A 58224-nucleotide genomic window follows, 5' to 3' on the forward strand; every position below is an offset into this window, starting at 1 on the left:
AAGAATAAGCAAAATAGAGAAGAAAAAGATGACAATCTCTTTATTCATACATTTCTCATATATATGTAATACAAGATTACGATGCCTCTATTTATAGGCTACCAATTGTAAATGAAAAGCCATTACAATAATAAATATGAAAATGAATTCTAAATAGTAGTGGATATAAATTCCAATGGTAGTGGGGTAGTGGGGATTAATATTGGGAGTTACAAATGAATGGACCATTCACTATATTCGTAACACACCCCCTTGGATGTCCATTACATAAGAATATGCCTCATTAAAACCTTACTAGGAAAAACCCTATGGGATAAAAACTTAGTGAAGGAAAAATAGTACATTATTCTTTTAATGCGTATTAACTCCCCCTCATGACAAGATTTTTAAGTCGGCGAACTCCAATATTATGAACTAGTTTTTCGAATATTGTAGTAGGGAGCGCCTTAGTGAATAAATCTGCTAGATTTTCACTTGAACGGATTTGCTGAACATTAATAGTATTTTCCTTTTGGAGATCATGTGTGAAAAAGAATTTTGGTGAAATATGTTTTGTTCTATCTCCTTTAATGTATCATTCTTTTAATTGAGCAATACATGCAGTATTATCTTCATATATGATCATCGGGATCATTTTTCCAAAAGACAAGCCACATGTTTGATGAATGTGCTGAATCACAGATCTTAACCAAACACATTCTCGGCTTGCTTCATGTATTGCTAAAATTTCTGCATGATTAGAAGATGTAGCTGTTATAGTTTGTTTCACAGATCGCCATGATATAGCTGTTCCACCACATGTAAATAAATAGCCCGTTTGAGATCGGCCATTATGAGGATCAGACAAATATCCAGCATCCGCATAACCAATTAAATCTGATTTAGATACATTTGAAAAGAACAAACCCATATCCATTGTACCTCGGAGGTAGCGAAGTATATGTTTAATTTCATTCCAATGTCTTCGCGTAGGAGAAGAACTATATCTTGCTAATAAATTTACAGCAAATGATATATCTGGTCTTGTATGCCCAGCAAGATACATAAGTGCTCCTATTGCACTTAGATATGGTACTTCGGGACCAAGTAGCTCTTCTTCATTTTCTCGAGATCTAAAAGGATCTTTATTCACATCTAATGATCTTAAAACCATTGGAGTGCTTAACGGATGTGATTTATCCATATAAAACCTTTTTAGCACTCTTTCAACATAAGTTTGTTGATGCACAAAAATACCATTTTTTAAATGTTCAATTTGCAATCCAAGACAAAATTTTGTCTTTCCAAGATCTTTCATTTCAAATTTTTCCTTTAAACAATTTACTGCTTTTTGAAGCTCTTCAGGAGTTCCAATGATATTTAGATCATCAACATAAACTGCAATTATAACAAACTCATTTCCAGTTCTTTTCATGAAAATACTTGGACAAATTGTATCATTTTTATATCCATGTTTCAATAAATATTCACTGAGACGGTTATACCACATGCGTCCAAATTGCTTTAATCCATATAAAGATTTATTCAATTTAATTGAATAATGTTCTCGAGAAACCAAATTACATGCTTCAGGCATCTTAAATCCTTCAGGGATTTTCATATATATATCATTATCAAGTGAGCCATATAAATAGGCTGTAACAACATCCATTAGGCACAAATCGAGCCCTTCATGTACTGCCAGACTAATTAAGTACCGAAAAGTTGTTACATCTACCACAGGTGAGTATGTTTGTTCATAATCAATCCCAGGTCTTTGCGAAAATCCTTGGGCTACAAGTCGAGCTTTATATCTCACAATTTCACCTTTCTCATTTCGCTTTCGCGTAAATACCCATTTGTATCCTACTGGCTTTACGCCTTCGGGTATTGGGACTACAGGCCCAAAAACTTTTCGTTTTTCAAGGGAGTTTAATTCTGTCTCAATTGCGCATTTTCATTTTGGCCAATCATTTCTTTGTCGACATTAATTAATAGATTTTGGTTCATGATCCTCATTATTCATTACATCTAGCGCTACATTATATGCAAAAATATCATTAATATCAACTTTATCTCGGTTCCATCTTATTCCGTTCATGATATAGTTTATCGAGATCTCTTCATTTTCACTAATTTTAGATTCTTGAGTTTCTGCTGGAACTCCAATATTAGTTATAATTTGATTTTCTTTTGGAATTTTTTCTATCATATCCTCGACTTGGCCATTTTCATTTTTTGCTCCTTTTCTTTTTCGAGGATTTTTATCTTTGGAACCGATTGGTCTTCCACGCTTCATGCGTGTCATATTCTCATTAGTTTGTCCAACAGGGACATCAACTTTTATTGGAGCATTAGCAGCTGGTACATGTGATTTGGTCACTTTCTTTGAATCTGTAAATGCGTCTGGCAATTGGTTAGCTAATCTTTGCAAATGAATTATCTTTTGAACATTTAGTTCACATTCTTTAGTACGAGGATCAAAATGTGATAATGATAATTCATTCCAACTAATGTCTTTTCTCAGCTGATTATTTTCTCCCCCTAATGTTGGAAATTTTGTTTCATCAAAATGACAATCGGCGAATCTAGCCGTGAATAAATCTCCTGTCATTGGTTCCAAATACTTTATTATAGATGGAGATTCAAATCCAACATAGATTCCCAACCTCCTTTGAGGTCCCATTTTAGTGCGTTGTGGTGAAGCAATTGGAACATATACCGCACATCAAAAAATTCTTAAATGAGAAATATTAGGTATGTGACCAAAAACTAATTGTAAAGGGGAAGTTTTATTATAGCTAGTTGGCCTGATGCGAATTAGTGCTGCTGCATGCAAAATGGCATGTCCCCAACAAGATATTGGAAGTTTAGATTTCATAAGTAGTGATCTTGCAATTAATTTTAATCTCTTTATGAATGACTCTGCAAGTCCATTTTGTGTATGAACATGAGCTACATGATGTTCAACATCAATTCCAATAGACATACAATAATCGTTGAATGTCTGAGAAGTAAATTCACCAGCATTATCTAAACGTATTTTCTTAATTGGATAATCAGGAAAATGTGCTCTTAATCGGATTAATTGAGCAAGTAATCTCGCAAACGCCAGGTTGCGAGTTGATAATAAACTTACATGTGACCATCTTGTTGATGCATCAATTAAAACCAAAAAATATCTAAATGGTCCACATGATGGGTGTATTGGTCCACAAATATCACCCTGTATACGTTCTAGAAATGTAAGAGATTCATTTTGTATTTTCGCTGGTGATGGTCGAATAATCAACTTTTATTGAGAACACGCAGCACATGACAATTCATTAGATTGAAGAATCTTCTGGTTCTTTAATGAATGTCCACATTAATTCTCTATTATTTTTCGCATCATTATTGATCCGGGATGGCCCAACCAGTCATGCCAAACTATAAATGTATTATTATTTGTAAACTTTTTGTTTACAATAACATGTGCTTCAATTGCACTAATATATGTGTAGTACAAGCCGGAGGAAAACATAGGCAATTTTTCCAATATGCATTTTTTATCTGATATTATGCTAGTAATATAAAGATATTCAATATTTTCTTCATTGGTTGTCTCAATATGATACCCATTTCGGCGGATATCCTTAAAACTTAACAAATTCCTTTGAGACTTAGAAGAATATAATGCATCATCAATATAAATTTGTGTTCCTCCATGTAACAAAAAGGTTGCTCTTCTGGAGCTTTCAATCAATTTTGTACTACCGGCAATAGTGCCAACATTGGCTTCTTGCATTACTAAATAAGAGAAATATTTTTTTATCTTTGAGGATGGTATGAGTTGTTGCGCTGTCGGCGAGACATATATCTTCATTATTGATATCATTGTTGACAAAAAATATATTCATTCTTCAACGAAAAAAAATAAAAAAAAATAAATAAATAACTTTTCAACAATAAAAATAATATCATTAAACTTGTATTGTCCTTAAAGAAATGCAATAAATATCACATCAACAATAATAAAGATTAAAAAAAATTACTTCTAAATTTTTTTTTTTTTTTTAGTGATGTCTGATATATGTCAACTATATTTTGCATACGACAGGTACATCGGCGTACGACAGGTACGTGATTAATGAGCTTTACCACCATAATAATATCATGAATTCTCTTGTTCGCTATGCTGTCATTTTTCTCATTTTTTTCATTATTTTTTTCACTTCTAGTGGTAATTCTTTTTGTTCATTTATTTTTCCACTTCTAGTGGAATGATATGTCTTTTTCTTTATTACCACGTTCATATCTAATAGTTTGTTCATCATATTATTTTTCACTTCTAGTGGAATTATTATTTTGTCCAACCATAAGAAGACAAAAAATATACTCAAAACATTTTTAGAAATCTTCTTCAGGAAGATTAAATTATTAAAAAAAAATATGAACATCACATTAATTTTTGCACATTATTTAAATTTTCTTCATTATCTTTCCACTTCGGGTGGAAATATGTGTTTTTGTAATAATCACCATGATAATAAACTCATTCTTGTCCACATCCACGTCCACAATTTTATTTTCAAATTTATTATTATATATTGCTACATTTACTTCAGGAAATGGGGCATAACCAATTGAATTGTTTTGTCCAACAACTCGTTATAATCTCTTCAACCATAAAGAGATAATAAATCAACTTAGAATATCTTTTAACTTCTTCAAGAAGATTAAATTATTGAAAAAAAAATATGAACATCATGTTAAATTTGCGCATCATATAATTTTTCTTTATATCTTTTTCAGGAAGATCTTCTTAATATCTTTTGAAATCTTCTTCAAGAAGATTCAATTATTGAAGCAAAATATATATATATGAACACTATACAATATTTGCACATCATATAAATCTTTTTCAAGAAGATTTTTCTTTTAAATCTTCTTCGGGAAGATTAAATTAAAAAATGCACTTCATGTAAAATTCTATGAATCATACTAAACATCTCAAAATAAATATAAATAAATTGATAACTTATTTCATTTAGCAATTACTAGGAAGTATTATTTATATAAATGAAATTGAAATAAAAGATATTAAAATTACCTCAAATCTTCAACTAGTAGAGCTCTCGTGCTGATAACGTGTTATAAAATAAAAATGAACAAGCATAAAGAAGAATAAACAAAATAGAGAAGAAAAAGATGACAATCTCTTTATTCATACATTTCTCATATATATGTAATACAAGATTACAATGCCTCTATTTATAGGCTACCAAATGTAAATGAAAAGTCATTACAATAATAAATATGAAAATGAATTCTAAATAGTAGTGGGATATAAATTTCAATGATAGTGGGGTAGTGAGAATTAATATTAGGAGTTACAAATGAATGGACCATCCACTGTATTCATAACAATAAATTATATGTTTTGTCGTTATAAGCGAAAGAGGGAAGGAAGAAGGGGATGGTACTGACTGGTTGACCAGAGCAACAGGGTTTCATTACTCCTAACAGTGGGGCTCACTCTGTCAGAGAAAGGACACAGGAAGAAAAGGAAGGAATTAAGAAGGGACGATGCATCATGCAGGGTGTCTCTGACGAATGGGACCCGAACTGGGTAAAGATTTTAACAAAGCCGTTTTGGCTTCATACAATGCACTAACCATAGTTATAATGTATTTGAGAGGACGAAGCTGAGCTTCTTTCTTATTTTAATTAGATTTTAATTTATTTTCGCATTAAATAACAGCTATAAAAAGAGAGAATTGCATTTGAGATTTTCAAGCTTTGATTAATGAACTTAACCAATTTCTTCTCATTCTCTCTCTTCCCCTCTTCCTCTTTTCTTCCTCCTTGTCTCTGTTCTTTAAAAAAAATTCATAAAATCACTACAATATTCCCAAAATTAAATTGATAAGTTCTTTGATTTTCAACTATATAATGTATATTTATGAATAACTGGGTTGGTTCTTGGTTACTAAGATTGCTTAATTTAATTGAATAACAAGAAGACAAAAAAAACCACAGTAAAAATAAAGCAACAATAAGAACAGAGATGAATTCAAATTAAAACTCTCAATAAAATTTAATTCTCAAATCACAAAAGGGAAAAAAATAAATAAATAAGAAATCTAATTGAAGGGGGCCGTTCCTTACATGTACTCGCATTACTTTTAGAAGCAAAAAAAATCTATTATTTTACTATATTTTGCTAAACAAATTTCTATCATAAATAAACCTCACATTTATCAAAACAAGGAATTCTTGAATAAAGAGATGAGCTTAGGAAAGAGAAGTAAGAAAAAGGCAATAACAGATCCAAATAGCATCTTTACCGCAAATTGCGTGGCATCCGTATCACTCTCATCGGTATAATTATCATTATTCCTACTACGTGCAACTGCAGAGGCAGTAGGAAGCGCTTCTATGACTAGGTTGGCAAGGTCAGAGATGAAAGAACTGGTACAGTTTAGAGCTGGTACGCGCCCCCAGTTCTCAATACCAGATTCAAGTGCTAACTCTTTGTACTCCATGTCGATCTCTTCTAGGGTTTCTATGTGCTCACTTACAAAACTGCGGTTATTTATGAAGATTGATGTCAATCACAAACAATTTTTTGTACAGCATGCTAGAGTGAGGCCATGATAGCATAGCATAGATTGATCTGTACTATGGAACGGTATTTTCGTTTTTAAAGTCTAATAGTCAACCCGAACCATTCAAGTAGATTTTCATACTTGTATACTAAATTTTTCATTTTTTTTAGAATTTTTTACTATTTGTTTAGATAGGTAGAAAAATCACTACTTTTGAATGGTCTAGAATATTTAGATCAAGTGATTTTCTATCTATCTAAACAAATAGTAAAAAAAAAAAATCTAAAAATGTAATATTTGATCTACAAGTATATTTTGATATAAAGATCATATTGAACGGTTCAGATCAATTGTTTGAACTTCGAAAATGAAGATATTGATTCATAGTACGGAACAATATGCACTATGCATAGTACCATAGCCTCACTCCAGCCCGCTAAGAAGGTATCAATTACAAATATAATTTTCCAAAAGGCACCATTGTGAAAAAATATAAAAAGAAAAAGAAAAATCAAGATATAACAAATTAGGACCTTATGGGAACAGCAAGGAGGCTTTTTACGCCATTTTGACCTAGCTCAACTATTTTTTCATCAGTGTAAGGCTTCAGCCATTGAACTGGGCCCACTCGACTCTGCCAGTTTATACAGTTATAAACAGTGAAAAAATAGCACAAGTATACACAATAAATTCCAAAAATGTCATATCACCAATTGAAAATAAATAAATTTACTTGACTACGGTACTATGAACATGATCTCCATATGAAAATGTACGTGAACGCCAAATTTTATATTTTTTAGATATGTAGAAAATCACTATTTCCGTATGATCCAGAATTTTTAGATCAAGTAACATTCTACCTATCTAAAAAAAAAATTCCAAAAAAAAATGTAAATTTGGTATCCAAGTACATTTTCATATGGAGATCATACTGAGTGTTTCGGATCAACGGTATGGACTTTGAAAATGAGATATGGATTCATAGTATGGACCGATATGCGCTATGCATAGTACCAAAGACTCACTCAAATGACAACATACACCAATAACAATTCTGAACTCGAGACTAGAGAAAAACATAATATAGAAATAGAATTATCAATTCTGAACTCAAGATTATAGTGTTGATCAAGCCTCAATTCAGCAATTTCAAGAAAAGCCTCACACTTGCCCCTCTGGATTAATTTGCATCTTTTACCGTCATTTTGCACAAATTACCCTTGATTACAACTTCACCTACTTTACCCTAATTAATTTGACCAGGAATTTGAAAGTTAAATAACCATCACAAGTTAAAAAAATGTCAAAATTCACCTGGTAGGCTAGGACATGGCTATTTTTAACCCCTCTTGATTTCAGTTCACACATAATAAGAGAGATACAGTCTTCCATTTGATCTTTGTATGGATCTCCCGCCTCCTCCACATAGCTTATTGGTACACCATGTGCACTGAAGAATATCATAACCTAAAGTTCCAAGGGTAAAAGAGTAAAATAGCTAAGAAAAAGAAGTGGATCCATTGAAATTTTAAGCCAACTACATTTCAGTACAACACCAAAGATTAAATATCAGTAATTTTGATTATGGATATTGAAGTAATAGATTGCACAATATCAAAATCCTTGACTTCTTGGATCTTAATTGCAGAAAGAGGATAAATCAAGGCTAAATTAGAGATTAATTGGTAAATTGAGCAATCTAGGTAGAGTTAGGCTATGGTAAATTTTTTCGTTTTCCATATGAAAATGTACTTCCAAACTAAATTTTACTATTTTTCTAGATAGGTAAAAATCACTGCTTTTGAATGGTCTAGAATCTTTAGATCAGTTCTACCTATCTAGAAAAATAGTTAAAAAAAAAATTGTAAGAATGTAAAATTTGATCTACAAGTACATTATCATATGGAGATCATGTTTGACGGTTCAAATCGATTGTTTGGACTTTGAAAATGGAGATATTGATCCATAGTACGGACCAATATATGCTATGCATAGTACCATACCCTCACTCAAATTAAATTTAAATTAGAAATTTATGATGGCATGCAAGTTGAGCTAAAAAAAACTGTTCACAGCACACTGCTGAGCAATTAGGTTAAACTGATGCATAACAATTTAGCAAATCAGAGAGCCTAATTAACCATCTGGAAATGAACTAATACCTGATCATACCAATTTCCAAATTGACTTGGAGTAAAGAGAATAATTAAGAATTAATTACCTCATCAGAATTTGAAAAGCTCAGTAACTCCTTTTGAATAAGGTCGGCCATAGATTTGATATAACCATCTCGCTGATACCATGATTCAATAATAGAAATCGGCAACCCTTCAAAATATCCATCTTCCCTGTAAAAATAATAATAATTCAATTCCATGAAGAATCTGACCATTTTTACTTTTGCTAAATTCTCTGGAGATATATAATAAGTGAATATTTGTATGTGTGCCCTTCATATTTGCTCAAACTATATATATGGAGATTTGGAGGGAGATGTCAAAGACCATATTTTTACAAATATTAATTAATTAATGCAATAACTTATGAGAAAAATTAAGAGAAAGTACCTGAAAATGTTATTGAGAACACTAATGCTTGACCCGCTTGTGGAAATGGAGAATTGGGGATAAAGTGGGAGTACAACAAGCTTTGAAATATGATCCTTTTTAATCTGCCACCAAATTAGAAATATGTTATCATCTCGTCTATAAGTGCAACTAAATAAATAAATAAACAACTCAAAAAGAAGAAGAAAAAAAAAAATTCCCCATCTTTTAGCACAATAATATTATAATTAATAGAAGAAATAAAGAAAAATTAGTTTGTGAAACCTGATTAATCGCTTCCTCAGTGAAGGGATGCCAATATCGCATTCCAACATATATCTTTGCATGCAATTTCTTCTCTTCAAGTGCTTCCTTCAGAGCCTCAGCCTGAAAACATTTATGATTTAATTTACAATTATATATATAAACTTCACCAAGTAGTTTGAGAAAAAGGAAGGATCACACTAGATAATATTATTAGTAGAATATGAACCCTTTTATAATGTACATTAAGTAAACATTATTAGTAGGGGATAATTACGTGAAATAAAATTAAATGTACCTGTTCATTTGTGATTCTGAGCAAGGGGGACCCACCACCAATAGAAGCATAAGCTTCTTTACTCTTTGGAGCTCTTAGTAAAGATATCAACTGTGCCAATGGTTTCTGAAGAAATTTGAATAATCTCGGTAGCCTTATGATATCCTGTACATATAAATTTAATGAACAAAACTAAGGGCCATCCATATAATTCGCCTAAACAAGTAACTAATATTGTATTACTAATCTATGGATTACATATATCAACATCTAGGTGCTCACAATTTAGAAATTTAGAAATTTACCTAATTCAAAACTTATGCACTAAATACAAGAAATGAGAAGAAAAATCAACATACCGGATCAGCAAATAGGTTGTACAAAAAAGGTTGAACATCATTTAGGGTTTCGGGTCCACCGAGATTCAACAATAAAACCCCAATTCTTTCTTGTTTGGTAATCGAATGTACTTCATCAGGGTCGAATTTGTCAATTACACATGTGTCAGCGGATGAAAGAGCACTTGTAGCAATATCATGCTTCCTTTGTGGTCGATAAATCAAATTTTGAGGGGCAGACAAGTCATTTTGGTGCAAAACCAATTTGGATGAGCTGTCTTTCACAGGGAAGGCAAAAGTCTTTGTTCTATGGGTTGGACTGAAAAATGAAAAATAAACAAAAGAGTGGATAAAAATTGATAGGGGAAATTTCATGTATACCCCTGAAAAGCGTCGAAATTGCTTATTCCCCCCTCTAAAATTCGAAATATCATATTTACCCTTCTAAATTTCAAAAACTCACAAATTTACCCAATTTATTGACTTTTTCTATTAAAATTCGTTTTAAATTAAAAAAGTACCCACTTTACCCTTTATTAAAAAATAAAAATATGTATTCAATATAAGAAAAATGTTCATTTGTGATTGATAAATCAAATTTTGAGGGGCAGACAAGTCTTTGGTGCAAACCCAGTTTGGATGAACTGTCAAAAGTCTTTTTCTATGGCTTGGACTGAAAAATAAAAAATAAACAAAAGAGTGAATAAAAATTGATAGGGGGATTTTCACGTATACTCCTCAAAAACCTCAAAATTACGTATTCCCCCCTCTAAAATTCAAATTATCATATTCACCTTCTAAATTCTAAAACTCAAAAATTTAACCAATTTATTGACTTTTCTATTAAACTCATTTAAAATTTATGAAGTACCCATATTACACTTTATTAAAAAATAAATATATGTATTCCTTATAAGAAAAATGTTCCTTTATGGTCGATAAATCAAATTTTGAGGGGCAGATAAGTCATTTTGGTGCAAAACCAATTTCACAGGGAAGGCAAAAGTGTTTATTCTATGGCTTGGACTGAAAAATACCAAAAATTAAACAAAAAAGAGAAAAAAATTGATATTAAGCAGATCAGAAGTTATCTATAATCAAAATTGAAGCACAACAAACTTACATTTTTGTAATTTTATGGCCTTGGTACAAGTTAGTCACTTTATTAGAGAAAACCTTAGTTTGCATAGACTCCATGGAATCAATCAAAACCTACAAATGAGAGCTCATATATTACACTAGATTTCGCACAAATAAGCTATTATTTACAAAATGCAACCTCAGGCGAATCAATTCTCACCAAACTTCACCGGTTTTTGTGAGATTTGTCAACGCGATTCGCGCTCCTCTTCCGATCGCTGGAGAGACCTCAGACTCGAATTCCTTTCTTGTTTGAGCGGAGAAGAAATCGTTCTGATCAGACTCTCTGATTATTCCGATTTGATTTCATTTACGTTTCTCTTCTCTCTTCTTTGTTTCCTTTTTTTAGCTTTGAACAGTCAATGGAAGCCCATTCTTTGTAGTACCTCAAATTTTGAGTATAGATATGGCCGGAGATGGAAAGCAAGTTCCTTCAATATTTCGTGGGGATTATGATCGGACGGTCCATATATAATATAAATATTTCGTTACCTCAGAGATATATTACTTTTATTCAGAGAGAGAAAAAGTGGGTAAAGATTTTAACAGCGTAGTTTCTGCTTCATGCAACACACAAATCGTATGTAACGTTATATTGATTCTATAGTCTGTGCGCTGCTTGAAGTGTACACTACGCTGTTAAAATCTTTACCCGAAAAAGAGTGTGTTTGGAATGATGATATCATTTTGTCAATGGACATGTTTCATTGTTTTTAATGTGAACCATTATATTCGAGTACGGGTGTTAACACAACACGTTGTATAACTTGTCACCACAACATTTATAATTTAAAAAATATTAAGTTGTCTCTGATGACTTCCACGTTCATTGACAAAAGAAACTTTCTATTAAATTTGACCGCATGATAAGCAGTGGGTAAATGGAGAGTTTCATGTATATGTCCTTCAAAATTTTGAAATTGCATATATTTTCTTAAATTTAAATAATATATTTCTCTTTCTATAATTTATAATAACACTCAATAACTTCCACGTTCATTGACAATGTTTTTTCGAACTTTTTTTTGCTTCCACTAAAAAAAACAAACAAACAGTGTTTTCGAAAAAATTCTAATTTTTACTAGGGACGCAATTATTAGTTGGGATGTGTCCCTGATAACCTTTAACCAGTGTTGTAAATGTATGCAGTTGTCGGACGGACAAGGTATCTCCAAACGATTAATCGGGAATAATTGGTCATAGTCGGAAATAATCGACCGATTAGTTAGAAAAATTAATGATGATTTGATCACCGCCAACGACTAATTGACCGATTAATCGACCTAAACAGACGTTTTTTACAACACTACCTTTAACTGGTATCGTGCCAGTGCATTGCAACAGCAACATATTATAAGATTGAATAAAATATGAAAAGACTTCTTCGTTTAACATTCACATTAATAAAAATAAAATATTTAAATGAAAAAAATCCAAATAAAAAAATCCAAATAATAAATAACAATAAAAGAAACAACAACAAATGAGAAAAATGGTTCAAATATAACATGATTTTTTTTTGAAGTATAATTATAATTTAATATCTAATTTTATCTACAAGAAAGACATATCATTAAACGATCTAGATGAGAAATGATATGTAAAGAGACAAAATTGGAAAAGATATAATTATAAAACAGATCAAATATAACATGATTTTTTTTTTTATGTATCATTGCGATTTAATATATAATTTTCTCCACAAGTAAGACATGTCATTAAACGATTTAGAGGAGAAATGATATATAAAAAAATAAAATTAGAAAAGATATAATTAAATGATTAAACAAAATTAGAAAAGATGTAATTTCATTTATATTTTCTTTTCTCTTTTTTTTTTCCTTTTTCAGCTTTGATCAGTCAATGGAAGCCCATTCTCTGTAGTACCTGAAATTTTGAGTTTAGATCTGGCCGGAGATGGAAAGCACAGGTCCCTTCAATATTCGTGCGAATTTGTAATCGGATGGTCCAGATCTTATATCATTAAGCACGGGTCCCTTCAATATTCGTACGAATTGTAATCGGACGGTCCAGATCTTATATCATTATTCCGTTACCTTTGGAACTTTGGAATGATGATATCATTTTATCAATGGACATGTTTCATTTATTTAATGTGAACCATTTTATTCGAGTACGGATATTAATATAACACGTTGTATTACTTATCACCACAACATTTATAATTTATAAATATTAAGTTGCCTCTAATGACTTTCACGTTCATTGACAAAAAAAACTTTCTATAAAATTTAACCACATGATAAGCAGTAGGCAGTGATTTTCTTTTTTAAATAGCGTCAAATTTAAATATTTCAACGAAACAAGCACTGAGTGTAAATTGTCTCCACAGGATCGGTGGAGTTACTTTTTGTAAAAACAAAATTCAGTGTGTTTGTTTCGTTGAAATCTTTAAAAATGATTCTATTTTAAAAGATATATACATATGATTCTATTTTGTACCTATCTCCTTTAATTTTTTTGAAATTACATATTGTTTTCTTAAATTTAAATAATATATGAGGAGGGCTCAAATGCTCTAATCATACCCCCAACATTTTTATATTCGATTTCAAAATCTTAATAAAAGATTCAAATCACTCAACATGATATCCACGTTAAAATGTGTTTAGAAATAAAATTTTATATTTTTTTTGAAACTTTTTACTATTTTTAAAGATAGGTACAAAATCACTGATTTTGGATGGTCCACAATCACTTATTTTGTGAAATAATTGATTTTGTACCTATCTTAAAAAATAATAAAAAAGTTTCAAAATATATAAAATTGGATCTCGAAGTACATTTTGACGTGAATATTATGTTGAACGGTTCAAATCTTTTGTTTTAACTTTAAAATCAAAGATAAAGATATTAAAATACGATTAAAGCATAAAGTAACGAAGCATTTGAACCTGCTCATAATATATTTATCTTTTCAAATTTTATAATAACATCTCAATAGCTTCCACGTTCATTAAGTAAATTGGGGAGATAATATCCCAAACTTTTTTTTTGTTAGAAAAGATATAGTTTCATTTATATTTCTCTTTTCTCTTTTTTTTTTCTTTTCCTTTTTCTGCAGTGACAATTCAATTCAAACCAAAAAACGAAAAAAGAGGGGCCACATCTAGGGATGCGGACCCCATTTATGGTCCACATTTAGGGGATGCAGCTAGGGTATTTTTCAAATTTTCAGGATTTCGTGGTTATTTATTTTTATTTTTATTTTATTATTGTATTTTTAAAAATTTCGTCAAGATGAGTGTTGGATGAAATTCAAAGCACATCTTAGGATTCATGTATCAAAACATCATAGTTAGGTTTACATTACAAAACACCATAGTCTCACTCTTTTTATTTTATGACACTATAGGAGTATTATGTGTTTAATATATTTATTTATTTGTTATATTTTTGAATTAAATTATTTAAGCTATCAATTTACTCCATAATTATTTAAGCTATATATCAAACAACAAGTACATACAAATTAAACTGTTAATTAATGCCCCTTAAACAGGATTGAACAGTATGTCGAAGCAACAAAATAGTCAAATTTAATTAATCCAAATTTCTTTGTTTGTACACAGTTTGAAAACCAGAAGATATATAACAACAAACAATGGAAACCAGAGGTAGTAATAGTAGGATTGATTTATTCCCACGACTTTTATCGGAAACAACATTTCGACACCTCATTGACATAAGAAACAATCTCAGAACGAAGGGTATTTATCGTTGAATTAAAAAATTTAATTTTAAGTTGAGGAGAGCTTAACTTTCTTATTGATTTTCTGTTTCAATCATATTCCACATTCTTATCTTTATTTTTTTAAATTCAAATAGTCGATCCAAACTATTCAACTTTATCTCCAAATATGCTTGGAGATCAAATTATATAGTTTTTTTTTAAAATTAATATTATTTTAGATAGGTACAAAATCTTTATTTTTGGATGGTCCAGGATTTTCTGATAAATAGTAATTTTGTAGCTATCTAAAATATAACCAAAAAAAAAAATTGTCTCCAAGCACATATTAATATTGAGATCATGTTAAAAGGTTTAGATCGACTATTTAAACATTAAAAACAGAGATAAAAATGTGAAACATGATTGGAACACAAAATCAACATGGCATTTGAGCCACATCCTCTTTTTGAGTTTGGTTTATTGAGAAATATGAATTAAAGGCACACGGTTGGTCAATTTAGGTGTATGATCTATGGATTTAAATGTCTCTGAATCTAGTTTCAAATGGTTAAAGTTTTTGAATTTACCAATAAACAAATTATAATCTGTATCCCCTCATAATGCAAGAGGTAAATCTGAATTATTGTTTTAACTTGGCACAAATCTCAAAGTAAACTCTCTATAGTTTCAATAAGCAACAAATTAAGTTTGATCCAACTGAGATTAATCTGAGCCGTTCGTTTTTTTCAATTGCACTTCAGATACTTGGCCACCTGAGGGACACGGACTAAAAAAAATTATGTCAATTTTAATGAAGAGTTTTTTCCGATTTTAAATCACAATTAATTTATTAACATTCAATTGATCAGATTTTAAAATCTACCACCCACGTGTATTCAGTTTGCGCATCAAATTTAACTTGTGCGTGCACTAGAGAGGCGCATCAATTTGATGCACATATCAGGGAAGCGAACAATTTGGTGCACATATTAGAGAAGCACATTAATTTAGTGTGCGTGCTGGGGAGACACACCAAATGATACGCCAGTTGAGGGCATAGTGACAAGGTATTCGAATTATACCCGAATTATATCCGTTTAATTCTTTTTTGGGGTGATGCCGAACCGAACACCGAATTATTCGGTTGACCGAACTTTGACCGAATTAAACCCGAATAATTCCCGAATTTTACGAATTATTCACGAATTTTTCCTGAATTTTTCCAAGAACAATTATTTTTTTGGTTTTTTATTTTTTTGCTCCCTTGCAGGACTGAGATTTCTGGTCCGAATAATTCCGAATCATTCCCGAATTATACCCGAATTATACCTGAATCACGAATTTTTTGATCTCGCCGAACCGAACCCGAATAATTCATTTGTCACTATGGTTGAGGGTGCCCACCAGCTTAACAAAAAAGCACGCATTTTTTTTTCAAATAGAAAACTAGACTTGATATGATATGAGTTAATGTCAAAAGATAAGTGCACCAGGAGAGAAAAGGAGATGCATTTTTTAAGTTTATATGCTTTGACTTGCATGCAATTATTTCTCAACCACTAATAAGACTTTCTTTCATGAGCATACGGGTTGGTGCGCACCACATGGTGCTGTGGTGCGTCTCTCCAGTGCGCGTATCAAATTGGTGCGTCTTTTCAGTGCGCGCACCAGTCTAATTTGATGCTCAGACTGGGTTTGTGTGGGTGATAGGTTTTGAAATCTGACTAATTTAGTGTTAATCAATTAATTGTGATTTATTAGAGTGCTAACTAAAAAAAATTAGGTTTTTCTTTTATGTTATACAAATTTCTAGAGCTTTCTTTTGATTGCACAGGTTTACCAATGTTGGGTGAGAAATTGAAATTCTAATTTGCACATGATGAATAATTTAATCATGATTACCTTTTCTATTTGAGAAATTAAAACTAGCTACCTGTTTCACTAAATGAAACAAAAGTCTAAAATAGCATCTAAAACTAAATTATATTACTGACAAACCATCTGAGAATTAAAACCAGCATCATTATCTAGCCTCTAAACTGGGTAATATATATTGTGTACCTGATATAAACAATACTGTGATAATTATGGAACTTCATTCCTTGGTTAGTAACGGATATTATTCCTGGGTTGTAAATCAAGTCCGACAAGAAAATAGTGCAACTGCAACCCCAATATTCTCAAACCAGAAATAAATAAATAAATATAAGACACTGGTGTGTGTGCCCATAAAAGTTCCAAAATATTTTAGAATAGAAATAATAAAATGATATCCTTGATTTTGCATTAGCAAAACGAAAGAGAAATTTCTCGTTGTACACTTCAAACGAGGTCATAAGAACAAAACATTACAATTATGAGTGAAATTCAGGCCACACTGATGTTAAACTAACAAAGCTGACACAGAATCACATCAACATTAATTACTAAAAGACAAAATTATAGAACTCCAGTGGCATCAATACAACACAGTAATTGCCCACTACAGTACTGGTACCAAACCATCACAAACCTGTACTGGTACCAGTAACACCACATCCAAAGTACAAGTTTCCAAAATCCACCTTGGTAGCTAAACTCTGGTACTCAAAATAATCTATTAAAGCCCCCTTTATCCCAAAATTACATCCACACCATCAATAATAGTAGAAAATTGCAAAATACACCCACAACATATTACATATTATAAGACATTAATACAACTGGGTAATATATGAAAGCTCCTCCAAGTTATCATGAACAAGGATATTGTCAAACAATATGAATTTCACCAATGATCTTAACATGGAGAAGCAACTTGTTGATCAGCTGATCAACAAATTCATTATCATTTTTAAATTCTACAATTCTAACGATCTTAAGAAACTCCCGCTGTACAAATGCATCTCCTGGTCCCTCCTGAGTTATCTCCTCTAAAAATTCCGTGTACAATTCCTTCAATAGTAACAAAACAAGTTACATATGTTTCATTGATAATAGATCCTTTGACAAGGCCTTAATTGAGGGGCTAATATGAATAACACCTGGTATTACACAGCCTTGACTATCTTCTTAACTTCCTAATCTAGTCCATTTATAGTATTTTCTATTGAACATAAATGCTCGAAACTTGTCAATTTTTTATTTGACAAAATTTGGAATTTTCTATCATCTCATTAATTGACTTTGTTTTAGTCTGCCTCCCTTAATTGAGGCTTGCAAAAATAAAAATACAAGTAACAGTACCAAAAGAGAGAGAGAGAGAGATTACATCATTATCGTGGTTTTGTAAGGTGACCTCCTGTAGTTTAGGGGATTGATGAATGAAAAATGGTGCAAGATCAAAGATGCACATACCCCCACTCACCTTCAGGCTCTTTAAGTTGCCAAAGACTGGCCAATTAGAAAAATCCTTCATCCGTACCTAGTTTAATCACAAAGTAAAATTAAAACTATGTTCCAGAGAAAAATAAAATTAAAAGGAAAATCACACTGCTATTTAGATATTTTTGTTTCAAATATATTGCAAAGAGAAAGTACCTTTCCAAAGGGGAAATTAAATGAAAGCCATAAGCTTTCGACATTTGAAAGGCTCTGAAAAAGCTTGGGTCCCCAAGTGGCATATTCATCCAGATAATGCAAAAAAGGAAAAATGGTGGCATCAACTAGCAATGGAAGATTTAGCAACAGAATATCCCACGTACCCACATCAATATTCAAATACAGGAGATTAGGTGTGGAAATGGAAATATGAATTCTCACTTCTAAACAACAACCACAAAGAACCAACTTCTTCAAAGTGTTGGAACATATCTCAATGATGTTGAAAACACTCCTTTCTAGCACTAACTCTTCAAGCACAGGACACCCCAACAAAAGCTTCTTCAAAAAGTTTTCGTTCGTTCCAACACGTTTAAGGTGAAGGGTTTTGAGGCAAGGAAGGTTTACTAAGTTAAGTTCTAGATCAACTTTTGTAGAGAACCGCAATTGAAGATGTATTAGTGATGTGCAAGTGAAAATGAGATTAGCGTTTAACTTCAAATTTTTACATGGACCCACACTGACTAAGCACTCTCGAGGGTTCAACTTCATCACATCACCAATACAATCGGCAAAAGCTTGAGTCCAAGGCAAGTAAAAGTTCGAATTAAAAAAAAGTTGAAATTTGTTAACACAAGATGTCTCTCGTTTCTCCAACACACTTCTCAGAAGTAGTTCGAATTTGGTCACAAATTCTACATCCATTTTAACATCAATAACCTCTGACAATCCAAACTCTTCAATGTTAAATTTCAGATCCGGTACAGAAGCCCATGTGTTTCTCCATCTTTTGGACAAGATGCATATCTGCACGGCCTCTTTTGTAGTAAGAAAAGATAGGATATGCGTGCGAACATCATCAGGCAAACTACTGATCTTATCAATGCTATAATTCTCCTCACTACCATGTGCCTTTATATTCATCATCTTTCACCTTCACAAAAGCATTTACTCAAACAACTCCCTGCACAACTCTGTTTTACAATACATAAAACCACAAACTTTAATGAGTGGCACAGAGTTAATCGTTCCTCAAATTGCAAGAATTAAGATGAACATATCTTAATTAAACAAAAAAAACTACATATATCCCAAGTGTAATCACTTCCCAACTTTCTCAGCCACAATCTTAATTACGATTTAAGCAAATATCCCAAATAAGAAAAAAAAAAAAAAAAGAGTATCCATGATATAATTTTGTTATATTAGTTGCTTTCTCTTTTTTCAATTTGTAGCTTTTTTCCTTCTATTAGTTGCTTTTCACACTAACTATACACTAAGCAAATTGACGTTTGCAGCAGCTTTGCAATAAGTTTAATGCCTTGACCAGACTAAGGAAATACCAGTACAAAATTGGTCAGAAATTATCAGACCAAACAAAGGAAATAAATTTAATGCCTTGACACTTTTTAGAGCTGATTTGAAATACAATTTATGGCCAAATATAGGGTTTCAGTCAAAACCCAAAAATATCAAGAGCTATTAACATAACAGTACAACCATTAATCCTCTAAATCAAGACCAAACTTTTTCTAAATTTCTTTCAATTTTGACCACGCCCCAGATCGAAGAGTACCAAGTATGAACCAGTCAAAAAAAAAAGAAAAAAAGAAAAAAAAAGAGGAAAAAAAGGAAAAAAAAAGAGGAAAAATCACCAAGCACGCATTCAAGCTTTAACTCAGCCATTAATGGCTATTTTACCCAAAATCAAACTAAACTTACAAAGTGAAAAAAAAAAAAAATTATACCAGTATCAAGAGAACCGAGCAAAACAGGGTCTTGACTTAGCGTCTCTCCCTCAGCCCTGTCTCTTTCTAAGAGTTTAGGTTTTAGAGTTTACCGAGAGAAGTGAGAGAGTGGGCTAAGACGGAGTGAGAGATGCGACGGATGTCCATTTCCTATGAGGTAACAGAATATTTGGATTTGGGTTTGGACCGTTCAATCAGAATCCGGATCAATTTGGATTGCACAAGATCCCTTCAATATTCGTGCTGAAATAGATCTGACGGTCGAATCTAAGCTCAAAACTTTGAGTTACTTCAGTGATATAATTAGGAGAGAGAGTCTGATTCTCGCATGGACCTAGTCTTTTATGTCCAGAATTACTTTGGGGTCCGTAAAAACAACAAGTCTGAGAGCTTGCTTGTTGGGCCTTAAAAGGCCCATTATTGATTAGTATGATTCTTGTAAAAAATGTGATAACTTGAATTCTTCATCTTTCAGAAAAGATGACAGTCATGACACGGTACAAATAAAAAACGAATCAAAAACTTTCTTTCGTGCCCACTTTAATTAGAAAATGTAACAATAACAAAACAAATACCATTAAACTTCGCAACAAATAACACGGTACAAGCCACTTTTTTTTATTATTTACCATCTTTAGAAATATAAACCAAATGACCCTTGTTTTCGAAAATTTCCATATTTACCTAGTTCGCAGGTTTGCGGAGGTCATTGTTGAATTAAAAATTTAATTTTTAAGTTGACGAGAGCTTAAATTTCTTATTGATTTTCTATTCCAATCATGTCCCGCATTTTTATCTTCATTTTTTTTTTAAATTCAAATGGTCGATCCGAATCACTCAACATTATCTTCATATTAAAATATTCTTGGAGATCAAATTTTATATATATTTTTTTTTAAAAAGTACTATTATTTTAGATAGGTACAAAATCTTTGCTTTTGGATGGTCCAGAATTTACTGATAAATAATAATTTTTTACCTATCTAAAAAATAGAAAAAAAAAATCTAAAAATATAAATTTTTGTCTCCAAGCACATTTTAATATGGAGATCATGTTGAACGGTTCAGATCGACAGTTTAAATATTAAAAACAGAGATAAGAATGTGGAACATGATTGGAGCACAAAACCAACGGGGCATTTGAACCACATCCTCTTTTAAGTTTGGTTAATTTGAGTTCTACCATAAACAGAATTTGAAGCTATTTGAAGAGGGATTTTAAAAAGGCACACTCCTGGTCAATCTAGGTGTATGATCTATGGGATTTCAAATGGTTAAGGTTTCAAGTCGGTAAATCTAAACTATTTTTTTAACTTTGCACAAATTTCAAAGCAAACCCTCTATAGTTTCAATAGGCAACAAATTGAGTTTGATCCGATTAGAATTAATCTGGACCATTTGTTTTTTTAAATTGCACCTCATTCCAATCTAGACCATTTGTTTTTTTAAATTGCACCTCAGGTACCTGACCACTGAGGGACACAGACTAAAAAAATTTATCTATTTGAATGAAGATATTGTTCCCTTAGAAGTAGTCCCCTAACAGTCTCTCCGGCCCAACTTGTCATAACTAACAAAAGTAGTTATTAATGATTGACATTAATTAACCCGGGTGCACCGTTGAGATCCGGTGAGGAGAGCGTGGTACACCGTTGAGATCTGGCGAGGAGAGAGTGGTGCACCGTCAAGATTCGGTCGGGAGAGCGTGGTGCACCATTGGAGGGGGTCCATGCTAGTCCAGCTAAAATTGTCAAAGTAGAACATATGAATACTTCATTAGTTAAATATGAATACTTCATTTGTTAGATATGCATACTTCATGTTAGATATGCATACTTCATGTTAGATATGAATACTTCTTGGAAGAGGTGGGGTGAGAGAGATGAATTTGACTTTAAATTTTGAATTGTATAAATTATTTCGAACATGTATGAATACTTCGTAATCGTCAGTATGAATACTTATTTAGTTAGATATGAATACTTCATTGTTTTAGATATGAATACTATATATATTCGATGTAGTGGTCCCCAATATTGGCAAATGTCGCTTTCAGACGGTTGCGGTCCCCAATCCAGGCTGTGACAAAACGCCAGCGATCCCCCTGGTCGTTACTGGTTCCCAATATTAATGGCCCCCTCCAGTTTTGAGTATTATAGATAATAAATATGAATATTATAAATTCGTAGGTATGAATACTATATGTTTTGACTATTAATAAAATCGCGTTAACCTTGCTCTTTGGTGGCAATTAGCACATGTGCGTCAATTAGTGGTCCCGTTGTACTTTTTTTTGTTTTTTTAACATGGGGAACAAATAGGAGACTGAATGAGGAATACTGTTAGTGGTTCCCTTATCTATTTTAATGAAGAGTTGTCAGAATTTACTGTTGTTTACAATTCTGTTTTTTCTTTTAATGTTATACGAATTTCTAGAGCTTTCTTTTGATTGCACAGGTTTACCAATGTTGGGTGAGACATTGAAATTATGGTTTGCACATGATGAATAATTTAATTATGTTCATGTAATACAAAAGTGTGTCTCAATCTAGCCCACACAGGTACAAAATTGGTAGATACATTACCATTTCTTTTTGAGAAATTAAAGTTAGCTACCTGTTTCACAAAATGAAACAAAAGTCTAAAATAACAAAAACTATATTATATTACTGACAACCCTCCGAGACTTAAAAATAGCATCATTATCTTGTCTCAAATCAAGTCCGACAAGAAAATAGTGCAACCCCAATCCTCTCAAACCAAAAAAAAAAAAAAATAGAAAAACGAATATACAAGACAATGGTATGTGCGGAAACATGACACATAATCACATCAACATATAAAAATAATTACTAAAGACAAAATTATAGAAGTCCAGTGGCATCAACACAAAACAAGTTGCAATGCAAAAGCCTCAACAAGTTACATAATAATCTAACAAAAGAGAAAAAAACAAAAATAACACTCTAGGCCATAGTAATTGCCCCTAAGGTGGTACCAAACCATCACAAATCTCTACTGGTACCAGTACCACCACATCCCCAAAATTACAAGTTTCCAAAATTGACCTTGAAGCTAAGCCCTGGTACTCAAATTACCTATTAAAGCCCCTGCATCCCCAAATTACATCCACACCAACAAAATAGTACGAAAATGCAAAATGCACCCACAACATATTACATATTATATGACATTAATACAACTGAGTCATTTATGAAAGCTCCTCCAAGTTATCATGGACAAAGGATGTTGTCAAACAATATGAATTTCACCAATGATCTTAACATGGAGAAGCAATTTGTTGATCAGCTGATTAACAAATTCATTATTATTTTTAAATCCTACAATTCTAACGGTCTTAAGGAACTCCCGCTGTACTAATGCATCTTCCTCATCTACAAATTCCGTGTCCGATTCCGATTCCTTCAATAGTAACAAAATAAGTTACATATGTTTCATTGATAAATAGATCATTTGACAAGGCCTTAATTAAGGATATGAACAACATCTGGTATTACACAGCCTTGACTATCTTGTTATCTATTGACCATAAATACTCTAAACTTGTCATTTTTTATTTGATCAAATTTGGATATTTATATCATCTCATTAATTGACTTTGTTTTAGTCTGCCTCCCTTAAATGAGGCATGCAAAAATAATAAGTACCGGTAGCAGTATGAAGAGAGAGAGAGAGAGAAATTACATCATCATCATAGTTTTCTAAGGTGACCTCCTGTAGTTTAGGGGATTGATGGATGAAAAATGGTGCAAGATCAAAGGCGCAGAAAACACTATCCACCAGAACCAGGCTCTTTAAGTTGTGAAAGACTGGGCAATAAGAAAAATCCATCTTCCATACCTAGTTTCATCACAAAATAAAATTAAAAACCATGTTCCAGAGAAAAATAAAATTAAAAGGAAAATCACATAGCTATTTACAAATTTTTGTTTCAAATATATTGCAAAAAGAAAGTACCTTTGCCATGGGGTAAAACAGTAAGCTTTCGACATTTGAAAGGCTCTGAATAAGTTTGGGTTCCCTAGGGTCATATTCATCCTGATCATACCAACCACGAAAAAAGATGGAGGCATGAACTAGCGATGAAAGATTTAGCAACAGAATTTTCCACCTACCCACATCAATCTCCAAATACAGGAGATTAGGTGTGGAAATCTGAATTCCCATTCCGTGACAACGATGAAGAACCAACTTCTTCAAAGTGTTGGAACATATCTCAATGATGTTGAAATCACTACTTTGTAGCACTAATTCTTCAAGGGCAGGACACCCCAACAAAAGCTTCTTGAGAAAGTTATCGCTCATTGCAACACCATCAAGGTTAAGGGCTTTGAGGCAAGGAAGGTATACTGAGTTAAGTTCTAGATCAACTTCTATAGAGAACTGCAATTGGAGATGTATTAGTGATGCGCAAGTGAAAATGAGATTAGCGTTTAAGTTCAAATTTTTACTCGAAACCACATTGACGAAGCACTCTTGAGGGTTCAACTTCATCACATCACCAATACAATCGGTGATGTCTCGAGTCCAAGGCAAGTAAACCGAACCAAACAAAAGTTGAAATTTGTTAACACAAGATGTCTCTCGTTTCTCCAACACACTTCTCAGGAGCAGTTCCAATTTGGTCACCAATTCTACAGCCATTTCATCATCACCAAACTTTGGCAATCCAAACTCTTCAATGTCAAATTTCAGATCCGGTACAGAAGCCCATGTGTTTATCCATCTTTTGGACAAGATGCATGTTTGCACAGCCTCTTTTGTAGTAAGAAAAGATAGGATATGCGTGCGAACATCATCAGGCAAACTACTGATCTTATCAATGCCATAATTCTCCTCACTACCATGTGCCTTGATAGTCATCATCTTTCACCTTGACAAATGCAGAAAAAATGGAACTTTAATGAGTTGCACAGAGTCAATCCCTTCTCAATTTCAAGAATTAAGATAAACATATCCTAATTAAAAAAAGAAGTTACATATATCCCATGTGTTAAAAGTACAACAGTGATCCAGCCTCCCATCTTTCTACAATCATAGTTATGATTTAAGCAAATATCCCAAATAAGGAAAAAAAAAGAAGTATCCATGATATAATTTTGTTTTATTAGTTGCTTTTTTTTTTTTTTCAATTTGTAGCTTTTTTTCCTTCTATTAGTTGCTTTTCACACTAACTATACACTAAGCAAATTGACATTTGCAGCAGCTTTTGATGTACCAGCTTTGCAATAAGTTTAACGCCTTGACCAGACTAAGGAAATACCAGTACAAAATTGGTCAGAAATTATCAGACCAGACAAAGGATATAAATTTAATGCCTTGACACTTTTTAGAGCTGATTTGAAATACAATTTATGGTCAGTTATAGGGTTTCAGTCAAAACCCAAAAATGTCAAACCCATTAACACAACAGTCCAACCATTAATCCTCTAAATCAAGACAAAACTTTTTCTAAATTTTTTGCAATTTTGACAATGCCCCAGATCTAAGAGTACCAAGTATGAACCAGTCAAACCAGCAAAGGAAAAAAAGAAGAAGGGAAAATTCACCAAGCACGCATTCAAGCTTTTAAGTCAGCCATTAATGGCTATTTGATCCAAAATCAAACTAAACTTACACAGAGGAAACAAAAAAGAATTATACCAGTATCAAGAGAATCGAGCAAAGAAGGGTCTTGATTTAGCGTCTCTCCCTCAGCCCTCTCTCGGTCTGGCTACTGCACCATTCATTCTACTTTTGATTCTGCGACAAATTGAGAGAGAAAGAGTTGAGGGTTTAGGGTTTACCTAGAGAAAAGTGAGAGAGTCGGCTAAGAGGGAGGGAGAGATGCGAGTCATGCGACTGCTGGGAGTCCATTTCCTCTGAGGTAATAGAATATTTGAATTTGGATTTGGACCGTCCGATCAGAATTCGGATCAATTTGGAATGCACAAGATTTCTTTAATATTCGTGCTAAAACAGATCAGACGGTCCGAATCTAAACTCAATTTTTTTTTTTTTTTCAAAATATGAGTTACTTTAGGTGATATGATTCGAGCAATGTACAAGCAATGTATATATTTTCTGATTGAAACATGCATGGTTAATCATTTTAATTTTTTATATATTTTCTGATTGAAATATGCATGGTTAATCACAGCAAGTTTTTTTATGAACTTTGTAATTTTTTATAATATTAGTTCTCAATGTCAGAATATTGATTATTATCAAATCAAATCTTTAATTAATAACGGAATGATGATCACAAACTTCAATTGAAGTTTTGAAGCACTAAACATTGTTTTTTTTTTTTTTGGCAATTCTGATTATGTTGGCTTTCTGGTGCTGTGGTCTTCCGTGATTTATACGTTTTATTTTCCCACAATTCTAATAAAGGTCTTTCATCTCTTTGCAAGCTTTCTAAATTAGAGTCGTACATTCAAATCATAGTTTCCTACCAATAATTATAACCGTTTAAAGATTAAAAACAATACATCGACGTTTTATTGCAAAAACAATAATGAAACGTCTATGTCCTATACTCTGATTAATCCTGGCAACAATATATAAATGTTTCATTACAAAATATGAATGTGACATAAATGTTTTATCTCAGAGACTTATATTTTGTACATGTTTTGATTTGTACTTCGTTGTCATTACTTATATATTTTTTGTTTTATTATTTATTGTATTATATATTCCGACATTAGCTACTCATATTAACAATAAAAATATTTAAACAAACTACATAAAACAGAATGACATAAAACAAAACAACGTAAAACGAAAGACAGATGTAAATTTTGGTTTCAAAAAAGATAAATGATTGAACAGTATGTCAAAGCAAGCAAGTGAATAAAACTCTTTGAAGAGAGATTTTAGAAAGGCATACATTGGTCAATCTAGGTGTATGATCTATGGATTTAAATGTCTTAGATTCTAGTTTCAAATGGTTAGGGCCTGTTCGGCAGTAACTCTGAGAGTTACTGTTCACGTGCGAAAAAAAAATTCAGTCTGATTGAATTTTTTTTTCCCACATGAACAGTAACAAGCAGTGCAAAATTCGGTCCAACCCATACCCATTCTCATTCCTGCGTTACTGCCGAACAGGCCCTTAAGGTTTCAAGTTAGTTGGACTTCCAATAAAAAATGGAACCGGGTCACCTGCTATCTTGTGAGAAAGAAATTTCTGCCCCCAAAGTCACTAATATGTAGGTCTGAGGTGAATTTTGACATTTAAATATTAGATATAGTTTTGCATCAAATTCCACTCTAGTCGGACTCACATACTTGTGATTTTAGAGACAAAAATTTTCATGTGGGCAGAAGATTCGGTTCCAAAAAAAATTATGTCTATTTTAGTGAAGAGTTGTCCGAATTAAATTCTATTGTTTAAAATTATGTTTTTTCTTTTAATTGTGTACGGATTTTTAGAGCTTTGGACGGGTACCAGAGTTGGAACTTTGATTTCACAGGTTTACCAAAAAAAAAAAAAAAAAATGAAATTCTGATTTGCACATGATGAATAATTTAATCATGTAATACAAAAGTGTCTCATTCTAGACCACACCGGTACAAACTAGTACATACATTACTTTTTCTTTTTTGATAAAAACTTGCTACCTGTTTCATTAAATGAAACAAAAGTCTGAAATTACATCTAAAACTATATTATATTGCTGACAAACCCTCTAAGACTTAAAACCAGCATCATTGTCTAATCTCAAAACTGGGTAATATATCTTGTGTAATACTGTGATAAGGAACTTCATTCATTGGTTGGTAACGGATATTACTCCTGGGTTGTAAATCAAGTCCGACAAGAAAATAGCGCAACACCAATCTTCGAAAACCCAAAAAAATAAAAAAAATATAAGACACTGGTATGTGTGCTTCATTTTGATTGATTGATATTGTTGGCTTTTCCTTCTATACCCATAAAAGTTCCAGAATATTTTTTAATAGAAATAATAATATCCTCTTCTCTCATAAAAGGATATCCTTGACTCTGCATTAGAAAGAGAAATTTCTATAGTGCACACTTCAAACAAGGTCATAAGAATAAAACATTACAATTATGAGTGAAATTCAGGCCACTGATGTTACATTAACAAACCTGACACAGAATCACATCCGCATATAAAAATAATTACTAAAAGACAAAATTATAGGAAGTCCAGTGGCATCAATACAACACAATAATCTAACAAAAGAGGGGGAAAGAAAGAAAATCACCCACCCACAATGATTGCCCACTAAGGTACTGGTACCAAACCATCACAAACCTGTGGTAGTTAAACCCTGGTACTCAAAATTATCTATTAAAGCCCCATGCATCCCAATATTACATCCACGCCAACAAAATAGTAGAAAAATGCAAAATACACCCACAAAATATTACATATTATATGACATTAATACAACAAAGTTGTATATGAAAACTCTCCCAAGTTATCATGGACAACAATGTTGTCAAATAATATCAATTTCACCAATGATCTTAACATGGAGAAGCAACTTGTTGATCAGCTGATCAACAAATTTATTAATATTTTTAAATCCTACAATTCTAACGGTCTTAAGGAACTCCCGCTGTACTAATGCATCTTCTGGACCCTCTTGAGTTATCTCCTCATCTACAAATTCCGTGTCCGATTCTGATTCCGATTCCGATTCCGATTCCGATTCCGATTCCTTCAATAGTAACAAAACAAGTTGCATCTGTTTCATTGATAATAGATCCTTTGACAAGGCCTTAATTAAGGGGGCTAATATGAACAACACCTGGTATTACACAACCTTGACTATCTTGTTATCTATTGACCATAAATACTCGAAACTTGTCATTTTTTTATTTGATAAAATTTGGATATTTATATCATCTCATTAATTGACTTTGGTTTAGTCTGCCTCCCTTAAACGAGGCATGCAATATAATAAGTACCGGTAACAATACCGAGAGAGAGAGAGAGAGAGAGAGAGAGAGATTACATATTTAATACAGTTTTCTAAGGTGACCTCCTGTAGTTTAGGGGATTGATGGATGAAAAATGGTACAAAATCAAAGACGAAGAAATCACATTCCACCAGAACCAGAACCAGGCTCTTTAAGTTGTCAAAGACTGGGCAATTAGAAAAATCCATCTTCCATTCCTAGTTTCATCACAAAGTAAAATTGAAAACTATGTTCCAGAGAAAAATAAAATTAAAAGGAAAATCACATAGCTATTTACAGATTTTTGTTTCAAATATATTGCAAAAAGAAAGTACCATGGGGTAAAACAGTATGCTTTCGACATTTGAAAGGCTCTGAATAAGCTTGGGTACCCTAGGGTCATATTCATCCTGATCATACCAACCATGAAAACAGATGGAGGCATGAACTAGCAATGGAAGATTTAGCAACAGAATATTCCACCTACAAAACGTATGAATATCCAAATACAGGACATTAGGTGTGGAAATATGAATTCTCATTCCGTTGCAAAACGGAATTCTCATTCCATAACAATTACAAAGAACCAACTTCTTCAAAGTGTTGGAACATATCTCAATGATGTTGAACCTACTACTTTGTAGCTCTAATTCTTCAAGGCAAGGACACCCCAACAAAAGCTTCTTCAAAAAGTTATCGCTCGTTGCAACACCATGAAGGCTAAGGGTTTTGAGGCAAGGAAGGTTCACTGAGTTGAGTTCTAGATCAACTCTTGTAGAGAACCACAATCGGAGATGTATTAGTGATGCGCAATTGAAAATGAGATTAGCATTTAAGTTCAAATTTGTACTCGAATCCAAATTGACTAAGCACTCTCGAGGGTTCAACTTCATCACATCATCAATACAATCAGTGATGTCTCGAGTCCAAGGCAAGGAAACCGAATCAAACAAAAGTTGAAATTTGTTAACACAAGATGTCTCTGGTTTCTCCAACACACTTCTCAGAAGCAGTTTGAATTTGGTCACAAATTCTACAGCCATTTCATCATCAACAAACTCTGGCAATCCAAACTCTTCAATGCCAAATTTCAGATCCGGTACAGAAGCCCATGTGTTTATCCATCTTTTGGACAAGATACATGTTTTCACAACCTCTTTTGTAGTAAGAAAAGATAGGATATGCGTGCGAACATCATCAGGCAAACTACTGATCTTATCAATGCCATAATTCTCCTCACTACCATGTGCCTTGATATTCATCATCTTTCACCTTCACAAATGCAGAAAAAATGGAACTTTAATGAGTTGCACAGAGTTAATCGCTTCTCAATTTCAAGAATTAAGATAAACATATCTTAATTAAAAAAAGAGGTTACATATATCCCAAGTGTTAAAAGTACAACAGTGATCCAGCCTCCCATCTTTCTCAACCACAGTCATAGTTACGGTTTAAGCAAATATCCCAAACAAGAAAAAAAGAAGAATCGAGTATCCATGATATAATTTTGTTCTATTAGTAGCTTTTCACACCAACTATACACTAAGCAAATTGACATTTTTGCAGCAGCTTTTTATGTAGCAGCTTTGCAATGAGTTGTTACACTCAAGATGTTTCTTTTTGAGTGGCAAGTTGCAGGGTTCTTGTAATATCAGTGCAAAGTTGGTCAGAAATTATCAGACCAGACTAAGCAAATAAATTTAATGCCTTGACACTTTTTACAGCTGATTTGAAATAAAATTTATGGTCAGCTATAGGGTTTTAGTCAATACCCAAAAATATCTAAACCCATTAACATAACAGTACAACCATTAATCCTCTAAATGAAGGCCAAACTTTTTCTAATTTTTTTACAATTTTGACAATGCCCCAGATCTAAGAGTACCAAGTATGAAACAGTCAAACCAGGAAAGGAAAAAAAAGAAGGGAAAAATCACCAAGCACGCATTCAAGCTTTAAGTCAGCCATTAGTGGCTATTTTACCCAAAATCAAACTAAACTTACACAGAGAAAAAAATAATTATACCAGTATCAAGAGAATCGAGCAAAGAAGGGTCTTGATTTAGCGTCTCTCCCTCAGCCCTGTCTCGGTCTGGCTACTGCACCATTCATTCTACTTTTGATTCTGCGACAAATTGAGAGAGAGAGAGTTTAGGGTTTAGGGTTTACCGAGAGAAGTGAGAGAGTCGGCTAAGAGGGAGGGAGAGATGCGACTGATGGGAGTCCATTTCCTCTGAGATAATAGAATATTTGAATTTGGTTTTGGACCGTCCGATCAGAATTCGGATCAATTTGGAATGCACCAGATCCCTTTAATATTCGTGCTTAAACAGATCTGACGGTCTGTATCTAAACACAAAAATTTGAGTTAGGTGTTAGAAACGGTCTGATTCTCGCATGGACCTAGTCTTTATGTCCAGAATTACTTTGGGCTCTGTAAAAACAACAAGTCTGAGAGCTGGCTTGTTGGGCCCTAAAAGGCCCATTATTGATTAGTATGATTCTTGTAAAAAATGTGATAACTTGAATTCTTTATCTTTATGTATGGAAAAGGATATTTTCAGAAAAGATAAAATCTTTCTTTCCTGCACACTTTAATTAGAAAAGATAAAAAGAGCAAAACAAATACGAGTAAACTTGCTACAAGGGATGCACCATGACAGCTGAAACAAACAAATATAAAACAGATAACAGGGTTTTTATTTACCATCTTTAAAAAAAAAAAAAAAACTAAATAACCATTGTTTTCAAAAATTTCCATAATTACTAGGTTTGCAACTTTAAACAACGGATCCAACACGTTGGTACCGCAGTTTAAAGCTTTAATATAGTCCTAAAGTGTATTAATTTGAGTTTGCAATTTTAAACTGCAGTACCAACTTGTTGGTTTCGCAGTTTAAGGCTAGCTGCCAACTTGGTAAATATGGAAAAAATTTCAAAACCGTGTTTATTTGATTTTTTTTTTTTATAAAGATGATAAGTTCAAAATTTTTGGGTATAAACCCTTTATTGTTATAAAATAAAGATAAACAAGTATAAACAAGAATGTAAAGAATGACTATCTTTTATTTATATATTTCTCATGTGTACAATACAAGATTACAATGTCTCTATTTATAGGCTACCAATTGTAAATGAAAAGTCATTACAATAATAAATATAAAAATGAATTCTAAATAGTAGTGGGACATAAATTCCAATGGTAGTGGGGTAGTGGGGATTAATATTGGGAGTTACAAATGAATGGACCATCCACTATATTCATAACACTCCCCATTGGATGTCTATTACACAAGAATATGCCTCATTAAAATCTTACTAGAAAAAACCCTATGAGATAAAAATCTAGTGAAGGAAAAAGAGTACATTATTCTTTTAATGCGTATTAACTCCCCCTCATGACAAGATCTTTAAATCGGCGAACTCCAATATTATGAACTAGCTTTTTGAATATTGTAGTTGGGAGTGCCTTAGTGAATAAATCTGCTAGATTCTCACTTGAACAGATTTGCTGAACATTAATAGTATTATCCTTTTCGAGATCATATGTGAAAAAGAATTTTGGTGAAATATGTTTTGTTCTATCTCCTTTAATGTATCATTCATTTCATTGAGCAATACATATAATATTATATTCATATATGATCTTCGGGATCATTTCTCTAAAAAACAATCTACATGTCTGACGAATGTGTTGAATCACAGATCTTAACCAAACACATACTTGACTTGCTTTTGTGCATTGCTAAATTTTCTCATAGGTAGCGAAATATATGTTTATTTATATGTCAATATCTTCGTGTGAGAGAAGAACTATATCTTGCTAATAAATTTACTATAAATGATATATCATGTATTGTATGCCCATCAAGATAAGTGCTCATATTGCACTAAGATATAGTACTTCATGACCAAATAGTTCTTCATCATTTTCTCGAGGTCTAAATGATCTTTATTCACATTCAATGATCTTACAACCATCAGAGTGCTTAATGAATGTTATTTATCCTTATAAAATTATTTCAGCACTCTTGCAATATAATTTTCTTGATGCATAAAAAATATCATTTTTAAATGTTCAATTTGCAATCCAATGCAAAATTTTGTTCTTCCAAGATCTTTCATCTCAAATTCTTCATTTAAATAATTTATTCTTTTGGAAGCTCTTTAGGAGTTCCAATGATACTTAGATCGTTAACATAAACTGCAATTATAACAAAATCATTTCTATATTTTTTCATGAAAATACATGGACAGGTCGTATCATTCTTATATCCATGTTTCAATAAATATTCACTTAAACGATTATAGCATATGCGTCCATATTGCTTTAATCATTATACAAATTTATTCAATTTAACTGAATAATGTTCTCGAGAACCTAAATTACATGCTTCAGGCATCTTAAATCTTTCAGAGATTTTCATATAAATATCATTATCAAGCGAGCCATTTAAATAGGCTGTAACAATATCCATTAGGTGCAAATTAAGTCCTTCATGGACTTGATGTGAATTTTACTACTACACAAGTAATAAATCCTAATTTACCCTCAATTCGGTTGCAAGTGTACAACCTTGTCAAGTAGTACTTAGGGATCGTCTCCACAGGGACAATTCGGAATATTAAACCTAACCTACTCAATTTAATTTAGTAAAGGAAATAAAAGGAATTTGTTTGTTTTTGGGATGGTTCGGTTTGATTGTGACTAAACTAAAGCTTCTAAAGTAAATTCGGTTTATAACAAGTATGAGAAATTAGGGTTTGCTTAGGGTTCCTATCCACTAATGTTACGACTAATTGGTTTATAAATTTCTGTTCTTAGGTTTATGAAGGCACAGTTTGGTGTTGTAGGTATAAAGTGATATTTCTATATTAATACCATCTTTAAATTAGAATAAGCGTCACTTCTCAGTACTTGGCTATTCTAATCTAAAGTCACTAAGTCCTTACTGTCCCAATTGAATTAGAAAACTATCTTTCACCTCTCGGTACTTGGTACAATTTTCTGACCTATTAGGTAAAGCCCGTATAAGACAAGCGTCACCTCTCAGTACTTAGCCTATCAAATACTCTATTCCTTATGGTCTGGACCTAATATCCAATTTCTCAATTGTAAATACTAAATCCTAGGGTTTCATGCAATTTCGATTAAGTCCTCACAAGCAATTCAAATAAAGAATAGATCATGACACAAGAACAAGCATATATCAAGTAAAACCAACTAAACCATAACAAAAGTTTCAAGTACAACCCTACATAACCCTAGAAAAGCTCTTAGCCAGCCATGGCCAAGATACAATCAATTCAAAAGAAATAAAAGAGTTCCAAAGAAGAGAAAAGCAAATAATAAAACCGGTTGATCAATGATCTCTCCTCCCTTCTTCTTCTCTCTTCTTGTTTTCCTTTTGCTTTTCCTTGTTTTTCTCTCTCAATTCTGTCTAAAAAACGTTCCCCTTTATCTGTTCTACAGGTCTCTATATATATACAACTCAAAAATCCAGAAATAACCAATCAGAAATAACTAATTCGGACTCTGCACCGACTTAACTGCGGGCCGCAATGGACCCATTACGGGCCGTAATGGGCAGTTAAAATAAATCAATCTGCGCAATTCTGAAAGGCCATTACGGGCCGTAATCACTTCATTACGGGCCGTAATGGAGAGGCTGAAATTTTTCTGGTGTGTTCTGGCTGGTTGATTACGGGCCGCAGTGGATCTCATCACGGGCCGTAATGGATAAGTCAGATGCTCCATTCTTTATGCTAATTCGCCCGGTTTGAGTCGTTAAGCTCCATAAACTTGATTACCTGTAGAACAAACAAAACTAGGGCAGTAACTTGAACTTTTGGACATTTCTAACCTAGTTAACCCTAATTAAATCAAAACTTGGTTTATTTTTCATATTCAACCCTAGGTTTTTACATATATAATTTTGGCTTATCAGGACTGCCAGACTAATTATATATCAAAAAGTTGTAGCATCCACCAAAGGTGAGTATATCTCAAAATTTCACCTTTCTCATTTTATTTTCTCATAAATATTCATTTATATCCTACTGGTTTTATACCTTGAGGTACAAGGACTACAGGTCCAAAAACTTCTCATTTTTCAAGAGAGTTTACCTCTACCTCAATTGCACCTTTCTATTTTGGCCAATCATTCTTTTGTCGACATTCTTTAATAGACTTCTAGTCATGATCCTCAATATTTATTATGTTTAGCGCTATATTATATACAAAAATATTATTGATATCAATTTCATCTCGGTTCCATCTTATTTCATTCATGATATAATTTATCAAGATCTCTTTATTTTCATGAATTTCAGATACCTGAGTTTCTGCTGGAACTCCAATATTACTTATAATTTTATTCTCTTCTGGAGTTTTATCTGAAATTATCATATCCCCGACTTGACCATTTTCATTCTTTTCTCCTTTTCTTTTTCGAGGATTTTTATATTTTTAATCTTTGGAACCGATTGCTTTTCCACGCTTCATGCGTGTTATAATTAGTCTATCCAACAGGGACACCGACTTTAATTGGAGCATTAGCAGCTGGTACATGTGATTTGGTCACGTTCTTTGAGTTTGTGAATGTGTCTGGCAATTGATTCACTAACCTTTGAAAATGAATTATCTTTTGAACATTTAGTTCACATTATTTAGTACGAGGATCAAAATAAGACAATGATAATTCATACTAATATATTTTTTTTCCAGCTGATAGTTTTCTCCCCCTAAGGTTGGAAATTTTTATTCATCAAAATCACAACCGGCAAAATTAGCCATTAATTAATCTCCCATCAATGGTTCTAGATACTCTATTATATATGGAGATTCAAATTCAATATAAATTCCCAACTTTCTTTGATATCGCATTTTAGTGCATTGTGGTGGAGAAATTATAACATATACCGCACATTCAAAAATTCTTATATGGAAAATATTAGGTATGTGACCAAAAACCAATTATAAGGGGAAGCATTGTAATAGCTAGTTGGCACGATGCAAATATCATATCTTCTTTTTATATACGAACATCTACAGGATGTTCAACATTAATTTCGATATTGTCTAGACGTATTTTCGTAATTGAATTATGCTCTTTAATCAAATCTATTGAGCAAGTAATTTCGCAAATGCTAGGTTGAGATTTGATAATAAACATACATGTGACCATCTTATTGATGCATCAATTAAAATCATAATATTTTCAAATGGTTCACATGTTGGATATAATGTTCCACAAATATCATATTGTATACGTTCTAGAAATAAAACCAACACAAAAAAATTTCATCAGATTAAAAAATTGTCTAGTTCTTTGATGAATGTTCATAATTATCTATTATTTTTCGCATCACTATTGATCCGGAATGGTCCAACCGGACATGCCAAACTATAAACATATTCTTGTATGTAAACTTCTGGTTTATAATAACATGTGTTTCAATTGCACTAATATATGTGTAGTACAAGTCGGAGGAAAAGATATGCAATTTGTTTTCAATAAGCATATATTCAACTTTATTTGTCTCAGCATAATTTCTATTTCAGCGGATATTCTTAAATCTTAATAAATTTTCTTTGAGACTTACAATAATATAATACATCATAAATATAAATTTGTATTCCTCCATGTAACAACAAAATAACTCTTCTGGAGCTTTCAATCAATTTTTTTTTATAAAAATAAATAAACACCATTTCAACAATAATAAATAATAAAAAGAATAAATAAGTAGTATTTAAAAAAATTAAACATAAATAAGCAAATTTTATCTTACATTTATATTTTTTTATGCACTACAATCAATATAAATAATAAATAAGTATTAATTCATTTTTCAAAATAAAGAATGAACAACTATTCATTTTTTATCTTACAATTTTCCGTAACAACATAAAAGATAAAAATTAAAATTCCACCTTATATTGTAATACCTCTAATGAAATAGATAAGCTTCTTTAAGGCATTGTATTAATAGAAACGAATAACCTTCTTTTAGGGCATTGTATTAATAGAAAATTAAATGATTTATGAAAGTAAATCATCTCTTTTCAAATAATTTTGTATAAGTTTGATATACTATTTTTTTTCTTCAAACAGTGAGGGCTCAATTTTTCATAAATGTCACCTATTTTATATATCTCTTTTTCATCATTCAAATAATGTCAAATCATTTGACTAAATTGAGTTTGTCCATAATAGTTCAATATAATGTTTTGACGTACTACAGGTACATTGGCGTACGACAGGTACATGACTAATAATAGCATGAATTTTCTTATTTGTCATTCTCTTCACTTTCTAATTATTTCTCCACTTCTAGTGGTAATTCTTTTTGTTCATTTATTTTTCCACTTCTAGTGGAATGATGCGCTTTTTCTTCATTATCACGTCCATATCTAATAGTTTGTCCATCATATTATTTTTCACTTCATGTGTAATTATTATTTTGTTCAACCAGAACAAGACATGTGGCTTCAATAATTTATTATAATTGAACTTCAGGTCAATTGATAAAATAGCTTCAGGCCAATTTCATTAATATAATTTATATTCATATGGCTTCAGGCCATTTCATTAACATAATATAATGTAAAAGATAATGTATAAACTCAAAATATTTCTTGAATCTTCTTCGGGAAGAGTACATCAAAAAAATTCCACATCATATAAATCTTTTTGAAATCTTCTTCAAGAAGATATATTGAAATATTCTCATATTAATTTTTGAGAGCCACATAAATCTTCTTCAGGAAAATTAAATTATTAAAAAAAATATGAACATCACATTAATTTTTGCACATTATTTAAATTTTCTTCATTATCTTTCCACTTCAGGTGAAATATGTGTTTTTGTAATAATCACCATAATAATAAACTCATTCTTGTCCACTTCCACAATTTTTTTTTTCAAATTTATTATTATATATTGCTACATTTACTTCAGGAAATGAAGCAGAACCAATTGAATTATTTTGTCCAACAACTCGTTATAATCTCTTCAACCATAAAGAGATAATAAATCAACTTAGAATATCTTTAACTTCTTCAAAAAGATTAAATTATTGAAAAAAAAAATATGAACATCATGTTAAATTTGCGCATCATATAATTTTTCTTTATATCTTCTTCAGGAAGATCTTCTTAATATCTTTTGAAATCTTCTTCAAGAAGATTCAATTATTAAAGAAAAAAAAAATGAACCACTATACAATATTTGTACATCATGTAAATCTTCTTTGGAAAGATTAAATAAAAAATTGCACTTCATATACAATTATATGAATTATACTAAACATCTCAAAATAAATATAAATAAATTGATAACTTATTTCATTTAGCAATTACTAGGAAGTATTATTTATATAAATGAAATTGAAATAAAAGTTATTAAAATTACCTCGAATCTTCAACTAGTAGAGCTCTCGTGCTGATAACGTGTTATAAAATAAAGATAAACAAGCATAAACAAGAATGTAAAGAATGACTATCTTTTATTCATATATTTCTCATGTGTACAATACAAGATTACAATGCCTCTATTTATAGGCTACCAATTGTAAATGAAAAGCCATTACAATAATAAATATAAAAATGAATTCTAAATAGTAGTGGGACATAAATTCCAATGGTAGTGGGGTAGTGGGGATTAATATTGGGAGTTACAAATGAATGAACCATCCACTATATTCATAACATTTATAAATTAATTGGTAATTTGTCACAAACTTTATTAAAACGAACAAGTTTTATACTCAAATACATACTTGCAAATCGGATTAAATGGTAATATCAGCTTCAATTGCCATTACTCCAACTGAGAACATTCCCAAAAATACCCTTATCTATCTCTAATTCAACCAAAAACAGATAGAATTGCCTTACATGTCAGATCCAAACTCATTTGAAGAACTATTTACAAACATAAACTACGTCTTTATAAAACATGCAATATCCAACTTCAACAAGTTTTTACAATTCAAACTTGATGTTAGGCTTTGCAATCTAGTTACCATGAACTACTCATGCCCGTTATTGTATTTTAGTAGCACAAACAAGCAAAATCAGATATCTAGCTCATAATACAATCAAAATGCAATCTAATGTCATCAACACATCAACCTTCGCCAAAGGTTAGAATTTTTTTAGATAGGTAGAAAATCACATGATAGTACCCAAATTATAACCCCCGTGTATAACTATATAAAGCCCACAAAGCTTTCTAAAATGACCCCCACTGGTTGTGTGACCAAAAACCAGCACCAAATTACATACTGAAAAATCCTCAATTAAGTACTTTTATCATATAACTTGCAATTCACAAAATAACTGTTTTTCTAACCACAAAAATGTACATCATATGTACCAAAAGCTGATCAAGTCAAATTATATTGCAACTGTCAATTTCTTCATGTGCGCGCTTTTACATTATCAAACAAATTTACATTTTGAGTCTTAAATTAAGGCACTGTATATATACAAGATATATTTCATGTTGCTACATACTGTTATGGATGTTGCTGGAGCCATTCTTGAATGGCAGAACGAAGGGCACGATTTGGAGTAAGTTCGAGGTGTTCCAATGGCAAATTTGTCATTGGGGACGTCTCATGCCCGCCATCGAGCCAGCCATTAATGGCTTCAGCTTCATATGTATAACCATCTGCCGCTAAGTGAGGATCCTTCATTACCTCCTGAAAAGCATTTTTGTCCCCAAATTCCACCGATAAAATATTAGTGTCAGCGCTAGATCTTTTCCAAAATAAGAATATCTAAAAAATATTTAGATATTTATTGTTATAATTAGAAAAAGAAGATAGAAACACCATCTGAAAAAAATAAAAATTACTCTCCAGGTAATTTAATATGTGGCAACTGGATTTATGAGCCGGATTTTTTCTTCTTACCAACTTCCAAAAAAATAAATAATTGACATGATATTTGTGAAAATTCTATTTTTACTAGGGGTGCATATCTTACCTATGCCCCACCCAGGGCATGGACGCACATAGAGATGCGTTGCCTTTTAAGGAGAAATAGCATTAAACTTACGCAGCCTTTAAGGGAACATGGATCTTATCTGCGTCCATGCCCTGGGTGGGGCACATATAAGATTTGTGTCCCTAGTTCAAATCAAATTTTCACGAAAAACATGTCAACTCTGTTTATTTTCCTCCTCTCATATTAGAGAATCCTTGAGAAGTGGTTTTAATTGTCAGGTAGATGACCTTGTGATAGAATTTTAAAATCCATTTTGATAGAATATTAATGCAAGCGTGATCAGGAATTCAGGATTCAGATCTCAAAGAGGTGGTTCGGATTAAATATTAGGTTATATATATAATTGCCACTTTATTTGCTTGGTTTATGCTTACTAGTGCATAATTATTACTCAGGCATGTTAAGTGTATGACAAAAGTTCTACCAAGAGTGGTTCATCAATTCAAACGAGATCCAACAAAGTCTTACCTGAAAAATAGGACACATGAAGTAGGAAGGTATGCCTTCGTCATCGAGTTGAGATTTGAAACTTGGCAACACAAATGAGGAAGCAGCCATCATCAACGACTCAACCAACTTCCACTCACTCTCCAAATTTGGGCGCTTCCTCCTACGCATTTGAGTGCATCTCAACCCAAGGTTTGTCAATTGCTGGGCTTGTACGAAAGGCCACTCTCCAGCTGACTTATCCATAATTGAGTGCAAGGAGTTATCATTTACGGCATTCTCCACATCAGCTATTATGTTTATTGGAGGTTTTCCGGTCAATAGTTGAAGAACGATTATACCAAATGAATAAACATCAGATTTTACTGTTATCTGTCCACTTCTTTGAAATTCTGGGTCCATGTATGCAAACGTTCCCTTAGGGTTCTCGGTGTGGTGCCCTAACGTGTTTGTGGTGTATTCGATTAGGAGGCGAGAAATGCCAAAGTCGCTGAGTTTACTAACCAAGTTGGCATCTAGGAGGATATTTGATGGGTTAAGGGCTCCATGGACAATTGGATTGGGCTTGTTCGAGTGAAGGAACAAGAGAGCACGACATACTTCACCAATGATGCGCGTGCGCATCTGCCACATCAGAGGTGGGGTGCCACCTTTGCAAACAAGTCGATCTTCAAGGCTACCATTAGGTAAATACTCATAGACTAGAGCTGACTGTTTTGAGCATGTTCCTATAAGAGTAACAAGGTTCGGGTGCCTTGTTGTGCTTAGGATAGCAACCTATTAATGCAAAACGAGAAACAAGAGTTAGTCTAGAAAAGCTATTGCATAAATTGATCAGAAAAAAAAAAATTGGTATCGACTTTCGTGTATGAGTTGATACTGTCCCATATCATGCAAAATAGGTAAAAACATTGAACATTCTTTTGTTTAATTTTTTTTTTTTTTTGCAACAATATGCTCCCGTAGATTCAGTCGAATGACTGGTTGGTTCCAATAAAATGAAGTTACCTCTTGTTCAAATTCTGGCTTGCCTAGTAGGCTTTCAGGATGCAGCATCTTTATAGCAACCATGGTGTTGCGCAAAAAGCCTTTGTACACACAACCAAAACCTCCTTCGCCGATCTTATGTGAATTGTTGAAGTTCTCAGTTGCCTGTTGAAGTTCTAACATAGAAAATTTAGAGAACGCTTCACAAGATCCAGGACCAGCACCAACACGTAATTCTTCGACCTCTTTAACCGCATTGTCTCGCTCCTCTTGCAATTTTTTATTTTCTTCTTGCAACAAATCTAGTCGGCTTTTGCTCAAGTCCAATTCTTTTAAAAGGACAATTTGTGATTCTTTGACCTCTTCGACCTCATCAACTGCATTATCTCGCTCCTCTTGCAATTTTTTATTTTCTTCTTGCAGCAAATCTAGTCGGGTTTTGCTCAGGTCCAATTCTTTTAAAAGGGCAATTTGTGATTCTTCAACCTGTTTAACTGCATTATCCCACTCCTCTTGCAATTTTTTATTTTCATCTTGCAACCAATCTTGTCGGCTTTCACTCAAGTCCAATTCTCTTAAAAGGGCATTTTCTGATTCTTCGACCTGAAACGTCCAATTCAATTGGGCCAATAATTAAACTTAATTTTTGTTGTCGTAACTGAAGTTCCAAATAACTTGCTTTTGCATATCAAATAGGTACCTTTTGAATTAAGGAAACCAGTTCCATTTCAGCCTTTTCACGTTTGCAAATCTCCTCATTAAGTTCGAATCTATATTTTGCAGCATCTGCTAAGGCTACTTGAAGTTTCGCGCAAATGTGTTTGATATTTACCTGAAAGAACTAGGAAATTTTATGTGAAATTAGTGTGATGGGAACAACTAGCACACTATTTTTTTTTTTTTGTAGGGTTTGGCAACCATTTCTGGAAAATAGTTGGAATAATAAGTTCCCAGAGCTAAACTAAATATGCTGCTGCTTCTCGAGAAACAATAACGCATTATTTCAAATTTTATAATGAGATTATCATGCTATTGGTTTGATTAGTAATTCAATGACACAAAAATTGTAGTATATTTACTGTGCAAGCGACTTGCTTGAAAAGTGCTACCCACAACATGGATGATAGAATTATAGAGACAGTAAAGGATAAAATACAATGGGAAAATATTAGAGGGATATATGGCTCATATGTTAAATAGGAAAAGTCAAATGGAATTAAGAACCTATGGGTTGCTCTAAAAAAAAAAAATTGGAATTAAGATTATATACAATTGGAGGGGGAGGCGGAGGAAACAGGAAAAAGATTATTTTATTCTTTATTATATTTTGAAGCAATTAAGCAAGCGTTAGGCAGCTGACGAGCACCTGCTCACATGCTGACGTGGAACCATTGGCACCTTGAGGCATAGCAGTGCTGGGGGTTACACGCGACGCAGATGTGGACCCTACGGACTTCATCTGTGGAGCAGGGATTTTAGCTGCTGCTGAGCCATAGAGAGAAGATTTTACAATCTCAGGTGTTAAGATGTGCCCACTTTGTGCTACAGTAACCAGTCTCAGGAAATTGAAGAATTCTAGACGGCCAAGAAAGGCCTTTCTGTCAGGATTGGCGTACCTCCAAATCTATATATAACAATGTAATGTAGCATCAGTTTATGATCCAATAACTAGTACCTTTATATTGATTTTGTGCCACCTCCGTAGTTTACGTTTTGTCCTTCACATTATGCTGATTGAACCTAAAGGGAAAACATACAAGCATACATGGTCATTAGCTACAAGCAAAAAACCACTGTTCCTTTGGTGTGGGGGGAGGGGATCCGGTTCGAGATGAAATGCATGTGACCTCTTTAATATCCGTGTCAGAGCAAATTGGGTTCCTTTAGGGGCTGGATCAAAACTCAAAATTGGGTTACTTGTAGGGGTGAAAAATTAATACCCAAAACAGTTCCGTTTGAAATCAGAACTAGCATTTGCGCTGTCTAAATCCCCTACCCATTTCTAATTTCAGTTTAGTTTAGCTCCTTAAAATCACCACAACCCCTAATTAGTAATCCAAGTTCAATTAGATCAATAAATACAAAACTAACCTGCATAATCACATCAGTGGGCAAACCAAATTTTGTTATAAAAGAAACACCCTTCATGCTGATCTTCCCATCCTTGTTCAAATCAGCTTCCTTGAAGTAATTCTCGAAGGCCTCCATGCTCCAATTATCCAAAATACGGCAAAATATCGGATTATTAAAGGTCTCGTGAAATCACGTCAATGAATCGATTCGTCTCTGGATATGAATCTGAAGTGATAGAAGAGAGGAGTTGAGGTGCTTCGATCCCCGTCGATGAGACGGGAGGGTGTTCGTACCACTATATCGACGCGAATGGGGCGAAGTCTTGAGAGAGTAAGTTGACTAAACCCATCGGTCAACGGAAGGCGTATCCTCTGCATTAACTCAAAAAGGAATCTTTTCAGTTAATGAATCTCAACCGTCTGATTTTAAAACAAGCCAATCCAGCTCTTGCTTATGATATAGGGACTCCTTTAATATTAGTGCGGATCTAGTTTGTACGAATCTTAAAACAAATCGGATGGTCAATATTCATTAACTCAAAAGAGTGCCTTTTGAGTTAATGCAGAGGCTACGAATTCTAGTCAACGACTGTGGGACAAAAGGAAGGTAATAATTCTATGTACACCCCTAAAAGATTTGATATTTTCTATCTTTTCTTTGAAAGCTCATTATATCAAATTTACCCTTATAGATTTTAAAAACTAAAAAATTTAGTCATTTTATTATCTTTTCTGTTATAACTTTTATTTAAAATTTATAAAATGCTAATTTTATCATTTATTATAAAAATATAATATGTTGAAGAAAAATGTCAATATTATAATTAGTCGGTATTCAAGGTTAAATAACTCATTTCTCTATTTTTTATGCTTACACAAGCGTATACCTAAAAATTTTAGAGGATGTACATAAAATTCCCCTAAGAAGGAAAAGAGCAATGGTTTTACCAAAATTGATTTTGTTTCCTGGGTTGTGCAGTTATTTTCTAGGAAAATGTTGGTTTGTTGTCCAAAGCTTTCAGAGAGGTAGTTTAATTATTTTAATTGGGATACTAAAATTATTGTGTGGATTCTGATCAAACGGTCCAGATCTAAAAGGAAATATTCCGTTAACTTGGGGATAGATTTCACGTATTCAGAGAGATAAAAAGAGGGTTAAGATTTTAAAAAGACATACGTTGGTCATTCTGGGTGTATGATCTATGAATTTAAATGTCTTTGCGTCTAATTTCAAATGTTTAAGGTATCAAGTTAGTGGGACTTTCCAATAATTTTTTTTTGTCTATTTTAGTGAAGAGTTGTCAGATTTATTGTGTTGTTAATAATTCGGTTTTTTTTTTTTTTCCTTCTAATGTTGTATGAATTTCCAGAGCTTTTTTTTGACCGCACTGGTACCGGAATTGATACTTTGATTGCACATCTTTACCAATGTTGGGTAAGAAATTGAAATTCTGGTTTGCACATGATGAATTAATTTAATCATGTTCAATCTTCTCAAACCAAAAATAAAAAAAAAGATATATAAGACACTGGTATGTGTACTTTATTTTGATTGATTGATATTGTCGTCTTTTCCTTCTATATCCATAGAAGTTCCAAAATATTTTAGAATTGAAATAATAATTATATCCTCTTCTCTCACAAAAGGATATCCTTGACTTTGCATTAGCAAAACCAAAGAGAAATTTATATACTGCACACTTCAAACAAGGTCATAAGAACAAAACATTACAATTATGAGTGAAATTCAGGCCACTCTGACAGAATCACATCAGCATATAAAAATAATTACTAAAAGACAAAATTATAGAAGTCCAGTGGCATCAATACAACACAATAATCTAACAAAAGAGGGGGAAAGAAAGAACATCACCTCCCCATAGTAATTGCCCACTAAGGTACTGGTACAAAACCATCACAAACCTCTACTGGTACCAGTAACACCACATCCAAAGTACAAGTTTCCAAAATCCACCTTGGTAGCTAAACTCAGGTACTAAAAATAATCTATTAAAGCCCCTGTATCCCAAAGCATCCACACCAACAAAAAAGTAGGAAATTGCAAAATACACCCACAACATACTACATATAATATGACATTAATACAACTGAGTCATATATGAAAGCTCCTGCAAGTTAATACAACTGACATTAATACCTGAAGAGCATCAAGAATGTTGTCAAACAATATCAATTTCACCAATGATCTTAACATGGAGAAGCAACTTGTTGGTCAGCTGATCAACAAGTTCAGTATCATTTTTAAATCCTACAATTCTAAGTCTCAAGGAACTCCCTCTGTACAAATGCATCTCCTGGTCCCTCCTGAGTTATCTCCTCTAAAGATTCTGTGTACAATGCCTTCAATAGTAACGAAACAAGTTACATATGTTTCATTGATAATAGATCCTTTGACAAGGCTTTAATTGGGGGGGGGGGAATCTAGTTTATAAATACTCGAAACTTGTCATTTTTTTATTTGATAAAATTCGGATATTCCTGTCATCTCATTAATTGACATTGTTTTAGTCACCAATACAATCGCCAAAAGCTTGATTCTTTTGACTGCACTGGTACCGGAATTGGTACTTTGATTCTGGTTTGCACATGATGAATTAATTTAATCATGTTCATGTAATACAAAATGTCTCATTCTAACCCACACTGGTACAAAACTGGTACATACATTACTTTTTCTTTTTGAGAAAATCTTGCTACCTGTTTCATTAAATGAAACAGAAGTCTGAAATAACAACTAAAATTATATTATATTACTGACAAATCCTCTGAGCCTAAAACCAGCATCATTATCTAGTCCCAAATCAAGTCCGACAATAAAATAGTGCAACTACAATCTTTTCAAACCAAAAAAATATATATACAAGACACTGGTATGTACAGAAAGCTGACACATAATCACATCAACATAAAAAAATAATTACTATAGACAAATTATAGAAGTCCAGTGACATCAACACAAAACAAGTTGCATTGCAAAAGCCTCAACAAGTTACATAATAATCTAACAAGAAAAGAAGAAAGAAAAGAAAATAACCTCCCAGGCCATAGTAATTGCCCAGTAAGGGACTGGTAGCAAACCATCACAAACCTCTACTGGTACCAGTACCACCACATCCCCAAAAGTACAAGTTTCCAAAATCCACCTTGGAAGCTAAGCCCTGGTACTCAAATTATCTATTAAAGCCCCTGCATCCCCAAATTACATCCACGCCAACAAAATAGTACGAAAATGCAAAATGCACCCACAACATATGACATATTATATGACATTAATACAACTGAGTCATTTATGAAAGCTCCTCCAACTTATCAAGGACAAAGGATGTTGTCAAACAATATGAATTTCACCAATGATCTTAACATGGAGAAGCAATTTGTTGATCAGCTGATTAACAAATTCATTATTATTTTTAAATCCTACAATTCTAACAGCCTTAAGGAACTCCCTCTGTACTAATGCATATTCATGTCCCTCTTGAGTTATCTCCTCATCTACAAATTCCGTGTCCGATTCCAATTCCTTCAATAATAACAAAATAAGTTACATATGTTTCATTGATAAATAGATCCTTTGACAAGGCCTTAATTAAGGATATGAACAACATCTGGTATAAAAAGATAACAAGATAGTCATTTTTTATTTGATCAAATTTGGATATTTATATCATCTCATTAATTGACTTTGTTTTAGTCTGCCTCCCTTAAATGAGGCATGCAAAAATAATAAGTACCGGTAGCAGTACGAAGAGAGAGAGAGAAATTACATCATCATCATCATAGTTTTCTAAGGTCACCTCCTGTAGTTTAGGGGATTGATGGATGAAAAATGGTGCAAGATCAAAGACGCAGAAAACACTATCCACCAGAACCAGGCTCTTTAAGTTGTCAAAGACTGGGCAATAAGAAAAATCCATCTTCCGTACCTAGTTTCATCACAAAATAAAATTAAAAACCATGTTCCAGAGAAAAATAAAATTAAAAGGAAAATCACATAGCTATTTACAAATTTTTGTTTCAAATATATTTCAAAAAGAAAGTACCTTTCCCATAGGGTAAAACAGTAAGCTTTCAACAATTGAAAGGCTCTGAATAAGCTTGGGTCCCCTAGGGTCATATTCATCCTGATCATACCAACCACGAAAAAAGATGGAGGCATGAACTAGCGATGGAAGATTTAGCAACAAAATATCCCACCTATCCACATCAATATCCAAATACAGGAGATTAGGTGTGGAAATTTGAATTCCCATTCCGTAACAACGATGAAGAACGAACTTCTTCAAAGTGTTGGAACATATCTCAATCATGTTTAAAAAACTAAATTCTAGCACTAACTCTTCAAGAACAGGACACCCCAACAAAAGCTTCTTCAAAAAGTTATCGCTCGTTGCAACACTATTAAGGTTAAGGGTTTTGAGGCAAGGAAGGTATACTGAGTTGAGTTCTAGATCAACTTTTATACAGAACCGCAATTGGAGATGTATTAGTGATGCGCAAGTGAAAATGAGATTAGCGTTTAACTTCAAATTTGTACTCGGACCCACATTGACTAAGCACTCTCGAGGGTTCAACTTCATGACATCACCAATACAATCGGCAAAAGCTTGAGTCAAAGGCAAGCAAAAATCCGAATCAAACAAAAGTTGAAATTTGTTAACACAAGATATCTCTCGTTTCTCCAACACACTTCTCAGTAGCAGTTCGAATTTGGTCACAAATTCTACAGCTATTTTAGCATAAACAATCTCTGGCAATCCAAACTCTTCAATGTTAAATTTCAGATCCGGTACAGAAGCCCATGTGTTTATCCATCTTTTGGACAAGATGCACGTTTGCACAACCTCTTTTGTAGTAAGAAAAGATAGGATATGCGTGCGAACATCATCAGGCAAACTACTGATCTTATCAATGCCATAATTCTCCTCACTACCACGTGCCTTGATATTCATCATCTTTCACCTTCACAAAAGAATTTATTCAAACAGCTCCCTGCACAACTCTGTTTTACAGTACATAAAACCACAAACTTTAATGAGTGACACAAAGTTAATCACTACACTAATTGCAAGAATTAAGATGAACACATCTTAATTAAACAAAAAAAGCTACATATATCCCAAGTGTAATCGCTTCCCACCTTTCTCAGCCACAATCATAATTATGATTTAAGCAAATATTCCAACAAAAAAAAAGAGTATTCATGATATAATTTCTCAGCCACAATCATAATTCCGTTCTATTAGGGAAGTAACACACCAATCTATTAGTTAAATTACCACCAACTTTGAGCATGCATTCATACCTTTTCCTAGACCATTCATGTTAAATTAAAGTAAACCAATTCTTGCTGTCTCTACTCATGAAAAGTTCTCATTCTCTTATATCTGAGCAAATAGTAAAAAAAGATTACTAGCATTAGTAACTTAAACATGGACAGATCGATCATTCATCAATTTAGGTGAAAAAAATACCAGGATGTTAATAATATTTGGACATGATTAAATTTACAATCTTAATTGATGAGCAAACAAATAATCAAGCTCATATCAACAAATCACAAATAACGTTTGCAATTATTTGCGAAAGGATACAATTATTAATTTTCACTTTCTTAATATAGATTGTAGATTCAAAGTCACATATAAAACTTGTCTTATTAAAGCTACAATAGTACAATAAAATAAAAATAAAATAAAAGTATTTCAGCAAGACCTCATCACAATTACATCATATTTATGACCATTCTGGTGTTCTAAATTGAAAAACTGATACTTCTGTCATGTGATTTGTGAGAATATTTTTCGCTGAGATTCTAAATCTAGGATTCTAATTTCTGATTTGCGACAAGGATCTGTTGTGAAATTTTGAAAAAATCAGAGTGAAGCTGGAAAAGTAGGGTTAGGGTTTCCGATCTAAGAGCAAGGATCCGATTAACACAGTTCCCTGAGACTTATATGCTTACACGCGCTTTGAAAATAAAAAAGCGCTCAATCAATTGTAAAGGGGGGAGAGAGAGAGAGAGAGAGAGAGAGAGAGAGGAGAGATTACCTGGATTTTCAAATCGATCGACAGCAACGCCGATCAAAGAAAAATGAGATAATTGAGAGCGGCAGCCAAGATCGAGGGATTTTGCTTTTTAAAACAGAAGGGAGGCGCGGGATGCGGAAACGCTATCCTCTGGGGAGTTTTCGTGCTGTGAGGCGCTTTTAATTTGGTCCGTTCGTTTCGGATCGGACGGACTGAACTAAGGGTTCACTAAATTTTTAAAATTTAGTTTTTTTAAAATTTGGGTAAGATCTGATCCGTCCGATTCGAAATGAACAGACCAAATTAAAAGCGTCTGTATCTCCAAGCAACAGACGGCCCAGATTAATTCCAATCAGCTCAAACTCAATTTGGAGCATATTGAGACTGTAAGAATTTGCTTTGAGATTCATACCACGTTAGAAAAAGAGTCCGGATTTATAGCTTGCGCACACTTCAGATATGTGAGGTGATACGGATTCGTACTACTGAGGATAATTGTCCATCAAATTATTCGAATGCTCCATATAACTTGAAAAATTATATAGACGGGCCCGTTTTAATGTGAATGGTCGGACAGTTAAACTTATTTTTGTTGCGCACGAATCTCAAAGTACTAAAGAAGGCGATAGGAGAGCAGTGAATAGACCACCAAATGACTGGAATGCTCCAAACTAATCTGAATGCTGCATGGTCAAAACAATCAAACATATTTCTCTTGCGCACGAATCTCAGCATATTAATCCCTTTCTCACTAGCTTTATATCAATTTTCTCATGCGTTGTCTCAAACCCCTCCCCGAAAATGTTCATCCAGTAATGATCCATCTCATGAAGGAACTCAGGGGCAGTTCGATGCTTAGAGTTCGTTTGATGCATTTTAAGATTCGTGTATAACAGTTTCAATTTGAAAACAAAGTGTGTACTAATTTTGATGTAGATTGATCAGCTCTGACTGATCGGCTCGTTTATTTACGAGTGGGTTGGTCTAAGCTGACTTAAGGGGTCCAAGTTGAAATTTCACAGTTTTGTAATTGTCACAAGCCAGCTTGCGAGCTAGACCAAGTTAGCGAATTGGCTCACTGGGTCTGATTAGACCTTATTTTAAGAAGAAAATAATTTTTACAAATATTATGGATCAAATTGAACCGATCTAGACAGCATAAAATGCATACAAATTTATATCTAACCGAACTAATTCATAAGCTGGCGAACGAGCTAAGTTTCAATTTGAACTTGTTTAATCTAAACTGAGTCACTAACGAACTGCTTCATCAATAACTCGGTATAATAACGAACACAATATTAATTAGCGAGCGAGTTAGATATGAATCACGATCTCACCTGCTCCCTATCATATATATCCACATGTAGAAATTGTAACCAAACTCAGCCCAATAAAGCCCATATCTCAAAATGGCCGTCTAATACTAATAGAGTAATAGATGGCGCCGGCACAGCACAATATAAATGCTCGACTGAATAAGTTATATTTTAGAGAAAATTTCTAGTGTACCCATCCAAATTTTTTAAAATAACAAATTTTCTCATCAAAACACAATATTCAATACATCCATACAAATTTAACATCCTTTCTTCTATCCACTTTTAACTATTTAACATTTTATTTAATTATTTTAACAATAAAAGTGACAAATATACCGTCTGATTTTAAATGGACATGTCCATTATTTGTAGTTGTCTTCTTCCTCTCTTTCTCCCTAAAATCACTGCATTCTCTCTTTTTGTTCCTCGTTGATACTATCTGCTCTTCTAATTCTACCAATAATAAAGTTTGAAATTCAGGGACGTGTTAATACTACCTCCTCTCCCTAGGTCTATGCTTGTCTAATCTCAGTCATTATTAAATTATTATATACTTCATTCTGTGAAATTCAGAGACGTAGCAAAGAGAACCTTTCGTTTGACATGGCACTTGTCTATCTCTGCAGCTCTGCTTGAGTATTTTATTTTCAAGCGGCTCCATCCTCCATATGCATCTGTTGAAATTAATATATTAATTCTTCATTGAATCAGTTATTAAATTTAAAATTTATAGATATATAGTTTGTTATTTATTCATTGGAATTAATGTAACGTTTATTTACCTTCATCTAAGTACGGTGAATCTGGAATCATATCAGAACTTGACCTGGCAGCTCTCCAAGCAAAGGCGTTTGCTGAGCTCGACACGCTACTTCTCGTCCGGATTCGGGCACTCCTTGAACAATCTGAATTTGACCGAAGAGAAACAACTAATTTAATTAATAAATAAAAAGAAATTAAAAGGATGATAGGATGATTGATTGGGGACGGATTGAGAAGAAGAGTTATATACGTTTCAGAGTTCTTGGATTGTTTTTATTTGTTGTTATTTAATTAGTTTTTGGAGGGAAGAGATTGGTTTCATGAAGAAAGAAATAGGACATTAAAAATAATGAACATTAGAGGGTATATTGGTCGATTTAGATTTTAAAATAATTAAATAAAATATTAAATAGTTTAAAGGGGATAGAAGAAAGGATGTTAAATTTGTATGTGTATATTGAATATTGTCGTGTTTTGATGGGTAAATTGGCTATTTTAAAAGTTTGGATGGGTATACTAGAAATTTTTCCTATATTTTATTATTAGTTTATTACTCTTTGTTATTTGGATTTTTATTGTCTTGAAATTTTCTAGTTTGCCCCTAATGTTTACACTATTTTTTTTTACTAATATAGTTTTGCCTTCAACTTCTATTACAAAAATTAAAATCATTCCTATTTAGCTCTTTTCTAATGAAATGAATTGATCGTCTGTTTCTCCAAGATTACCAGCACGGCATAAAAATACTCTTCTAAAAGAATAATTCATTTTTTTTTAACTAATTCATGAAAATTGAAACTTATTTTAAGATATTAGGATTTTACAACAAAACAACTCTTTCCTAAAACATTATAAGTGCACAACCCAGGAAACAAAATCAATTTTGAATTTTTGATAAAACTATTGCTCTTTCCTTCCTTGGGAGAATTTCATGTATACCCCTAATTCACCATCGAGTATCGACTAATTAGAATATTGATATTTTTCTTAAACATATTACAATTGTTTTTATTAAAGGTTAAAATTAACACACTATAAATTTAAAATGAAATCTAACATAAAAGATTATAAATGAATAAATTTTTGAGTTTTTAAAATTTATAAGGATAAATATGATATGAGTGAGCTACGGTACTAGGCATATCATGATTTGGTCGATCCGATCGTTCAAAATAATTTTTATATGAATATGTACTTGCAAACCGAATTTTATATTTTCTAGAATTTTTTTACTATTTTTTGAAGATAGCTATAAAATCACTGTTTTTGGATGGTCCATAATTTTCAGATCAAGTGATTTTTCTATCTTCAAAAATATTGAAAATATTCTAAAAAATATAATATTCGATATACAAGTACATATTTATATGCGGATCATGTTAAACGGTTCAGATCGACAATTAGAACTTTGAAAATAACAATATTAATTTGTATTACGTACCAACCCAACCCATGATATGCATAGTACCATAGACTCATATGATATTATAAGTTTTAGAGGAGGAATATATAATTTAATTTTTTTTTTTGGACTACACATAAAATTTCTCCCTTCCTTTCTTTAACTGCGTCAAATTTTGATAAAAATTTTGCAGTCGTCACCAATGGTTTTGGTCAACGCGTGGAGAGAGTCGTACCAACACCCTCCCGTCTCATCAACGGGATCAAAGCACCTCAATTCCTCTCTTCTATCTCTTCAGATTCATATACAGAGATGAATCGATTCATTAACGTGAATTCACGAGGTCTTTATACGATATTTTTGCCGTATTTTGGATAATTGGAGCATGGAGGCCTTGGAGAATTACTTCAAGGAAGCAGATATAGATAATGATGGGAAGATCAGCAGACTCGAGGGTGTTGTCTTTTTTTCAGGATTCGGTTTGTCCAGGGAAGTGGTTTCGCAGGTTACTTAACTTTATTAATTGAATTTTGCCTACTAATTAGGGTTATTGATCTTATTGAACTTTGATCTAAACTAAAATTAGAAACCACCCCCCCCAAATTCAGGTCTCCTAAAGTAACCCAAATTTTGAGTTTGAGTTTGGATTCAGACCATCCGATTTGCTCTGACATGAATATTAAAGATGCCACGTACATTTCACCTTGGCTTGATTTTGATCGGACGGCTCGGATCTAAACTCAAAATTTGTGTTACTTTAGGGGTCTGGAACCGTAAATCAATATATAGGTACGTACTGGCTAGTTCTTGGATCATAAATTAATGCTACGTACATTACATTCTTATATACAGATTTGGATGTATGCTGATCATGACAAAAGTGGCTTTCTTAGCCGCCTAGAATTCTTCAATGCCCTGAGACTGGTTACTGTGGCACAAAGTGGACCTGCCTTTACACCTGAGATTGTAAACTCTGTTCTCTATGGCCCAACGGCAGCTTACATTCCTGCTCCACAGATGACGTCTGTAGGGCCCACACCTACACCACCACAAGTAACCCTCAGCCCTCAAGTCATTCGCATCACCTCTGGTACCCTAAATGAGAATCAATTAGAATTAGTGGATCCAGACCGTTCTTTTAACCTGACACGGATCTTAAAGGGGATCCCTACATCTTCAATAGGCACCGGATTGAATTTGGCCCGGCTGGGAATAAATCTGGGCCGTAAAGTTGCAGGCCCCACTTTACAATACCTAAGAGGATACTTGTTAGTGCTCCAGTCTCGCTTGGAATCTCCAGGTTCCATGCCATCACGTGAGCAGGTGCTCTTCAGCATAATGCTTGCTTCATTGCTTCAAAATATTAAAGAAACCAACTGAATCCAACTTTTTTAATTTTTCGATTTCCTCCCCCGCCATCCAATTGTATATAATCCCTTTAATATTTTTCCATGGTATTTCATCCTTTACTCTACTGCCTCTGTAAATATACTACAATTTTTGTATCATTCAATTACTAATCAAACCAGTAGCATGATAATCTCATTATAAAATTAAATTTGAAATAATATGTTATTGTTTGAGCAGCATATTAGTTTAGCTCCGGGAACCTATTATTCCAACTATTTTCCAGAAATGGTTGCTAAAACCTACCAAAAAAAAAATAGTGTGCTAGTTGTTCCCAATCCCATCACACTAATTTCAATAAAATTTCCTAGTTTTATCAGGGATATATCGAAGACATTTGCACGGAACTTCAAGCAACCTTAATTCAAAAGGTATCTATTTGAAATGGAAAAGCAAGTTATTTGGAACTTCCATTATGACAATAAAAAATAAGTATGATTATTGGCCCAATTGAATTGGACGTTTCAGGTAGAAGAAACAAAAAATGCCCTTCTAAAAGAATTGAATTTGACCCTAGATTTGCTGCAAGAAGAAAATAAAAAATTGCAAGAGGAGCGAGATAATGCAGTTAAAGAGGTCGAAAAATTACGTGCTGGTGCTGGTCCTGGATCTTATGAAGCGTTCTCTAAGTTTTCTTTGTTAGAACTTAAACAGGCAACTGAGAACTTCAACGATTCACATAAGATCGGCAAAGGAGGTTTTGGTTGTGTCTACAAAGGCTTTTTGCGCAACACCATGGTTGCTATAAAGATGCTGCATCCTGAAAGCCTACAAGGCAAGCCAGAATTTGAACAAGAGGTAACTTCATTTTATTGGAACCAACTAGTGAATCTACGGGAGCATTTTATTGAAACAAAAGAATGTTCAATGTTTATACCTATTTTGGATGAAATGAGGCGGTATCAAACTATCAACTCATACACAGAAGTTGTTACCAATTTTCTTTTCCAATCAATTTATGCAATAGCTTTTCTAGACTAAAAGTTTCTCGTTTTGCATTAATAGGTTGCTATCCTAAGCACAACGAGGCACCCGAACCTTGTTACCCTTATAGGAACATGCTCAGAACAGTCAGCTCTAGTCTATGAGTATTTACCTAATGGTAGCCTTGAAGATCGACTTGCTTGCCAAGGTGGCACCCCGCCTCTGACGTGGCAGGTGCGTACGTGTATCATCGGTGAAATTTGTCGTGCTCTCCTGTTCCTTCATTCGAATAACCCTAATCCAATTGTCCATGGAGACCTTAACCCAGCAAATATCCTCCTAGATGCCAACTTGGTTAGTAAGCTCAGTGACTTTGGCATTTATCGCCTCCTAATTGAATCCAACACCAATACGTTAGTGTACCACACCGAGAACCCTAAGGGAACGTTTGCATACATGGACCCAGAATTTCAAAGAAGTGGTCAGATAACAGTAAAATCTGATGTCTACTCATTTGGTATAATCGTCCTTCGACTATTGACCGGAAAACCTCCAATAAACATAATAGCTGATGTGGAGGATGCCGTTAAAGATAACTCCTTGCACTTGATTATGGATAAATCAGCTGGAGAGTGGCCTTTTGTACAGGCCAAGCAATTGGCAAACCTTGGGTTGAGATGCACTCAAATGCGTAGGACGGAGCGCCCGAATTTGGAGAGTGAGTGGAAGTTGGTTGAGTCCTTGATGATGGCGGCTTCCTTATCTGTGTCGCCAAGCTTCAAATCTCAACTCGATGACAAAGGCATACCTTCCTACTTCATGTGTCCTATTTTTCAGGTAAGATATTTGTTGGATATAGTTTGAATAGATGAACCACTCTTAGTGGAACTTTTGTCGACCACATAGCTAGGATGCCTGAGTAATAATAATGTACTAGCTAGTAAGCATAAACCAAGCAAATTAAGTGGCAATCATATATATAACCCAATATTTAATCCCAACCATCTCTCTTTGGGAGCTGAATGCTGACAATGCTTGCATTAATATTCTATCAAAATGGATTTTAATAGTTACAAGGTCTTCTACCTTACAATTAAAAACACTTCTCAAGGATTCTCTAATACAAGGGGTTCTCTAATATTAAAGGCGGCCTCATAAACACCAATTTATTTCTTACCATCTTTCCAAAAAATAAATAAATTGAGCTGACATGATTTTCGTGAAAATTCTATTTTTACCATGGATGCAGATCTTATTTGCAATGCATCTCTTATCCTCAGTGTTGTAAATAACGGTATGCGGTTATTGGATGGACAAGGTAATGCTAAGCGATTAATCTAGAATAATTGGAAATAATCGTTCACATTCGAAAATAACCATCTGATTGGTCAAAAAAAATTCATGACAGTTTGGTCAGTATCAACTAAATGACCGATTAATTAGCCTAAATAGACGTTTTTTTACAACATTGCTTATCCGCGTCCCTGCCCTGGGTGGGGTGTAGATAAGATTTGCACCCCAAGTAAAAATAAAATATTCCCAAAAACTATGTCAATTCTGTTTATTTATTTTTTTAAAGATGGTGAGAAGAAAAATGTTGGCTCATAAATCAAGTCCCCACATATTTAATTGCCTGGAGAGAATCTATTTTTTTTTTTTTTTGGGACTGTGTTTCTATCTTCTTTTTCTAACTATAACAAACAATATCTAAATATTTCTAAGATATTATTATTTTGGAAAAGATCTAGCGCTGTCACTAATATTTTATCAGTGGAATTTGGGGACAAAAATGATTTTCAGGAGGTAATGAAGGATCCTCACTTAGCAGCAGATGGTTATACATATGAAGCTGAAGCCATTAAAGGCTGGCTTGATGGCGGACATAAGACGTCACCAATGACAAATTCTCCCCTTGTCCACATCGAACTTACTCCAAATCATGCCCTTCGTTCTGCCATTCAAGAATGGCTCCAACACCATCCATAACGGTAGCAACCTCAAAATTTTGTATATATACAGTGCCTTAATTTAAGACTCAAAATGTATATTTGATTTGATAATGTAAAATTACTGCTGCACATAATTTGTGTAAATTTATGATATTTGAATATTTCTATTTTATTGATATTGTTGTCATGAAATGTAATATAGAGAGATGGGTGTGTGTATATATATATTGTTTTTTTTTTTTGATATCTTTGCAGAAGCTGCCAGGTATATATATATTGTTGAGTGTTTATTATACCGTTGGTATCCAACATTGGTACCAACGGTAACTTAATTTCTATAATTAGCTAAAAAGGTAAAATCTACTTTTCCTATTTTACATTATTTCTAACTTAGTCTCTAAATATTTCTTTATTCTTAATAATTTGTACGATAGTTTTGGTGATGCAAGTGAGCTTTTTTGTATGAGGATTAATGCTGGTTGATTGCAGAAATTGCTCTTGCGAAGTTTAATTCTTAATTTCTAAATATTCTTTGTCCAATGAATTTCTTTGGGCGAAGTGCAGGACACCTTGTAATAAGAATCAAAGAAATACTAGTATCGTGTCGTTGTAACTCGAACATGTTATAATTAAGAGAGAAAATTCATACAAAATAATATATTTCATAGAAAAATTTAAACTATTTTTTAAATGACATTTACATATAAATAATATTTTTAAATGATATATTAAATAATATATTACATGACATATTTTTTTTTTTAATCTTTTTGACATAATTTTATAAGAAAAAGATAATAGAAAATGACAAATAACATTCTTTAGTTGATATAAAAATAAAGGCATGACT

At 32.9% G+C, this 58224-nt stretch overlaps 6 protein-coding genes across 9 annotated transcripts; 1 reads left to right on the forward strand and 5 right to left on the reverse strand.

The window, feature by feature from the left end:
- Window positions 1–6019: 6019 nt before the first annotated feature.
- On the reverse strand, window positions 6020–11477 carry LOC144564122 (ferrochelatase-2, chloroplastic-like). The gene is made up of 10 exons (XM_078313642.1): window positions 11298–11477; window positions 11121–11209; window positions 10019–10316; window positions 9681–9824; window positions 9404–9505; window positions 9140–9243; window positions 8794–8920; window positions 7887–8039; window positions 7103–7203; window positions 6020–6546 (listed from the first exon to the last, which is right to left on the reverse strand). The coding sequence occupies exons 2-10, from the start codon at window positions 11192–11194 to the stop codon at window positions 6222–6224; spliced, it is 1428 nt and encodes a 475-aa protein (XP_078169768.1). The 5' UTR covers window positions 11195–11209; window positions 11298–11477; the 3' UTR covers window positions 6020–6221.
- A 5752-nt stretch (window positions 11478–17229) lies between these two features.
- Window positions 17230–25917, reverse strand: LOC144564737 (F-box/LRR-repeat protein At4g14103-like). Of its 3 annotated transcripts, none has more exons than XM_078314338.1 (4): window positions 25763–25912; window positions 18351–19324; window positions 18082–18234; window positions 17230–17765 (listed from the first exon to the last, which is right to left on the reverse strand). In XM_078314338.1, the coding sequence occupies exons 2-4, from the start codon at window positions 19275–19277 to the stop codon at window positions 17583–17585; spliced, it is 1263 nt and encodes a 420-aa protein (XP_078170464.1). In that variant the 5' UTR covers window positions 19278–19324; window positions 25763–25912; the 3' UTR covers window positions 17230–17582. The 3 variants fall into 3 exon arrangements, with proteins under 3 accessions (XP_078170464.1, XP_078170463.1, XP_078170465.1); XM_078314337.1 differs by lacking the exon at window positions 25763–25912 and adding an exon at window positions 20099–20183; XM_078314339.1 differs by lacking the exons at window positions 17230–17765; window positions 18082–18234; window positions 18351–19324 and adding exons at window positions 22931–23521; window positions 23804–23959; window positions 24077–24992 and having other exon boundaries at window positions 25763–25917.
- A 2460-nt stretch (window positions 25918–28377) lies between these two features.
- Window positions 28378–31239, reverse strand: LOC144564155 (F-box protein At4g22280-like). The gene is made up of 4 exons (XM_078313694.1): window positions 31063–31239; window positions 29372–30308; window positions 29093–29254; window positions 28378–28795 (listed from the first exon to the last, which is right to left on the reverse strand). The coding sequence occupies exons 2-4, from the start codon at window positions 30299–30301 to the stop codon at window positions 28574–28576; spliced, it is 1314 nt and encodes a 437-aa protein (XP_078169820.1). The 5' UTR covers window positions 30302–30308; window positions 31063–31239; the 3' UTR covers window positions 28378–28573.
- A 7937-nt stretch (window positions 31240–39176) lies between these two features.
- On the reverse strand, window positions 39177–43828 carry LOC144564156 (U-box domain-containing protein 57-like). Of its 2 annotated transcripts, none has more exons than XM_078313696.1 (6): window positions 43580–43828; window positions 42855–43112; window positions 42189–42320; window positions 41510–42091; window positions 40523–41278; window positions 39177–39747 (listed from the first exon to the last, which is right to left on the reverse strand). In XM_078313696.1, the coding sequence occupies exons 1-6, from the start codon at window positions 43694–43696 to the stop codon at window positions 39562–39564; spliced, it is 2031 nt and encodes a 676-aa protein (XP_078169822.1). In that variant the 5' UTR covers window positions 43697–43828; the 3' UTR covers window positions 39177–39561. The 2 variants fall into 2 exon arrangements, with proteins under 2 accessions (XP_078169822.1, XP_078169821.1); XM_078313695.1 differs by having other exon boundaries at window positions 42189–42329.
- A 3081-nt stretch (window positions 43829–46909) lies between these two features.
- Window positions 46910–48966, reverse strand: LOC144564028 (F-box/LRR-repeat protein At4g14103-like). Its single transcript, XM_078313521.1, has 4 exons — window positions 48884–48966; window positions 47622–48580; window positions 47313–47504; window positions 46910–47101 (listed from the first exon to the last, which is right to left on the reverse strand). The coding sequence occupies exons 2-4, from the start codon at window positions 48531–48533 to the stop codon at window positions 46910–46912; spliced, it is 1296 nt and encodes a 431-aa protein (XP_078169647.1). The 5' UTR covers window positions 48534–48580; window positions 48884–48966.
- A 6124-nt stretch (window positions 48967–55090) lies between these two features.
- On the forward strand, window positions 55091–57486 carry LOC144564296 (U-box domain-containing protein 70-like). Its single transcript, XM_078313889.1, has 3 exons — window positions 55091–55299; window positions 55507–56262; window positions 57226–57486. The coding sequence occupies exons 1-3, from the start codon at window positions 55237–55239 to the stop codon at window positions 57409–57411; spliced, it is 1005 nt and encodes a 334-aa protein (XP_078170015.1). The 5' UTR covers window positions 55091–55236; the 3' UTR covers window positions 57412–57486.
- The last annotated feature ends 738 nt before the right edge of the window (window positions 57487–58224 follow it).

The sequence above is a fragment of the Carex rostrata genome, chromosome 13, assembly GCF_964058835.1.
Source record: "Carex rostrata chromosome 13, lpCarRost1.2, whole genome shotgun sequence".
NCBI classification, from domain to species: domain Eukaryota; kingdom Viridiplantae; phylum Streptophyta; class Magnoliopsida; order Poales; family Cyperaceae; genus Carex; species Carex rostrata.

Bases quoted from the DNA above. Each gene is read 5' to 3' on its own strand.
- LOC144564155 (XM_078313694.1), bottom strand. From the start codon at position 30,301: ATGATGAATATCAAGGCACATGGTAGTGAGGAGAATTATGGCATTGAT. The intron at 29,255-29,371 runs GTACTTTCTTTT...TGATGAAACTAG, and splicing joins GCATACTGTTTTACCCCATG to GAATGGAAGATGGATTTTTC. The intron at 28,796-29,092 runs GTAATCTCTCTC...TTACTATTGAAG, and splicing joins TAGAAAACTGTATTAAATAT to GAATCGGAATCGGAATCGGA.
- LOC144564122 (XM_078313642.1), bottom strand. From the start codon at position 11,194: ATGGAGTCTATGCAAACTAAGGTTTTCTCTAATAAAGTGACTAACTTG. The intron at 9,825-10,018 runs GTATGTTGATTT...TTATATGTACAG, and splicing joins ACAACCTATTTGCTGATCCG to GATATCATAAGGCTACCGAG. The intron at 8,040-8,793 runs GTAATTAATTCT...TTGGAACTTTAG, and splicing joins GCTTTTCAAATTCTGATGAG to GTTATGATATTCTTCAGTGC.
- LOC144564156 (XM_078313695.1), bottom strand. From the start codon at position 43,696: ATGGAGGCCTTCGAGAATTACTTCAAGGAAGCTGATTTGAACAAGGAT. The intron at 43,113-43,579 runs GTTAGTTTTGTA...TGTTATATATAG, and splicing joins CCACTGATGTGATTATGCAG to ATTTGGAGGTACGCCAATCC. The intron at 39,748-40,522 runs GTAAGACTTTGT...AATGCTTTTCAG, and splicing joins TCATGTGTCCTATTTTTCAG to GAGGTAATGAAGGATCCTCA.
- LOC144564028 (XM_078313521.1), bottom strand. From the start codon at position 48,533: ATGATGAATATCAAGGCACGTGGTAGTGAGGAGAATTATGGCATTGAT. The intron at 47,505-47,621 runs GTACTTTCTTTT...TGATGAAACTAG, and splicing joins TGTTTTACCCTATGGGAAAG to GTACGGAAGATGGATTTTTC. The intron at 47,102-47,312 runs GTACTTATTATT...TTATTATTGAAG, and splicing joins CTCTCTTCGTACTGCTACCG to GAATTGGAATCGGACACGGA.
- LOC144564296 (XM_078313889.1), top strand. From the start codon at position 55,237: ATGGTTGCTATAAAGATGCTGCATCCTGAAAGCCTACAAGGCAAGCCA. The intron at 55,300-55,506 runs GTAACTTCATTT...TTGCATTAATAG, and splicing joins AGCCAGAATTTGAACAAGAG to GTTGCTATCCTAAGCACAAC. The intron at 56,263-57,225 runs GTAAGATATTTG...AATGATTTTCAG, and splicing joins TCATGTGTCCTATTTTTCAG to GAGGTAATGAAGGATCCTCA.
- LOC144564737 (XM_078314338.1), bottom strand. From the start codon at position 19,277: ATGATGAATATAAAGGCACATGGTAGTGAGGAGAATTATAGCATTGAT. The intron at 18,235-18,350 runs GTACTTTCTCTT...TGATTAAACTAG, and splicing joins TTAATTTCCCCTTTGGAAAG to GTACGGATGAAGGATTTTTC. The intron at 17,766-18,081 runs GTAATCTCTCTC...TTACTATTGAAG, and splicing joins TACAAAACCACGATAATGAT to GAATTGTACACGGAATTTTT.